Source organism: Zeugodacus cucurbitae, chromosome 4, assembly GCF_028554725.1.
Source record: "Zeugodacus cucurbitae isolate PBARC_wt_2022May chromosome 4, idZeuCucr1.2, whole genome shotgun sequence".
In the NCBI taxonomy this organism is placed as follows: domain Eukaryota; kingdom Metazoa; phylum Arthropoda; class Insecta; order Diptera; family Tephritidae; genus Zeugodacus; species Zeugodacus cucurbitae.
In genome coordinates, this window is record NC_071669.1 from 47,190,517 (window position 1) to 47,262,605 (window position 72,089).

Genomic DNA, 72,089 nt, shown 5'->3' on the forward strand with positions numbered 1-72,089 from the left:
CATATGAGGAGCTACGTAGTATACGGTTGTGTATGAATGATAGATATAGTACCGTTAACAATGACAACTTTTGTTAAGAACACCTCGCAGACATTGGACTTTCATTGGCGGAAAAATGTGAAGCTCATAAATGGTGTTTACTTTTAACTGATATGAAATTGAGTAGGTTCGGGAAGTACTCAGAGCATTAAATTTTGTGATACAGGGTACTGAGAGAAACCAGTAATATGCCATAAGCTTTTATACAACCTAACACTGTTGAAAGGTGCTCTTTAAAGACCTAACCTAACATTATTCTCAAAAATTCAAATTAAATTTTCTTACAAAATATTCCAACTAAGTAAGAAGAGAGGTCAAGCAATTCCATCAATGTCCATTAATGTAATTATCTGCTCCAACTACATTTATTTAAAAGCCATCAGTCATCAAAGAAGTCACAAATACTGCATTGTGTCTAATTTCATTGAGAAAGCAGCCCTTTCTGCTAAATAGACAAATTTTATTATATTCCACTGCTCATGCTGGCTGCCAGCAATGAATTGGACCGCTTAGCGTTTCAGCGCAAATTGTGCGTTAGCGCTACTTCACCGGCTTCTATTGCGCACAAAAAACACACACACACACTCATAAGCAAAACAAAGTGCGAGCAAATATTTCATTCAGTAGCGCAGCGTAAGACAATTTTTCAGCCTTTTGACGATTTCATGTTTGATATTTAGAATGAATTAAATGCGTGACGCAGGCAACAACACACACTTTTGAAGAAGAAATAAATTCAGCGCAGAACAACGAAGATAATGGACGCACATTCTATGGCGTGTGTGCAGAGAATGAAGGCAACAAGACGCGCTAATGGTCAGAAACACTAGACAACAAGAAAAATTAGCTTTGCTGACTAAGAGTTTGGGCGCAAAAAAAGAAAAGAAATTGTGAAAATTTTTTAAAAATAAAATTAAAATTAATTATAAGAAGAAGAAATGTTTGAAGCGTCGTTATTGCTTATGTTGCTAGCTCTCTTGGAACTTTAAATTTCTATTAGGGGAATTTATATATTTTTAAAAATTTAAAATAAAATAAAATATTACAAAAAAAACAATTTAAAATTCAAAAATAATTAGATTTTCACATTTGTTGCCGTTATTTTTATTTTTTATAATTTTCGAAAAAAACTAATTCAGAATTCTTTATAATTTAAATGATTTTTATCAGTTTTCTAAGTCAACTAAGTCCACTATATTGCTGTTGTGACGGTCACTCAAAAAATACCACAAGTTTCTAGTTTTCGTCTTTTATAAAAAAAAGTGAATTTTCAAAAATAACAAAAATTAAATTCTCGAATTGTTTGTTGTTGTTTTTGGTTTCCACAATTTTCTAAAAATTGTCAATTTTCAATTCCAATTATTTAAAGTAATTTGTTTCAAGCAAATACATATGTCCTCAACAGCGGTATTGCTACAATGACTATAAGAACTATGCGCATACCCTTTGAAAAAAAAGTGTAATTTAAAAAAATAAATTTTAATTAATTTTTTTTTTTGTTAATAAATTTTAATTTAATTTATTTTCTTTAGAGCAACTAAATATTTAAATTTCTTTGCGACGCTACTAAATTGTATATCAATGAACACTTGCATTAGGCATCTGGTTAGGTAAGCTCTTGGGCAAAAGTTACTCATAAATTCTTGGAACTACAAATTGCGTACATTCATACAAAATGAGCAATGAAATAATCTCAAGTGTTAGCATTTCAATTGGAAAAGTAACGGAATTTTCGAAAGTTCTTGCCAAATATTTACTGCAACAAACAAAAACTAATTTGTGCTAAGAGGTTGGAAAATTGAAAATATCAATTTTAGAATCGAAAATACACGTGTTAAAAGTTATTAAAACCAAATAGTTTTCAAAAATTGGTATTTTGGAATTTTCAAAGGTGGAATGAACTAATTTTTTTCAATGTTAAAAATTTTCAAATAGAATTTTTAATTAACATTTATGTTCGCATAATGCAAAACAAGTGATTGATATTTTCCGAATTTTTGAAATAAACTCATTAATGTAGAAAGATCCTTATTGCACATAATTTTTAAAAGTTCAAAAAACTAGTTCGAACCAAAAAGTTCGACAATTTTAAAAAATGGAATATGTTAAATTTTGACAAATAAAAAAATGAAAAAATGCAGTATTGAATTTGCAGTATTCTTATCATAATGACAACATGAATTGGACTTCGAAATTATTCGATATTCAGCATTACTTCCAAATTTAGCCCCTAGCGATATTTGCTAGTTCTCAGACCTCAAATTAATACTAACTCTAACGAGCTTTATAACGGGAGCTAAATATTGGTTGGCAAATATTTCCCTTCCGCCTTTTTGTCATTTAAATTTCGCAGCTATGTATAAAGCGCTACAGAGCTCGTATCTGGCAAAACTATACATCTTTAAAAGGTCTTGACTTAACCAACAAAACGACGCTATGCATGATTAGTTTGAATATTGCGTTCAACAGTTATAGACGTATAAACATGGAGTTTTCGCTATTTTCGCGCCTTCGTTAAAGGCAAATCCGCAAGAGAAACCTTGCGTGAGATTAATGGTGTTTTGGGGGATGGTACTCTATCACTTCGAACTGCGGAGGAATGGTTTCGACACCATGGATAAATCATCCGGCGGAAGACCTGTTTCATCGTCACAGGTACCGATCAAATCAAACATCGAGTTAGGCCGGCGTGTAGCATCTCGTGACATCTCCCAGGAGATGGGAGTTAGTCACCAAACCATTTTAAACCGTCTGCCGAAGGCTGGGTACAATACAATGGACGGAATCAACGCCTTCGATATGCTGCTGAAACGGAACGAACTCGACCCATTTTTGAAGCGGATGGTGACTGGCGACGAAAAATGGATCACATACCACAATATCAAGCGAAAACGGTCGCTGTCGAAGGAAGGTGAATTGTCCCAACCAGTGGCCCAGCCGGGATTGACGGTCAGGTGAAGGTTTTGCTGTACGTTTGGTGGGATTGGAAGGAAATCATCCACAATGAGCTGTTCCCATATGGCATATTTAAACTAAATCCGGCTTTCTTTTATAAAGCATTGAATAATTTTGGAAGATCATTATACGAGTAAATATATGTGTAAATATACTAAAATACCTTTTAAAAGTAGAAATAATAATTATAATACACAAGTCTCAAACCTTATCTCCTTAAAACAGCATTAAAGCGCATAGTACACCAGTGCGTATGAGTAATATAATTTTTATTATGGGATATACATTGCTGCTATCTACGCATCACAAATGCACAAAATTAAATTTAATAGTTCTTCTAACTCAGTGCCGTAAGTAGTTTAAAGTTCATCCTTAACGCGCACGAATTGCAATTTTATGGTTTGTTGCAAGTGCCGCAGCAACGCTGCCATGTCATGGCAACAAAAGCGCGCCCACGCAATACCGTGAAGTCATCGCCAAATACACACCTGCCAACATATAAAAATATACAGTATATATGTGTAGAACAATAGCTGCAGCGCAGTTGACTGTAATTGTGACAATAACATCACCAAAACAACAACAACAACTATAAAGAGTTGAACTATGACCTTTGCGCGTTAGCAGTGAATTTGTAATTAGCGAAAAGTAATGCCGCGCACTGCTTGCAATCGTGCAAATGTGCGCTATGGAAAGAGTGAATTGTGAAATTGCTGCACTTCAATGCAAAAATATATATTTGTGTTTGTATGTATATGTGTCTATGTTAGATAGTTAGTGGGTTGAAAGCAAAAACAATGCAATGAAAAGTGCTGGAAGCGCTCGACGCGCATTAAATCTTGTTGTTTTGCAATCTCTTCCCTCGCACTAATTTCATTTCACTTGACTTTTATTTTTTGCGCATCCCGCAAACAAATAAAATCCAAGTAAATATATATGCATTATGTGTGAGTGTGTGTGTGTGTGTGTTTGTGTGGGCGATAGGGTTGTGTAAAATTTCACAAATAATCATTAAACTCGATTACATCATGGCGTTTGGCTCTAACATCGCATTACGCTAATTATAACTGTTGTTCTCTACTCGCTGGCGCATTGTTTACTAGCGCTTTATTGCGACGCGCTCAAATGTGTGTGTGTGTATGAGTGTGAAGGCTTTGTTATCTTCCGTGACTTAACGCGCTTGAGGGCGTACGTAACGAGCGCCGCCAGTGAAGAGTGCATTTAAAAATGCATTAATTTGATGAAGTAAATAAGTGCGCCTTATCTACATACATATCTATACACTCCTGTGTGTGTGTGTTTTGCTATGAGGCAACCGCATAAACTCCCATTATGCCAGCTAATTGCTTGCTGAGCTAACGGAGTGAATGAGTGAATGATTGACTGACAGTGCATATTTCTTGTTGGTCATTTTCCAGTCGATTTTATTGCTTGTCGACATGACAGACATTTATCGTTGCCTTTAACGGCATCTAAAATGCATTTCTTGGCTTTTGCTAACTAAACTGTTGAAATTTTCACATTTTTAGATTTTTTTATACGCAGTGGTAGTTGTTGTTGCGTAATATTTATTTTCGGTGAAATTAGAGATCATGACATCAGTAGAACTTTGCGCCATACAATTTGATTGCAAACTAGTGATTTGATACTAAATCAGGGGACTTTTTCTTCGCTCATATAAAAAGGGCTATTAAAGTTGTTTTCTTTTTACTGAGACGCCATGGTGGCTAAGTGATCAACATAGTAATAATGAGACTATTGCTTGGAAGCTCGGTTCTTAATGTAGAATGATATTATTACTAATTATGGGCTTATTATTAGTGTATGAATGCCATTGTTAGTATATGTACGTCAGGATTGGGAAGGACCTCTCCGAACCGTTCGATACCAAGCGAGGCTCCAGACAGGAGAACTCTCTATCTTGTGACTTCTTCAACCTGATACTGGAAAAATAATACGAAGTGCAGGGCTAAATAGAGAAGGTACATTCTTATATAAGAGTATACTGCTGCTGGTGTACGCCGAGGACAAGACGAAATACCTCTTCTTTCATCAAACAAACATTCAGCGCTTTCGCAACTTGGGTCCCAAGCCACTGTTGACAGTTATAACATTGAAGTGGTAGATAATTTCGTCCATATTGGAACTAGCAAATCCAACGCAGCTAGTCCGGCGCTATTTTGGACTGAGTAGGCAATTGAAAAGTAAAATCCCCTCTCGATGAACATAAACCAAACAGAAGCGTGAATGATGTCAACATCCAATGAGACGGCACTAGGAGTTTTCGAGAGAAAAGATACGACCTCCACTCCGTTGAAAAGATCAGGTGGAGAGAGACCTATTTTCAATTGGAATTTACAATCGGTCCGAATTGCGAGGGAAAGAAAATAATGGCGCGCTATTCGGCTATAATCAAATAATCGGTTCCTACGCAAATTAAATAAAATGTGTAATATAGGAACTATAGTAATATATTATTAAACCAAATCCGGTTGAAATCTCTGGGATCTGTCATAACCCGGTCTCAAACAATACTTCATCCAGTAGAATATATATAAAGTGATTTTATAATTTTTTTTCCGTTTAGAAGATGTTCTGATTAGATTCAGAAATCTATAAACACTCCTCTGCTGATTCTACGCGTTTTTCTACCTCCGTATAGTCGAAGGATACAATGAGTACTTGTTTGGATTAGAACTACACTTGCAAGTTTTTCATTATATACCAAGGGACCACTATTGTTTTTAAGAATATAGAGTTTTAACTCACGTTAGAGAGCCCACTTGCAAAGAGAATCAATACTTTTAGAAACAAAACAACTTACAATATAATAGTGAGGAGTAATATAGTATAGGGCATATAGCCCACAGGATCTGTTCAAAGTACTTTCTAATATACAGTGGAACTTCTCTAACTCGAATCACTATAATCCACAAAAATTTATACCTAGTTTTATTTATTTACTTCGCATAAAGTTTTATTTAAATACGTTGAAACATGTCTTCTGTAGTATTGTTTGTTGCAGTTAGTTATTGTTTGTCTCTTGACGTCTGTATCCCATGCCTTTCTTACATGATTTATGCAATAAGTGCAATATCATATTTTTTGTTCACCTCATTACGATATAGAGGGACTCTTTTAAATTCTGTTTCGATAGTAAAATTTTAAATTTTGTATTATGCCCTGGTTTGATTTATGGAAGGAAATTTTTATGAAATTCGACTTCTATTGCCAATTCAGAAGTTCGGCTTCTGGAGATCTTCGAGTTATATTCGAGCTATGGAAGTTCCACTGTAGTATATAGGTAATAAAAATATTATAAAATGTTTTACATAATATGTAAATTAAATTGTCAAATTGTATATTCTAATTAAACAATAGTCGCTTCATACCAGATGTCTCAGAGATGTCATAAATAATTCTACTTAAGTTGGTAACCAAATACTTTAAAATTCCATTAAAATTCATTTAACTTCGGCATATTCAACATATGTCATAAAATTATCATTGCTGTATTCTGACTTCTATTTTATGAATTACATATATAATCAACAATTTTCAAGAATATATCACATAATATCATACCTTTTCTTCTTTTACTATGTCATATAATTTTCGCTCTTTCAAAGTTTCCTTACTACTTACTTTCCTCATGGCTATAGCGTAAATATGAAGTACAACCAAAAAGTTCGCTTACCTGAAATAAAAAGTAGAAAACAATTATTATTTATTATTTAATTATGGTTTTTTATAAAATTTCCAAGAGAAGTAGCTGTCAAACCAGCTGTCAAAAAAAGGCAAGCGCTTGAGTAATATCTAGAGAATCCATCAAAAACTTAACGGTTTAGTAATTAATTATAATAAAATAATTTCGAGTGCCTTTCAACTATGTTGGAAAAAGTGGGGTATAATTCGTGGGACTGGATGGTCTTCTTAGTACTCTAAAACATAAAAAGCTACCAAAGTTCCAGTATAAAGAATCTAAAATGTTGACTATTTCATTAATTTTTTATACCAAAACCCATTCAAAAACATGTTAATATTCATAAAATTACATACTAATTACCCCTGCAATCAGCTGATTGCATATCTAAAATACTTAACATTTAAATAAATGCACTCATGTCGAGTGGCTTTGCAAGTCATGTAGACATTTATAAGCCAAATGGTTGTAATTACGCGAAATAAATGAAATTTAGTGTATTCATTAATAACGGTATTTTAATTTAAATAAATAGAAATTATTAGCAAAAAAATTGCTTACAAAACTTGTTGTCAATTGTCAAATTTCGTAATCGTCGTTTAAGTGCAAATGTAAATAATTGAGAGATCAAAAATGATTGATTTGTGGCGAAAGGTTCGAACTAGGAAAATAAACGTGAAAGAAATCCTGTAATGGCGACGCAAAGCAGATGTGCACATACATGTTTATTTGTAAGAGGCTAACGAAAACAGCGGAAACTTAACAAATTGCAGAGCCAAATATAGAGGCAGACACAGTTATGAGTATATACATATGTATATTTATTCAAATATTAATATGCAAATAATTCGATGTTGCAAATTGCCTGCACAAGTGCACATGCATACATAGCAGTTGCAACACACACACACACACACCCATGCAAACGTCATTAGTGCAAATATAGCGGTGCATGTGACTGGCGAATAATCAAAGCAAAAATGAAAATAAATTTAGAAAAAAAAATTATTTATTTTTACAAGCATTTTTGGCTTTTACAAGCTGCTGCTGTTGTTATTGTTGTTGTTGTTGTTGTGGCGGCGCTGTCATTTGTACATTTTCGTAATTAAACTAAAATTGGTGATTTCATTAAATTAGCGAAAAACGCTATGCTTAATGCATTTGCACCGCCGGCAGAGCGCTGCTGCCTGCCAAAGCGAAGGGAATACAAACAGCGAAGCGTTTGAAGAAAGCAAAACAACAACACACACACACATACACATTAAATAAATATCAACAATAAATATGCAATACTACAAAGGTAGCGCTTGAGTGACGCTGCTGACGGAGAGATGGAGAAGCGGCAGGGCGGGAGTGTTGCCTAAGGAGTGACGCTGACGGTGCTTGGCTATGGGTTTGGCAGTCATATGGCGAGCATTTTGCATTTAAATTTTGAATTGTTGCCAATTATTCTCAACTATTTATAAAAATGAAAACAAAAGTTTTCTGCTGGCAAAGCAAAACAACAAACAAACACACACACACACACGACACACAGATACATATATGCAATATGGCAGCGACACTAATACAAAGATAGTATGAGTAACGGTGCTTTGAAAAGGCAAAAAAGTCAACATTGGAATTTTAACTTAATTTTCCACTAAAGCGAGCACACACACACACCCACACACACATACACAGATGCAACTGAAAAAGCTTGCGAAAAGTCCACAAAAAGTTGCTTTTAAAAATTGACAGTAAAATGCAAAGGAAAATCGTTGGAGTTAGTGTGGCCTGACACATAAATTAAATGCTAAGTAGCTTTAAGCCATCTAATGCTGACGTTGGTAATCTGCATTCGGTTTACGCCCCGCAACTGGTCGAATGTGCGCCAAATGGCTGCCGTAAAAGATGATAACTTATTGCGCACAGTGTTTGCATGTATGTACATATGTTGCTGGCAATTTGGGCATAAAAACAGCAAATAAAATAAAATAAATCTGGCAAGTACAGCTCGTTAAACATAACCTGCAGATAGTATATGGCATGTACCTAAAGCAAGGATTAGTGTACGTAAATATGCTTTCGCATATATTTTAGTATGTAGTAAAGGAAATTGTAAAGATAAACAATAAGGTTTAGAGAGTCTCTAAAGTATTTAGTTAAATATTAGTCAGCAAGCGAGTGTATAAAACATATGTATTTTGTATTTTATATGTTACCCTCAGCAGCCTAGTTTTATATGACAAATTATTGATATAGACAGTTTAGTGCATACAAAGGAGTTTGGCAACTCTGTTGTGTTCCAGTTGTTCATTATTTCATCAGTATTGCCAACACTATGATGAGTTAATTGAGCTGATTTTTCGAGATTGGCTTTATAGCGTTTTTAGACAGCCAAATTAATTGATCAATACAAATTTTGATTGAGAAACCAGTTTTTGCCATTCACACTGCCGACTACTCGATAATCGATCAGCTGTTACACACTTTTTTTTGCTTTTCATAAGAAGTTGGTTAGTTTCATCAGCTGATTGGTTGATGTTGTTGTTGTTGTAGCGGTTATCTATCCCTGCCTGAAAAGAAGAGTATAAATCTAGTTGTCGTCGAAATCATCTAACGGGAGGCCCAGGAAACGTGCTGTTTCGACAGGGTTGGACCAAAGGGAAAGGGGTGTTAGATGAGTAGGGTTCGTTGGACATGCAAAGAGGTGGTTAGAATCGTGCGGGGATTCGTTGCATGCGGGACATGTATTTTGTATGTCGGAGTTCAGTCTGGATAAGTAGGAGTTTAACCTGCTACAGTATCCAGATCGAAGTTGCGCAAGGGTCACTCTGGTTTCACGTGACAACTCGAGCTCTTCGTCTGCTATAGGTGGTGGTTTGGTTCCAAGGACGTCATTCACTGGGAGGGAGTCAATGAAGGTGTTGATAGCTCCACTGTGAATGGCGTTTAGAGCGTGTCTAAAACTGTCTGCGTCCGCAGTCTGGTCGGTATACGGATTGAGTTCGTCGACGTGTTGTAGGAATGATCTCTTGATGCACCTAGGGGCGGTTCTGCTTCCAGCAAGTGACTACATCGATGATTTCTACGAAAACACCCAAGTAGAAACTGCTTGGTAAGCAGTTCATTATGCTCCTTAATAGGCAGCATAATGGCCTCACTGACATTTGGTGACATCGAGAGACATCCTGTTGCTGTTCGGAGTGCGGTGTTCTGGCACGTCTGTAGCTTCCTCTGCTGTGTGTCATTGCATCCAGGCGACCATACCGGTGCTGCGTAATTTACGACCGGCCGGCCGATAGCCTTGTAAGTGACCAGCAACGTTTCTTTGTCATTTTCCCAAGTTCTACCGGCTAGCGACTTGAGGATTTTGATGCTGCTCTGTACTTTAGTGACTATCGCAGTCGTGGGTGGAGTGAAGGAGTGCAGACTGTCTAATGTGACTCCCAAAATCTTGGGATTATTTACTGTCGGAATTGGTGTGCCATCGACATGAATGTTAAGACTTAGTCTGTACTCCTTCGTCCAATTGGTAAAAAGGGTCGATTGGTATTTTTACCAGCGACATCTACCGTAGCTTTTTTTATAAAAAAATTCAGCCAATCGCAGACAATGATCGTATGTCGTAAGTCTTTGTCGCAGAGTTTCACTTAATTATCAATTCGATTAAAATTCAATCAAAATTAATATAGATTTTTATTTTGTATGGTTATGATATTTCAACCATATTTCAGAAAGAGATATGTATATCGAAGAGTAATAAAATTTTGTCTGAGGATATTAATTTAACTAAGAAGCTATGTAATGTAAACTAATACAAAACTGGTATCTAGCTGATTGGCAATTGAAATTTCTGAGGCGATCAAGACGTTCATAAATATCAAACGCTCGTATTCAAAAAGGTAGACAACTGAACATTTGGGATTGAGGTTCATATACAAAATTAATTATAATATGTTTTATTTATTTTTTTAATTTTTATTTATTATTCCACAATCAATAAATATGAATTATTGCACTGCTAACCAAATCTTATAATTTAATTTTTATTACCACCTATAAGTATTTGCAATACATTTATAAGCTTGCATCATTTGTCCTTCAATCAATTTGTTCGCACTGTTGTGCTAATAGTGAAATTAAACAAAAAATAACCATATTTCATGCAAAATATTAAAAAGAATGCATTTTTTTGTATTTACATTAGGGTGTAGCATATTTTTACGCGGCATAATTTTGTTATAATTATTTAAGTCCATTTCTTTTTTACTTATATAGCCACGATTATTGTCATATATAGCATTTAATATACATTCAATATTTGTTACTTATGAAACAAAGAAACAATAATTATAACAGATTGTATCACAAAAGAAGTGAAGAGGTAACTCTCCAAAAAAAAAAAAATATTGAAGAAAAAAACTATAGCACTAAATCTACCCTAATGTGACAGCCGCAGCAAACTTGAGTTTTGATTCGTATGAAGAATTGCAAACAAATTATGAAGAATTGGATTGAATTTATTATTTTTATAAAACATCCACAGGTATAAAGTCCAACGGTAGTTCGTTGATAACTCAAAATAAGTTGGACTCTGATCATGCATAATTTTTTAATATATTTTGGGATTATTAGCAATAATTTTCCATTATTTACCATGGAAAGCATATTAAAAAACATTAGTGTATAAAAAAGTCAAGTATAAGTTAAAACTTTTAAACCAAAATATTTTGCTTTCACGTCACAAAAACAAAACATATCTCACAAAGCATTACTAATACACTCGAAATAAGCGAAGAATGTGCGTTGGCGACGACGTCAGCAGCAAAGCACAAACAACATTTACGTGCTTACGTTTATATACATACATATATACACATCTGTATGTGTCTACATACTTGCAAGTAGATTTGCAAAAGTTCTATTACTATTCGATTAACCTCAACCCCTTTAAAGCATTGCACACATGTATACATATACATTTAGACAGAATACAGTCAGAATCGCAATTTAATCGAACCCTGTAAGATAATGGAAGAAAAATTACGTAGCTCAGTTGCAATTGCATTGCAGCGGGTGCTGAAGTGCGTTAGTATGTCATACATCTACGAATTAACCTGTAAAATATTTTAGAGATGCAGTAACTATTCAAAACTACACTTGAACTGAACCATTCACAGAAAAAACTTAGAAGTGTTGCCTACATTTTGGCGCATTACTATAAAAATTACTTAGATACAAGAAAGACGAAGAATCCAGTTTAGTATAACTGATTGGATTGATTCGCTTTAGAGAGATTTTTTTTTTTTTTTAGAATTTATTTTATTTTTTCTGACATTTAGAATAATAGATTTAGTACGGTCAACTATCTTGGAATGAAGAAGCTATTGTTATGAGAATTATGCCTTGAAAAATAAACATGAAAACCTGAGTATTTTGGATAGTCTTATTGTTTTAGATAAATATTTATTTTATAATTTTATTGTTGTATGGAAGAAAATATTCTCAAATAAATTTCTTTAGAATTTTTCCATTTTGACAGCTTTTTATATCAGGGTTATCTCGGTAACATAAACTAGATTATCGTAGGAGCAATGTATTTCTTCCCTAACTAGCGGTAAATCTTTGGAGTGTTAATTATCCATTATATTCTTACTAGGACCAGTATATCACTGTTTAAGGCGGAATATGAACTAGTCCATAGCTGTTTTATAGCTACTTGGATTTTATGCAGTGTTTATTCACTATTGTTTTATTGTTTTGTACAATTAGTTACGTATGAAATGTGTAAATAACCAAATAATTGCTTTCATCTCTTTTGTGGTAAAAAAAAACTTAAGATTCTCAGAAGGAAATGTCTACTGTTTTGCCCTAATTAATATCATAAACCAAGAAGCTATTCAAAAATCGAACATCCATCTAATTAGAGATTGGACAGCATACATTTTACATATATTCGTATGCTGGTTACTTTAAAAATAATTTCTATAAACTTTATTTTACTTAGAATTAGTGAAACCAAAAATGTAAACAACTGCAGACCACCCATATATAATACCAAAAATATCAAAAATAATATAACGAGATTTTTCCTACTGGATCACTGCATGCTGCAAAACATTGCAGTTGTACCTATGTACATAGCTGTTCGCATTTCTGCCACATTGCACGCGCTGTTGCTGCTGCTAAGCGTACAAGCGTTGCACGTCTAATTGAATTGCTAGCGTGTGTTGCCAACTGAGTTCGCACACACATTCCCTGGCAACGCACATAAAAACAATAGCAACCGGCTGCGTATACCGAGGAGGAGAGGGAGGGGAGTGCAAATGTGCAAACAATTTTGTATGCGCGAACGAAGCAATTTGCTATTAATTTGCACATTTAACAAGCGCGCATTGAACAGGCACCCTGTGGTGCTGGCTATGGATGTTTAAATGAAAAAACATTTAAAGATTTCTGTTGAAAGACCGATTGATTGACTGTTTGAGAATTTCAAATAAAATTGCATAGCACATAAAGCATATTTGCAGCGGTATAGCGGGAAACTATTCTTCGTAAATTATCTTATAGCTACTTGGATCTATGTAGTATATACCATAGATAATCCTCGTACTCAAATAATAATACTCGAGTATAAGGCAATATTACTTTTCAAATTCAATATTTGCCTACAGTTATATTTATCACTTCACTTAAACCTATATAATAATTTTCCTGGAATATATAGTAGTTGGAAACTTGTAAGTCACCACCCTTAATCACTTCTTGGTAGCATAGCATAGCAAATACAAATAAATATTTATTTTATGCAATGAACATGACAAAGTAAATACTTGAAGTAATCGCAAATATTTAAGATATGCAGTGGATACCAAGCATATTAGCTACACCTAAGCAACTTGAATACACTTTAAATAAACAAGAAATCACTTCTACGAAAAAAGCTACACCATAAGAACTATAAGAAAAAAAGAATCCCTGTATTGTGCAGTTTTATCAGATTAATCTGAACTAATAAAAATATGTCTGCTGTTTAGCTGTAAAAGGGGAGGTTTTTAAAGGTAATTCTCGGCACTATGGTGTTTACTACATACCATACCACTATATACTATGTACAGGGCTAACTAAGGAAAATAAAAATAATTCGAATAAGATTTTAAACTTTTTATTCACTCATATATAATATATACTTGTCGAGTTAAATTCTATATGTATAAGAGAGTATGTGTGTATATAATTAAAGAAATATAATTACTTAATTATATATCTACTAGTTCGAACTTTCAGGTATTCTCTCAGCTAGCTTTTCTTCAGCTTTCAGTGAAGAGCTTGAGACTAACGTCCATTACAGTTGTCTGGTTATTCGAAAATTATTAGTGTGCAATCTTTCTCGACAAGATTTTGCTTTTTTAACTTTTAATCTATAATGTAATTGATTCGATGCGAGATTCTTAGAAGATTGATTTAGAAGAGCAGTTTAAAAGAGTTTGGAGGGTATTAGATTCGAATGTATTATTATAACATGGAGTTAAAAGTATATAAGATTGGAATAAACCGACTTAAGGAAAGGAACCATCCGTTTAAGATGATGATTTAAGTAAAGTTAAAGAATCATAATGTAAGATCAGAATTTTAAAAATATTTTTGTTTTACATTTACAGTACTACGAGTCGCTATGTCTTCGAAAAGAACTTGACCAAGTAAAGTATAATAATATCAAATTGAATTGATATCAAATTGACGCTAGAACTGAAGCCGCTTGACCACCAGAATTATCGTTTGTTCGTGTATTGGGCTGACCAACAATTTGAAAATTATTTTCAGCGATGAGTCTCATTTCTAGCGAATGGCTTCCTCAATAAGCAAAATATGCGTTATTGTTCAGGTAGCATCCATGTATTACCTTTGCCTCTTGAAAAAATTACGGTTTGGGGCCGGCGCCGTCCGTTTATTTTTGGCCCGAATTGGATGCTATGGACTTGGACAAAATGTGGTGGACGACGCCACAAGCCACACCAAGTACAGTGAACCTGTTATCTCACAAAATAGCCCAGTCAATTGGCCGCCTTGATCGTGCGATTTGACGCCGTTAGATTATTTCCTGTGGGACTACGTCAAGTATATGGTATATGCCAACAAGGCAGCAACGATTGACGAACTTCGTACGAATATCGAATGTGAAATTACAGCAGTCGAAAATTGGGAATTTTTGTTTTATAAAAAAAAAAACATTGAATAATTAGTAAATTTTATAAAAATAAAACACAGAAAACATTTTTTAGCATATTCTTTAGCGTGTAGCAATTTTTAGTTAATGTTTATTTTTCATAAAATCAAAAAAATACTATTAAGATAACGGATATATTTAAAAGTATTACTAATTAATAATGCTATAGCTAATAAAAAATTGAATGAAAACTAATTTTTATCAAACACACATATTTTAAAATTGAGCTTAAGTGTAGGTGTATAACAATCTTGCGCTGTAAAGTAGTAGCGAAACGTAAGCTGCATGAGCTTAGATGATCTAGGAAACAAAAATTAACTCAGCAGATCACTCATTTCCCTCAGTTCACCTATAGTCAAGGTCCCAACATTGAGTTCATTTGCCTTGCTCGAAAGCTACGGAAAACTACAATTGTAAAGCTATACATATGTATCTATATAAGAGTGTATATATGTAAGTAATTGCTATGTAAGTATTATGTACTTGATTATTTATGTCTCTCAAAGACACATGTCAACACTAAAGCGTGTATTTTCAAGGTGAAAGTCAAATCCACTGTATTTAAACTAAAATAGATTTACAAAATTCTGTATATGCATGTATGTGATTTATGACAATTTCACAGCAATAAATGTGCGGGCGTTGATAGCGTGTAACAAATGAAATTGTCAAAATTTTGAACATAACTCAATTATTTGCAATAATTTCTGCAAATTAATTTGCGGCGTTGAAAAGTACAACATGTTCGCATGTCAAAATGAAACCAAAATTTAAATTGCATATGAGTAAGAAAAGCAAATATTATTTGGCCGCTTATTTGCAAACACACACACTGTGGTGGTATATCAAAGGTATACAATTGGCAACGCTTGAATGCCACCGAAACAATTAAAGTGTCTAAACTTAAAGCGAGTGAGTAAGCGTTTTACAATTATTGAATATCAAAAGGCGAGTGAATTGCGTACAACGCAAATCTATGAAAACCATTTTCATACTTTCTACCCAAGTATAGGTGTATATATGTATTGGTGCGCGTTTCCTGCTACGCGAACTTCTAACGGTTCATGTTCGTGAGCAATGACAATTAACTAGATAACTCCCCACCGCGCTCTTCCCCTCGCATCGAAAATAATTTAAGCGATTTTCTTCACGAAATTATTGCCAAAATGTCATTTCTTCAACTTAATAGGTAGCGACTGCACAGCTAACGGCTGGCGAGCAAGCAAGGAAAATTAAGGTGTATATAAATTTTCACAGCCAATCTGTCGTGCTCGAACCAATCGAACCAAATGGCTTTCAATATGGCACGCAGCGCAGTCACAGATGGCGGCCAGAGACGGCAGGTGGGGGTACTCTTCCATTTATATATATTTCTATATATCTACACCGTAACGGTTTGCGAGTTGGTGACAATCAGTCAGTCGATCTGTGACAATACTCACGCTATATACGAGTATATTGGCAGCGTTAAGCTTATGTCGTCTTCGTCGCCGATTGCTGTGCTGGGACGATACGCCAGCGCTGTAGCATTGCCAACGTCAAAATGGCAGACGCCTGGCGCATGGCCAAAATTTCTATTCACAACTACTCGATAATTTCGGTGTACAAGACCACAGCGAATACATACATACATACAAACAAATAGCTGTATTTGTAGGTGACAGCCACCACTCCAACAATTGCCAGCCATGGCCCACACAAGCTTAATGGGAAATGCCATCCATCTAGCCACTAACAAGCCGCTGAATGGACGTGCAAGCTGCAGCATTGCCAAAGAGTCAGCGCAAATGACGCGTGCGGCATGGTATTGGTAATGGAAATGGCCGAGAAAGCCACAATGCAGCTGAATAACCAAATGAAAACGGGAATGAAGTAATAATTTCGCTAGCGCATGCTATATAGCCTGGTGCTGGTATAGTGCTGCGTGCTTACAAAGGTTTGTGAGTATGTCTGGCTTCAGTTGACTATAACAATTGACTGTCCATTACAATCAAATTAAATTGAATGATTGTATGATTTCATAAGTGCTTTTGAGTAACTAACAGTCAATTTGCATATTTCATTGTTGACTTTTATTTTTTCTTTTTTTAATAAAAGTCCTCTAAAAAGAGGTTTCTAATGGAATTGGAGCTGCAACCCTTGCTTTTTTATGAAATTGCGTATGGTGACAGAGTTGAAAGTTGAAAAGTCGCCTAAAGGTATGCTTCTTTTGAGTTACTGCAGTGAATATTTAAGTTTTATATACAATGATTTTTAATTGATCGTATCCAAAAAAACACTTATTTTTTTTAACTACTACTGTTAAAAAAATAAAGTGTTGCCTACATTTAGGCTGCTTTTTGAAATACTTTAACCAAGAAGCCTACCTAGAGCTTTTATGGAAATGTAATGGAAAACAATATCAGTATATTAACCTTAAACAATCTAACTGTATTGCTTATAATTGTGGGCGGATTATATTTTTACATAAAAGTAAAGGCGTCAAGGTGTGAGCTCTACGAAATGTTTAAAAATGATATTATAAATAGCACAGAAAAAAATGTAAAAAAAGTTTGTAAAAAATATATTCTAAAACCCTAAAATGTATCTTTGATTATTAAAAAATTATCTACCACTCACAACACTCCACAGAAATGTATTCCCTTTGAGGGTTTATTCTGTCTCATTTACTTTTTCCAATCAACCGTATGATTTCCGGCAACATGTATATTATTTATACCAATGTGCCTTATCCCTGGCATTATTTAAATGGCAAATGGCTTGTGGTATGACCAAATATCAAGGTATCCAACCATTTTGTATTATTAATACGACGTCAGCACTGCCAGTCGTCGACGAAGCTGTATAATTTTTTGTGTTTAGCATTTAGCCTTCAGTCGGCTATAAGACGTCATTCGTGTATGTGTAGTTTTATTTTGATTTTTATTTTTGTCAATTTTCCTGGGCATTTTCCATTTAGCTACAACTGAGAGACATATAGTACAAACATATGTGATTTTGTATTGTACGAGAGTATGCAATTTTTCTTTTTGTGGTATGACTCAGTGGTAGGGTTATTGTGAAATAATTTCACTTTCTAAAAAAATTCGAATATACGATATTTTTTATTGATTTTAGGAAGGAATTGTTGAGAGATGTTTTGTATTGGTTTTAAAGATTTGTAGATGTTAAAAATTGGCAATATATTCGAAATAATATATTCGAAATTGGTCTTAATAACCACTTTTTTCAAGTTTTCGATTATTTTCGAATAATGACAATGTATTTTTCAAAGAAGAAACCTTGAAGAAATATTGAAAACAATTAATTAAATAATTGCTACTAAATAATGAAAGTTTCATATCCTATATTTAACACGGTAGTAAACGCTTTAGCACAATGAATTGAGTGAAAGCTCTAAATGAAAGCTTTGCACCAGTAAAATTTAGCAGCAATATATTTTCCCACAATTTTCTATTTTAATGCAACTAACAACTTAAAACCAAATTGACAAGCATAAATTTGTATTAGTTCGTGATGAGCTACCACCACAGCAGCTTACACACCCCCCACATCATTCGAGAATGTCTGTCAGCTATAATGCAGAATCATCAATTGACCCGCTTCAATGTCTTCGTATACATGTAAATGTCATCGCATAATCCCGAGTTTGCTTGCAATGAAGATTTATTGCAAAACACTTTCACTGAGTGGATGGCTGCCTGAAGGAAGCTATGGCCGCTGTGGAACCCCGAACAGTTGCCGGTAATTTGTGGTAAAAGAAAATGTTTGTAGATATGTATGAATGGATGTATGCATGTACGTAGGAAAACTAATAAATTTCACTTGTTCGGCAAGTTGTTCAGTTGAAGCGGGAGGTCACCGGCAAAGTGATTGGTTTGTTTAAAGTCAATGCTGCTGGAAACAACGGAACGTGGATGTCAAGATTGATTAGGAATGTTTGATTTGAATTTCAACGAAAGTTAACGTTGCAAAGTCATGCTTGCGGTGTGTCGACAGGTAATTGGTATTGGTTAAAATGGGAGCTGGCGGAAGGTAAAAGTTATATTTAAGCATTTCAAAATTTGTTCGTTGAAATTTTAGAAAATGTTTTAAGTTTAAATTGCTTTTGTTAAAAATGTCAGTGAGCATTCAGAGCGTAAAAATATCTGTTGAATTTCGAAAATAAATCTGCTATACTGCATACGAATTAGTCTTGACAAGATTTATAAGTATTTTAATTGCGAAATGTCGCAAAAAATAACAGAAAAGCTTTAACTTTCACAACGCTGGCAGCTACACCACCCCTTGCGAAAAGCGTAAACAAAAACACAAAAGCAAACACCATTTTGACGGCCCATTGTCTCTAGCGCAACGCCTCTGCAATTTATGAAAAACTTGTATGTTTGTTGCTTGGAATTTCACCGCTACAGCAAATAATATTTCAGAAATATACGCTTAGCAAAATATAATGAAAAATGCATTTTGATGACAAATATTTGCGAATGAAATTGCGTTGGTTTCTAGCTTAAAAATACAATTCGTGCATTAATTAGCTTTGTACATAAGGGTGGTACTTAACTGAAATTAAAAAAAAGACACTAAATTAATATTTTTTTTTTATTAAATTATTAATATTTTTTTTTAGTTTTTACAGCTGAAACATTTTTTTTATTTCCTATGTAGATTGTATTGCTACTAAACTTGGAACAAATTTAGTAAATTCACTCCACTTGAAAGATTTTTGCTTCAGAAACTTTTTTTAAAACAAGAAAAAACGTTAACTTCGGCTGTACCGAAGCTAATATACCCTTCACAGGTGCATTTCTTTTAGTAACTATATGTTTAAGCAAATCTAAAGACGTAAGAAAAAGTAGGTAAAAAAAAAGAAAACATTTGACTAATGCTTTTTAGCCGTGTTGTTTGCTAGAAACATTAAGGTTATATAGTTAACCGATCTGAACAATTTCTTCGGATTATTATCTTAAGCAGTAATCCATGTCTAATTTCGTGAAGATACCACGTCAAATGCGGAAGTTTTCCATACAAGCCCTTGATTCCGATCGTTCAATTTGTATGACAGCTATATGCTATAGTGAACCGATCCGAACAATTTTTTCGGAGATTAAATTATTTCTATGAACAATAACTCACACCAAATTTCGTGAAGATATGTAGTAAAATGCGGAAGTTTTCCATACAAGCCCTTGATTCCGATCGTTCAGCTTGTATGACAGCTATATGATATAGTGATCCGATATCGGCAGTTCAGACAAATGAGCAGCTTCTTGAAGAGAAAATAACATCTGCAAAATTTCAAAACGATATCTTAAAAACTGATATATATACAGACGGACAGACAGACGGACATGGCTAAATCGACTCAGTTCAACATACTGATCATTTATATACATACTTTATAGGGTCTCCGACGCTTCCTTCTGGGTGTTACAAACTTCGTGACAAACTTAATACTCCAATAACTGAAGGCTCAATGAATAAAAATGCCCAAAAATGTGTACCCTCATACCTCTCTATACTTTGCAAAGATAATTTCATTTGTTCATTTCAATTCTCAAAACAACAGTTGCAGTCCTAAAACATACAGTGATCCAAAGTATTTCCCTAAACGAAAGATAACTTCAATGAAACTCGAATCAGATCTCCTTAATCACTGTTCCCAAGATCCTCCACTTTTTGTGTTAAAAAAAAACCTTACCACCCTTATGTTTCAACACCATTAAACACCAACATGCCGGCATAGATGTGAATATTTATGGCGTTGGAAAATATGTCATATTAATTTTATTAGCTCAATTATCATTATTATTGTTATCGCTTGGAACGCAGCAAAAATATTGCATGGTTCAAAGTTGGTTGGTGCGAAATCGCTGCTGGCCACTGGCCAATAAATTTGAAGTGAAATGAAAATTTTGTGAAACGAATCTTTAAATTCACTCAATGCCACTTTCATTCCAAGCAGCAAATTGAATAAAATACAAATAATATGGAATAGGAACCGGGGTGTGGGAGGCGACAGGGACCACCACACAAGTATGTAGGTGGTAGAACAAGGGAATTTGATGAACTGTCGCGCTGTTAGACAATCGGTCGTGCGTTTGGGGTAATTCACGATCGCTCCGCAGCAAATAGTTTGTCACTGTGGTGCTGCGCCGGTTTATTTAATGCGCAGCACAAAATTGATTGCAATCGCTATGCGGTGTACTAGTTGCTTAGTGTGCTCTCGTAAATGAGTTTTCACTTTTCGGGCTTAATGAGCCACAGACGCAAATGTTGGCAAATTAAATGAATTCTAACACTTTTACTACAGAATTTCTACAATAATCATTTGATTTTATTAATTCTTAAAATTTAATTACAACACTTTCTGTATTATTCACGAAGTAAGACACCTACACCTAGTGGTACATAGCCATTGCTTTCGAAATATATTTTCGAAATACAATAAGTTTCTCTGGTTTATAATTATTGCAAGTATTTTTGTATTTTTAAAATCATATTTTTGAGGTGCAAATATTTTTAAAATAGAGAACGCAAATATAAATCTAGTAAATGCGTCAAAGATGGACACCTGCAACTAGAAAATACGCCACATTTTACAGTTTTTCTTTGATAAAGCTGAAAACACAAGCCAGACGGCTGCCAATTTGAATTGGTTTAGGGACCTGTTGCTGTAACAGACAATCATGAGTTGGAAATCTTCAAACTCGGACGTCATGTAAGTACTGTTTTGATTTGGAACAATTTCAATTCGGCTGAATTCAAAAAGAACTTCGATTCAAATGTGTCCTACGAGTTAACCTAAAATAACTTATGGACCGAATTTTGATTCTGCGAATCTCACGCCACAAAACCGACAAATTTCTGTAAAATTGGATGAACACTGGTGATGAAAAGTAAGTAACTTACGAACATCAAGCGAAAACTGTTGTGTTTGAACCGCTGTGGGGCGTTGCAAAAGGTGGCTAAGCCAAGATAGGTTGTTAAGAAATCTTTGCTTTGTATTTAGTGGGACTGGTAAGGAATCAGCTACATCCAACTATAATTCGAAACATTACTGTCAACAAATGGACCGTTCAAAGGTACCAATCACTGAGAAGTGGCTAGCTTTTTGCCAATGGGAGAAGAATTGAGTTCCAAACGGACAATGTCGGGCCACACACATCGATAGTGATTGGCCAGAAGCCGCGGAAGCTTGGTTTGGAAGTTCTCATGCATTAGTCTTATAGTCCGGACCTGGTACCAAGTGAGTATTACCTGTTTCTGTCTAAGGCGAATGATTTTGCTTGTGGAAATTTGGAGTCAAAAGAAGCTTGTGGAAATCGACAGTCCAAGTTGTTTGTCAATAGGGATGAGGAATTTATTTTCTTTAACTATTCCTATTATAATATAATTTTAATGTGATTTGAATATAATAAAACATTATGATGAGATCCTTAAAACAAGAAAAATGTCATTAAAAAAATTAAAAAAAAATATTTTAAATTTATTTTTTTTTATCAAAATATTGCTGCAAAAAATATGAGCTTCTAGAAAAAATAATTAGTAAAAAAAATCATAATAACAATTTTCAATTTTTTTATAATTATAAATATTTATGCATTTTTTTTTTGGACGACCCTAATATTTTTTTTATTCAATAAGTCTAATTAACAGCCTATAATTGCATCAAAATTATTCATACTACGCTCCACAATATAATACAGGCAATTAAATTGTTAAATAATTCAATCGCTTCATTAAGCCACTCATACGAACAATTAACAGTACATATCAAAAGTAAACATACATGAGTAATAACAACGCATATTTGCACTAGGTACAAGTGGCTTGAGTATTGTTGTGCGAAATTTGCAAGCTATTTGCTTTGCATTACCACAACACAGCACTTAATTAAAGCTTAACAATACAACAATCACATAGCCAAACACACATACATATGTATGGGTGTGTTCTTGTATATAGCCAACGAATGTGCAAATGTGTGGAGTGTTAATTCAACACTTTAGTATAATTATAACTCTTTCTTATTGAGTGGGTGTAACGCAGAAGAAGAAGAAGAAGCAGCAGAAAAGTTAAACAGCAAACTAAACTAACTGAAACTAGAAAACGTCGACTAAACTTGCAACCGAGCACTGAATTCGCCTTTAATTATACACTGACAAGCGAGTAAGCAAATTCGCAAATTTACAAATTTACTTAAACTAGACAAATTTGCTGTACTCGGAACTTGATACATATAAATATACGTAAGTAAGTGTGTGTATAGAACGGCTATCTGTGTTAGTAGGTAGTATACCGCATCACGCCAGCTATGTGCGGTTTAATGGCAGGCGAGCAGCTAAGCAACCGGCAAACTGTGCACTGCAACTAACCGCTACCGGTTTGCACTGGCAGGTACTTCTACTACTCTCTCGCAACTGACAAGCCAACAAAGTTAGTTTGCACTTTTACCGATGATGTCAGCATTTCCAATGAGTTTTGCTTGTGTTTGCTAAAGTTTTCCAACGTTTCACATCCCTTAGATTTAGACTTTGATTTATGCTCAACTATTTTTCTTGCACTCAAAGCCGCAACAAAGTCTCTACTCTAGATGATTGTAAGTGCTAACGTATGTATGTTGTTGTACTTATATTCGTGTATTTAATAGCTTCGTGGTTTTGTTGAGTAATTTTGCATTGTTTAAATATCGGTGAACCTGATTTTCATGTAAATGAGCAAAAATTTGGTTAACAGTTGGTGAGGGTGGGGTGGAAGACATGCTGATCCCACGAGAGTTCTTTAAATGCAGAAAAGTTGGAATTATTCTAAAACACTATAATCTATCTCTTCTATAATCGTTTGAGGTTTTGGCATGAAAAGGATGCTCAATACTACTCCATCGAAACATGAAAGAGTCAAAAAGTACTTCATCTCATAGTATCTTTATAGAAGTATACAAGAGATTTGTCTTCAGCAGTATTTTTAGGTAAGATAGAGGATCTAAAAAGCTTTAATATAAATGATATATATATATATATATCAATTGTTCTTCGTGTTCAGATACTTATTTGTCTATAAAATTTCTTCCAAAAAGGTCTCAAAGGCTTAGGAAAAAGCACAGATACCATGAATACATGCTTATAATAGTTAAGGAGACCTTAGACTAACTGGTTCGAACTCAAATTTTAAATTGAACTCATTACCTAGGGAGTATTTCGAAAGTCAAACATTAAATACCGGTTAAAATTTTCGAAGCTTTTTTGTACAATATTGACATTCCGATAAAAAAATCGATCTTATATCGATAAAGAATAAATCTTTGGAGTAGAAAATCTCTTTGCTTTGATAAAAACTTTTGTCTGAAGACACTTTGTTGAAGAACAAATTTGAAGAAGGGAATCTGAAAGCTCTACGGCTCCCTTGTACGAGCTTTTTTACTTGATTTTAAATAATTACAGCTGAGTTACTCAAATTACTTTACTGCTCTCTAAGCGCTCCGAGGTATTTTATAAACCAGGTGAGAATTGCATAGACATTTGCTAATAAACGAAATGACAGAATTAATCCACAGTATGAGACTTAAATAATTATTAACTATTTAGCTCATTGACTACACTATAAATTAACTCTCTGCTACTGTGGTAGAACTAAAGTAGAACTACTACTAGAAATATTTTCGCACATTTAAAAAAAAATGCTGTCGTATTTAAAATAAAGTGTTTAAAGCTTTCTACCAAAGTAAATATTTAAATTGTAAATAGAAACTAAAACAAATAGGTGTTTACTTTTCGCACATAATTTTTTTTATAGTATAACCTGTGTATATATTATATTTTTATGGTTTCTTTTTTTTATATTTTCGAGCTATTCATCTCTGACTGACTACGTGACTTCACACCATGAAAATCTCTGTCAGTCAATTGATATTCGTACGAGTGAAATTTATGGCATTCCAGCTGAATTTATGACTGTCATAACAAACTTTGCACATTGCAACGTTGATTTTTCATGTATTGTGCATACATTTTTTTAGTATTTTTTCTTTTACGGGGAAATTTTTAAAATTGAAAAGGGTATGCAGCAGGTGAACTTTCTATTAGAACATATAAAATAAGAAAAAAAAAATAGAGAAACGCTGAGTCTTGCTTTTAAAACATTGTTGTTATAGTTCGTTTAACAGCAATGTGAAACAAATTTCTACTGTTTAAATTTTTTTATCAAATATCTCATTCTCTAAAACCCACAACTGTTCAAACGCTCTCTTGGAACCACTCTCAAGTTTTTTAGATATCAGCAGTCCTTACTTGCCTTTGGAGAAAGCGCAACTAAATAGTACCCGAGTAACATTTCTTCGAATAATTCATTTACCAACTGAGAGAACAAAAAAAAATGTTTTAAATATGAAGTATTTTTAATGAATAGAGGTAGCCGTTGGCAGAGGATTTATAAAAATCTGATTATATATAATGCTCATCGTCATATAGGCAGACAAATCCATGCTCGAAACCTAACTCTCTAACTTCCAATCATTTTAAGCTTTATGTTGAGCTGTCAACTCTGACAAATATGGCCAGATATACTTGGATAACTGACAACAGATACCCTTACTAATTTCCTAGACTAACCAAATTAAATTCACTTTAAGTGTACTTCCCCTACGAGATCTTCTTTCGTTGGTTGGCATCTCAATGGTCTTCATATGATTTCAAGCGCTTTTTGTAGCATACTTTTTGGAGCCAATCCAAAAATTTTAAGGTTATAATAGGAGAGTTTTCAAACAACTAGATCTAGTTTACAATTTTCTAATAAATTGTTGTGCTAATCTTATGTGAACTTTGAATGAAAATCTTTGAATAGCAATCTCTAAAGACCATAATGAAATATATTTTTAAGAATTGTACAGATATTTTTTTTAATCTGCGAGTTTTTCGAAGACTCCATAATACTAAGAGATGCCGTTGAAATGAATAAATATCATAAAGTTTAAGATATGTATATAGACAAATGGTTTGCAACCTAAAAAAAAAACATTAAAAAAGAGACAACGATTTCTCTCTGAATCTCCGAATATTAAGTATATATATAATATTTCATAAACAAATAATTTCCGCAATTCAAAGTCATATATATCAGCATAAATTTTAGCGCGCATTTAAATTATAAACAAAATTAAATAGTATTCTAGTGATTTAAGCCGCAAAAGTAATATGGCATTTAAATTGATAAATAAAGAATTTATTTAACTAGAGCAAAAGTACAATTTATTTAAGTGATTTTCAAATTATGCTAAAATATATAGTTTATGGTTAAACACAAACAAACTGATATACACATGTATACTTGTATGTAAATATGTTGAAGTTTATGAGTTTCTGTTTGAAATAATTGCGTAAATATGTAAACATATTGAAAAACCAAATTATATACAAAAAAACGCGATGCTCAATCAATACAATATTTGAAGAAACTTTTAAGTTAACTATACAAAAAATCCGCGCTTCAATGAAATATATTAGCGCAATTATAGCGCGATTTAATAAAAATGTAACATAAAAACATATTTATTTGCTATTTGCAAAACATTTGCGCATAATTTTATTAAAATGCTGAGTGATAACCCAATGGGATGCCTTCTGAAAAAATGAACTCATATTCGCAAATATCACATCACGCTAAGCAAACAAGACTACAACGAATATACATATGTATACACACACACACACACACACACACGCCTAAATGTACTATTTACATTTCCGCAACGAAACAGCAACAACAACAAATTGCAGTAATAATCCATTTCGCAATCGCACTGATTTTCACACTGTGCGATAAGATACGACCAGCAAAAAGTCAGAAAAACTAAAAACCAACAACAACAACAATAGCATTTATGTGAAAATAATTTATATGTATGTACATATAAGTGTGTGTGTATGAGTTCCAACGCAAATAGTTGGAATGAAATTGAAAATTGAAATCATGTGAGCATTGAGCAAATTATTATTTGCGCTGTTGTAGACTTGTGTATTGTAAAAATAGCAAATAGAAATAGAAAAGTTAACTTAACTAAACAGCGCTGCAAATAGTAATAAATGAATACACACACATACTCGCAATCATTCACACTTAAAAATAAAAAATAAACTCTCTTGTGTAGATATGAAAGTGAATAGAGCGCAATATGTGTTTGTAGAGAATTTCGTTTTTCCATTTAATATATTTATTACTGTCATTTTTGTTAAAAGTGGATGGTTATGTGATGGTTGTAAATCATGAACAGGTGGTACAAGTACTACCGTTTCAACATTTCTGGGACTGGCACGGGTTTTAAAAAGAATTTAAAGCATATTCTCAAAAGAACTAATATATATTCATTATAATAGGATGAAAATCATTAAACTAAACTATTTAAAAAAATAATAGGCTTTCTAAATTTTTACTAGTCCATTAAAAATTTATTTTTCTATTAAAACCTAGTAAATTGTGTTTTTTTAGAGGTGGAGAAAATAAAGTTTAAAATTTGGAAAACTTAAGAAACTCACTGTACTTAATGTCAAAGTACAATGACACTTTTAATCACTTTGACAGCTCGGTTGACTGCTGTTTTGACAATATCATGGAAATAATTAACCACTAAAATAAACACCCTATACATATATTATTATTAAAATATTTTATTTTATTTTATTTTATTTTATTTTATTTTATTTTATTTTATTTTATTTTATTTTATTTTATTTTATTTTATTTTATTTTATTTTATTTTATTTTATTTTATTTTATTTTATTTTATTTTATTTTATTTTATTTTATTTTATTTTATTTTATTTTATTTTATTTTATTTTATTTTATTTTATTTTATTTTATTTTATTTTATTATCACTTTCGTGGCAGATAATAAATTAGTGGCGTATTATTAATCTGCTGTTTCAATTATTTCACCCCGAGGGCATATTTTAAATTTATTATAATAATACTTTCAGCGCGCGCAAGCCAACGCCATTGTGCTGCAGCTAATGCCCATTTAATGTGTGCACCAATACACACACATACACAGTCACAGTCACGAATAATTTCAATGATTATTGCCTATTGTGCTATTCAATGGCTACTTGTTGCCGTGCCTGATGAACAATGCTCCAGTGCAGGGAATTAAATACGCACAGACGAGTATGTATGTAGCTTTGTATGCACGAATTTAATTGTAACAGTGTAATTCGTACAAGTTAAGCGTTTTTGTCAGTTTATACATATAAACATTTGATTTAATGGCATGCAAGCGCTGGCATTGTTGTTTTTGTATATAAATATGTATATGTCTGGAGGCATTTAATGCATTAGCGGGCTTTTGTTTATATAAAACTGACGTTTTGGATTCATTAAAGGCTTTTGATAGCAAATTTCATAAACGAGTATATATGTGTAGGTATATGTCCTCTACTATATACACTTTGAGCTTACTTGCATGCCGGCTGCGCCAAGCCCGCTTGTCATTCATTCATTCATTCAGACTTCCGCAAACTAAATACACATAAATATGCATTTGAATATACATATATGAATACGTATAAATATAAATGTGTGTGTATAAGTGTGTTTAACCTGCGAGCGCGTGGTATTTGCAGTACGCGTGGTGGCATGCCGGCCACACGCTTATTTGGATTATTTTTGACGCGTGTGCTAATCATCATAAAGTTGTTTATTTCAAGTTAGAAGCGGTTGGATTGTCATAAGCACGGCTTAGTACAGTTGGCATGATAAGACACAGTGCAGCGATAAGCTTAAAGCACACAAGTTTTTTTAAATTTTTTCCATTCCAAAAGTGACTTATTTCGAAATTGCGCTAATCAAGTGTATAAAAAAAATAGCAAAAACTTATTGTTGCATTTGTCAATAAATGGTTTCCTATTGACTTTAAATTATGATTATTTTTTTTTTACTCATTATCTGATGTTTGATTTGTTGTTGTTGGCGTTCGCATGTTCAAACATGACGTGATCCAATCAACTCAGTACGCGCGCATCTCACTTTGGATTGGCAAATTGGGAGCATGATTTGTCAAAATTTTTATAATAAATTATTAAAATAATTTTATTATTCAGACCATAATTTATTTGTTGATTGTATTTTTCTCAATATTATGTGAATACTTATTTTTTTTTTGCATACCTTAATTTTGCATCGAGCACTGCAACAAATTTGTGTTGAAACATTCAGTGAATAAGCGAAACGAAGAAGAATGTTCAGGGCATTAATATTTATTACAAAGTAATAATTGCTGCCAAAATTAATATTTAAATTTTATCAAAATGCTATTATTATTTCCATTTGCTTGAGAAAACATAAGGTGCATATGCAATGGTAATTAATTAGGTTACTCATACGCACTGTTGGTCAAAAAAGCAACCTCTTGCATTTTTATCAGATTCACATTTAGTCTTTGTTAATTAAATATTCAAACAATTTATAACCAATATTTAAGGACTGATGGTGAATTTATTATCATCATATTTTAAGTTATTCGTAGAAATATATATATTCGATAGAGCTAAAATTATTCTTAGATAAAACCCATTTATAGTCTTTGAATAAGATTTTTTGTTATGAGACAATTGAATCTAACTATATATTTATCATATTTCTGCATTTATTAAAGTAAACTCTATCATATTCCATAAGATCATTGAAGGTACTGTAAGGTAATTCTCTCTACATATTAAAGGTAATAAGGCGATTATTTCAGTCAATTGAATGAATTTAATCAAAATCAGTAACGTTTCTGGTCTAATAAGTATAAAACAATATATTCAAAATGAGTAAAATATTGTTGAAAATCATAGAAAAGCTAATTAGCTAAAAAAATGTCCTCGGGAATTTTTTTAAAGGTGAGAAGTGGCCTTCGTTATTGATCAACCACTTTTTATGGTTCTGCTATTTGTATGTAAAAGATGATAATGGATGGATCTAACCGCATATGAAGAGTAAGAAGCTGAAAGAACACTTACTTTTTTCCCTTCCACAGTCCACTGCCTATAAAACATTCCAAAGGACATCGAAGTTCTATGGATGCCAAGAATCACTCGAATCACTATCAAGCGATTTTTTTTTATTTTTTTAATTCAAAATTTATAGTGAATTCACGAAAAATATGTTGATATTTTCATTATGAAAACCGAAAAATTTGAAGCAAGAACGACCTCCTAGAGATCATAGAATTTATTTCTTTTAAATACTCTTCTAACTCCGATCTGTCTTAAAGCTGAATATCTCCCTGAATTCTCTATTCGCTCAAATTGCTTTATTATACACAAGATTAAATGGTCAACACATAATTAGTCATCTTAAGTACCTAGTTATCCTAAAACTACTTTTATCACTAAAACAAAGCAATTTTTAAATTCACAAACAAATTTATTTAAATCCTTTCTTTATGATATAATTTTCATCTACAAAAAACATCATTTGTTAACTCATTATTGTTTTTAGTATCATTTCTAATTAATTTCTCTTATTTCACGTCATTTTCATTATTTCTTACCAAATTTAAGTACTTATTCTCACTTAGTAATTTAAACCAATTTTGGTCGAACTCGCTTACCTGAAATATAAGAAAAATAAAAGGCATTAATTTAATTGTACCATTCAGGTATATTAAAGTGACTTAAATGCTATTCGAATTTTATTTTTACACTACAATAAACACTACTTAATTACTAGCTTAAACCTATTACCATTTTAAACCACCTCAACCAACAAAATTTGACTTCATTCTCATGGCAAATGAAAGCAAAGCCAAGGATCAGTACAACAACTTTTCTGAAAGCGCACAGTTATCGCTTCTAAACTGTGTGCTTAACATGCACAGCATGCATACAATTAACAAAACTAACAGAAAATTTGTCAGAATCGTAAATTTAAACCAAAAATCTACAAATATAATTAAGTTTGAAATTAGAGACACTTGACAAAGCGAGCAGACACGCATAGCAAGACAAGTAGATGCACAGCACTTGCGTTATACTATACTTATATGAGTACATACTCAGATGTGTATGAGTACACTCATGTGTACATATGCTTATATAGGTATGTATATGTCTGTTTTGTTATGTAAATGAAGTTGACTTAATTCAAGGATACGTGTTAAGCGAAATGCCACTGCACATACATGCAAGTGAGACACCGCTATGCTTGCGGCGCTTAAAACTTGTGGTAAAACTCAAACAATGGCACACATACATTAGTGTGATGTGCGCGCAAATAGGTAATCATTTGCGAGTTGTTGACATTATCTACAAAACAGCTGTAAGCTTAGGTAATCATATGCTACCACAAGCTATGCACACATGTGACAGATTTAGGTTTGTCCTTCAGCGTTGTAATTGAAAGTGATGAAGCTAATCGTTTCAAAGTGAGAATGGGTTCCAGTTTTTATATGTACTAAAATTAACTTAAATTATGTAGATCGAACAAAATTTTTTTAGTACTCAAGTAACATTTCAAGACATATGTATGTATTAGGTCTACAACTTTGCTTCCGCCGTTTTCCAATAGATGTCTCTAGGGTCAAGCACTGGTCGATTAAATCGTTTTATAGCGATCTTAGACAGTTGTGTCAACATTAACCCAACAAAATATTTCTCTACATTTTTCTCAATTGAAAATGTCACTTTTTGAGCCGAATTCTCGACATTTGCGGGAACTTTTGCTTTTCTTTTTTAATTCCAAGAAAGCTGTCCCAAGTGAGGCTGTCCCAAGTGAGAGAGCATGTCGCGAATGGTTTAAAAATTATACTTCTTTGAGTCCATGAATTTCATACACAAAAAATAATAGTGCTTAATGCAGAATTTATTGACGAAAAGCACCTTATAAGATTTCCATTTATATCGAAGGGTCTCAAAAACAGTTCAAATCCAGTTTCAAACTGTTACCGAAACATAATAGTAGTTTCTCAGAAACATGTTTACTTGTAAGAAAGTCTTTCAGAGCAGACAGATATTTTTAATATTTTAGACCTAAATGGTTCTTAGGCTTGATTCGGTATACAAAATCATTGTAATTCAAGCGAAAAAAATAATAAAACTCCCAAACTTCTTAAAAATAATATTATGCACCCTTCAAAAAAGTTTTCATCGTATATTTTTGAGGATATTCCTAGGAAATTTATTTCTACCAACAACAAATTTCAACGGTAATGCGGCATTACCGTACATATTAAAATTATCGCATTTATTTTTTTAAGTAGTCAAGCGCTTGCACAGCTGGCAGTAACTGTAAACTCAATGCAACGTTGCATTCGACGATGACTTTCAAGCACATTTTTTCTACGAGAGTGTGTACTCCTCATTTGCTGAGCAAAAATCGTGACAGCGAAGCGAGCAGAAAATTTGGCTGACTGCTAAAGTTTTAATATTAAATTTGTTGTTGTTGTTGTTGGAGGCAACTATATGAGCACCATGGCAACGAAGGTACGACTAGGCGGAATATGCGGCAGGAAAGTCAGTTTTACGAGGGGGCCGGAGCATTTTAGGCGCACACGCAGACATACATAGCAATATAATTCAGTAGGAAAAACAAATATCGTTTACCCGATGACGGCACACTAAGCTGACACACGGATATACAAAAACAGTCTGATATGTCTGTATGGCAAAAAGTGGTCACACGGTGGCATACCGGCATGTTTATGGAAAAAAAAAGCGCTACCAATATATATGTATTTACGGAACACATACATACCTTTACATATGTATATGTATTACAAAAATGTTTGTTGGGAAAAAGCATAATTCAAGCTTTTAAAGTTAAGAGAGAGCTAGAGCGAGAGGCTGGAGGGTGCAAGAAATGACTGCAAGAAGCGTGGGCGAAGCAGCTGAGTAATGTTCGAAATGGATTTCGAAAACTTTTTGGTAAACAGCCAAAAAGCGCATGCGTAGCGCAATAAGCTTTCACGAGAGCGAGAGAGAGCTAGAGAGAGAGAAAAAAAGAGAGAAAGCGAAAGAATGAGAGTTACACTCATAACTGCTAATTTGGGCAAACACTCATTCTTTTCTACTTTAAACAACGCATACTCACTCATTGAGGCGACCACGTGACAGCTGATTTTGCCAGACACTTATATACACTTTACAGATTTACGCTAGCGCTCAGCTGTTACCACAAAACGCTTGAGGGGTGCAAAGTATGTATGTAATGCAAAAAAAAAAACAAAAAATAGCAGAGAGCGCTCGCCTTACGCTCTGAGTACGCCATACCGTTATAAATTCCACAATACACATTTGGTAAATATTCGAAAATCGTCCTTCGAATTTCCGGGTTTTCGCTTGCCACTTTGACATTTTACACACGCTTCGCTGCGCGCTTCCCAGCAACAAAACAAAAGAGAAAGGGCGCACACAATACAATAGCAATAAAAAAGCATGCGAAAAATGTAACAATGCCTGCGGCCGGAGGGAGGGCGGTAAGAGGCCTGATTGATGACATCTATGTATTTAGTCTGAGGGAGAAGAGTGGTGGGGGTAGGCACAATGATTTTAATGTTCTGTTGCCATTTATGGTTACTTTTCGATTGTGTGTCCTGTTTACAGTGGCCTCTACAACAATAACAACAACAACAATAAATCGTGACAATAACAATACATTTACAATAGACAGCGAGACGTCGCACACACGGCATCAGTTCAGTCAGCGCGGCGGCCCACAAGTAGCGGTCTTGAAGGTGCTCAACACACACACATACATATACAATATATTTGCTCGAGTCTGTAGAGCCTCACACTCGAAAGGACATTTGGTGTACTTTGATTTATTTCGTGTGTGTGTGTGTGTGTGTGTGAGTGTTTGTAAATATGTTCTGTACACAATTCGAATGCAATATTCCAAAATATCTGTGCGCCTTCTTGTCTTCTTTTGTATTGTATTCTTATTGTATATGTTTTATATGCCACACTGTATTTGTTTGTATGCTTGTCGTTAAATTCAAAATCACAATAGTGCACTTTGATGTCAGATATGCATATATATACAGTATGTGGGTAGTATATGTAGTGGCTTCTCTTTTATTTATGAAGATATGTATATGTAATGTATCAGTAAGAAATTAAGAAGCATTACAACTAACAGAGATTAAGTCGAAATGGTCGTGGTCATATTAGATATTCCACATTTATTATTGTCCAAATAAAATTCAGGCTTTAATGTTTTTACTTTTGAGTGTTGCACAAATATAAATATTTTTTGAGAGAATAAAAATTTTATGATATCATTTATTTTAATTTTTTATTTGTGTTTTTTTATTCTTAAAACTTTCTACAGAATCTTTGGCCCTACGCTCCAACAGGAGTTAAAGTAAATTATATAAATATATATTTTATTCTTAATAATTTTGGATCTTCATTTTTCATTTTCAGAGTTCGAGAGTTATGAGAAATATATTAAAATGAATTCATTTTGTCTTAATAACTCTCCTTTATTGACCAACAATATGTTTTACCTTGGCGCCAAAATGTAGGCAACATTTCCTTACAAACATAATTTTAGTTAAAATTCGCAAGTAAAATTTAATAAACAGTGGATTATCAACTATAAATAAGAAGCTTTATAAAATGTTTGAAAGCTTAAAATAAAAACAAGATTATAAAAGTTAGGAAAAAGTAGACATTTTCAACAAACGAAAACCAGCGATTATCAAAGTTTCTAATAAAGATTCAAAAACTGTAAAAATAATTGTTTTTTTTTTATTTTTCTCAAAGAATAAGAAATTTTACACATAATTAATTTTCTGAAAATATTAAAATACAATTTGTTTTTTATTATTATACAAATGTGTATAAGAATCTTAACTGAAATAAATTGATTTAAATAATAATAATATTTTTTTTAAATAAGCACCTTTAAAATATTCAAAACCAACTTGAACTTGTTTGAGTTTTCGTGAGTTTTGAAAAATATTATTTTTTAAATTTCGAAAATTACAATTTCCAACATTTTCGTTTCCCTAGTGGTTTAATAAAAAATGTTTAATGATTTATATAAAATATCATAGCAGTAATTTAACTATCGAAAACGGTCTGCTGAATGAGTTTAATTTCTCATTTTTAATTCATAATCTATGAATATTGCTTAAAGTTTTAAAACACCTTTTTTATTTTAAAAAATTTAAATTTTCTAAATTGTACATTCTAATTATCTAATTCGGGTTTTTTCTCCAAAACTATAATTTTATTATTTAGAATCATACAATTTTTCAATGTGGGTCAAAGCGCTTTAAAACGGAGCACATTTATAATTTTACAACAATTACCGTTAGTTGATTTTTCTGCATAACGAACTCTAGTTTACAGTAGAAATATAACAAAATTAATTTAATACAAATTGAAATCTCATCGAAGGTTTGAATTTTTTTTTAAGATTTAAGGACAAATTTGTTTCCTTCAAATCTGATATCCGGCCTTGTATAACAAAATAACTATATAGGAGTACACTTAAACCGCCTGCAAACATGTGCACCGATTCTCCATTGTATTTTGTTTTTTGCATTTTTTCAATTTCACTAAATTTTATGTCCTTATGCAAACACATACACAAACATAAACATATACTCAAATATAAACATGAATGTCAGCAGCGAAATACAATTGTACTCAGACATGTACTACAAATTCTCAGTGTCTGCCTGCTACAGCGACGTATAGGCCTACAATACAGTCATCATACATGTACATATATATTTACATATGTACTCGTATTGTTTCTGACAGACAAGTTACTCGGCGAAAGCCATTTGGCCTCAAAGCCAACAAAAGCAACCAACCAACCAAACTTTCTGAGTAGTTGAGTTGCATGGCAGTTACTTAGCATGGCTTTCTCGTTGGTAATCCTTTATGCGCCATTTTAGTGGAATTACTTTTAAATTATTCGCATTTCATTGTTGTGCCTCAGTGTGTGTGTGTGTGTGAAGACATTTACGTGCGCCTGCTTGCAATTGTTTGGTGAGTGAAATAAATTTGTATCAATTTTTCACGCTATGTGCTATCAGCAGTGTGGGTTAAGAGAGTGGGGGGAAGGGGGTGGTATAATTTAGCAGATGAAAATTACTTTATAGCTCGGTAGAATGCTTTCGAAGCTTAAGTAATAAATTTTGATATTTATTTGCTAAAGTGCGCTGTATAAATTCGATTAATTTTAAGTAGTTTTCTCTTATGTGTTTCTATTGTATATAATAACTGTTAGAAATTCGATAGTAAATCGATGAAAATGAAGGAACACTGTATGCTATTATTTGTTAGGGTTTATTAATTTTCGGTAAATTAAAAAAAAAAAACAACTTTGAAATTAAATTTCTTGAACAAAAAAATAAAAAAATATTAATAAAAAAATATTTTAAATACCATTAATGACCAAAAAATATATTTTTATGCTTTTAGATAAAACAATTGAAATTAGAAAAATATTTGATTTTTTTATAAAAATAAATTATATTTTTTCCATTTCATTGAAATTTACAAATTTTTTTTTTTTTCTTTTTTCGTTTTGTAAGAAATTCAAAAATAGTTTCTATTACCAAAACATTCATCATTCCAATCAATTTGCACTTTTACTATTATTATTTTCCCATTTTCGTCATATTTATTTTTATTTTCATTAATTTTGTTTCTATTTTAGCCTTCAACACTTACTTCCTTATATCCCTCTTTGTTTTCCTGCATTTCAATAATTTTATTTTTTTCTGATTTTTTCCAAATATATAATATATTTTTTTTCAACATTTATTTTGCACATTTTCTTTTTCTATTGTTCTACTTCCGTTACTTTACCACCGCCGTGCTATCTACTTTCCTACGTAATTTCCTTGCAACGAAAGGAAAACAACAGCAAGTGGCACACATACACAGACACATTCTCTATATACATACGTACCTATATATATGTGTTTGTACAATCTATTTAGTCAAGCATTCAACCATCCATCACTTTGGTGCAAGCGAACCGAACGAACGAACAGTCGTCCTACAATTCTACTTCTCGAAATGTACAACAATTTATAACTGTGAATGCACATATATGCAACTAACACATAGCTAAAAGCCTAGCGTAACGGTTACGGCCCACCACAAGACATACCCTTCAATCGTCACCCACCTCCCACCAACAGTCGACAACTTTAAATGGCATATTTGCACTTTAAGTTAAAGAAATTGAGTCAACACTGCTTTGATTGTGTGTGTATGTATGTATGTATAGCTGTGCTTGTGTTCACCAAATGTGTTTGTGTTCACCAAATCCTTTGCTTTCGTTAATTCGCTATTATTTCTTTGCCCATTTTTGTCTGAAAACAACATTCTTTTTCGCCCTAAATTATATTATGGATTTTTATATTAAACGCACAACAAAAACAGCCAAACAAATACGAATAAAAACAACAACAACAATTGCCTGTGTGCCTGACACCAAAACAATAGCGAATACATTATATCGAGTCGCAGCTGCAGCACGCAAAGCCAGCGTCTGATAACATAGTCGAGGACATTAACGAAGTCACTCGCTTACAAACACACACACAACCACACAGGCAGAAAGGAAGAGACTCACGAAGTGCTGGTGTTCATGCCTTGAAGCGGTGGCACGCGGGCTGACTTAGTTAAACATCTTCCGGAAACAACGCCTCGAGCGCGCAAAGCAAAAATAGCGAGCGCAGCAAAGTAAGAAAGACGCTGTCAAATGCAAGCTCGCACTTATTTACATATACACACAAGTATGGAAGTGTGTGTGTGCTTGAAAAAAAAAAAAATAAATCACAAGTAGCGCTCATATCGGTAGCAGTTCGCCACCGTAGTCGCTTGTGGTTGCTCCTTCAACATTTTCATTTGTCTCCTTCTTCTGTGCACATTCGTGACTAGTTGTGCAGTTTTTTTTCGCCGCTCGCACGAGGCAGAAGAAAGAATTTGCAAAAAATGGCACAGAAAATTGGTGGGAGTCGCGAATATTTAACCTAAATTTTGTTGCTTTCTTTCTAGCGAGCGTTTTATTTATGTGCTGAACTGTGAGGAATTGGCAGTGGCTTATATACTTAGGCACATGTGTAGTATGAAACATATGGAATGTATGTATGATATTGATACTTTCCGTATCGGAGAACAAACTTCGAAAAAATACCAACAACAAAGTTTCCAAAGGTTGCAAATAAAACATAGCTCATTTGAAGCTTCATTAAGATTGAAGATTTTGGATTACTCTATGCAAATTAGGACTTTCGGCAAGCTTAGCAGGCAATTCTAATACTATGGTTAGAGTACATAGCTCAGATTCCCTTAAGATTAGCTAAGAAATAATCTATTAAAATTATCTAATTTCATTTGTATTTAAATTGTTAATGTAAACCTTAATTGCATGCATAATTACCAAAAAAAATTTGTTCAAACCTGACAATTCTGAAAAAAGTAATAAGAACTATTTTTAGCTTTCTCCTTTTGCCTATTTTACCTGCACAGAAAATCAGAACTTCCGATTAACTGTATCAAACACTAATTTTGTATAGTAAATTGAGCGTGTGTGAACACAAAACTTTGTCACTAAATTTCAAATGACTATTTCAATATTATATCGAATCTATATATTTAAATGTCAATTATGATCTAAGTATTTTGTTCCTTTAATTCCTATTACTAATATTAAATGACTTAAATAGTGATTGGGAATTTCATAAATATGAGAAATAAATTCAAATATAGCACGGAAAGCTTTTTGATACGCTCTTGTAACGTCAGCTATGTCTACGTTACGCCTTAAACACGAGTTTAGTATTAAACACCACGCATAAACTCGTACATAAACATGGAGTTTATTGATAAATTTAGTTTTTAACATTAAACACCACTCACAAACTCGAAATGTATTGATCAAATTAGGTTTCAGTGTTAAACACTACCCATAAATAAGAGTTGATGGACAAATGAAGTATTAAGAATTAAACACTTTTCATGAACTCGAAAATTTATTGATAAAACTAGCTTTTAGTATTAAAAAATCACTCATAGGCATGGTTTTGGTTGAAAAATTTTGCTTTTGGCATTAAACATCACTCATAAACATGGAGTTTAACCTACCAAAATCGGCTATACTTCGACTTAGGCATACTTTTTAATATTTTTTGAGATACAATTGTGTTTCGAAGTAAAACTTGACCTCGATGGGTCTTAAACTCAAGTTTATCATGACACCCGTATGTACTGAACTCGGAAGGAATGAATCATGGAGCATTAAAACGCGTTAGTGAAAAATGATCATCATAACTGCAAATCTTTTCTATTACAAAGGAATAGCGATCTTCACATGGAACCGGATGTCGTTACTTAAATCGACGATTCTGGTAATATTATAGACTTATTCCGACCCTATGGTGTATTGTCATTAAGTTGTTATGAACATACAGTGAAAAAATCGAGTTTGCTATTAATAAATATATCAAGCGATTTACAATAGAGATATGTAGCTTAATTAATGAATAAAAATGTACTTTAAAGACACTAAAATGCAGCTATTTTACTACAACTATACAACTTATTTGCATAAATCCAAAAATAACCTAATATATATTAACAAACAAACAAAAATAACACATACACAAACGAAAAACACTTCCTTTCAAAAAATAATAATAATCATGCCTGCACCATTTTCATTTCCTGCCACGTCATATCTATGCTCATTTGTGCTTTCGTGTCGCTTTCAGTTATTTTTGATTGAAGAGTTGGGCGAACGGCATTGATTTAACAAATTAGCAAAGTATGTAGCATGAAGTAAGAAAAAACTGGTAAACATATAATGAGTAATTACCACCGGCCGACTCCAACTGCTGGTTCCAAGCACATGTGTAACGCAAGCATTTTTCGCTCGTCCTCAAACACAACTCTGCTCTCACACTGTGCCTGGAACCATAGATCAATTTTATGTCGAAATAATGTGCTTTGCATGACTTCAATTCGCATTAAGTGTAAGCTGGAAGTCAAAGCCAACAACTGCCAAAGCACAAGTGATTTCAAGAATAACGTCACAGGGAGCGCTTTGCCTCCAATATGCTACCTTATGTACTCGTATGGGCATAAATGAGACACATATAAAGGTTTGCTTGTGTATTCTTGATTAAATATGTTTTGCTTGCGAAATATTCGGGCAAACAGACTCGTGAATTCCACGAGCTGTTTGCAAATAACTAACATAAATATTTACTTGCCACATGAGAACGTGCGAGAGTACTGCCATCAGCAGTTACTATAAGACTTTGGATATAATAAATAAATATGTATGTATGTGTATATATTATGTAAATATATGTGCCAAAAGGAATATGTAACCCAGGCAGAATTAACAAAAAACCCTCGAGAATTCTTGAAAAATAAAACTTCAAGAATTTAAATATCCCAAAAAATTCTTCTATCTTTCATATAATATAAGTATTGAATATAATTTCTTCTAGATTACATATAATTAATTCTCGATAACATATAAATATATGTAGATTACATGTAATTACTATCGATTACTTCTGGATTACATATAACTTTTTCTAAATTACATTTAATTACTTTTAAATTTTAAACAATAACTTCGGGATTACATATAATTACTTCTAGATTACACATTATAACTTCTAGATTACATATAATTACTTCTGAATTTCATATAATTACTTCTAGATTACATATAACTACTTATGGATTACATATAATTACTTCTAGATTACATATAATTACCTATGAATTACATATAATTATTTCTCGATTATAAAATTACTTTTGAAAACGTTTAATCCGCAAAAAAGAATTTATAGGTTTATTTTCATCTCATCAAAAGTTACTGTCATAATTGCAATTTAACTTTTCCATAGTATGCTTCTCCACCTACACTCTGTCACTTCCGTTAACATCAAACAGTCCTAAAGTGCCGGCAATTCAATGCTCATATTTTATTTAGCACTTTTTCTGTGCGCTTTTTTTCGGCATTCGCTTGCCGCCGCGTTTCCCCATCGGGTATGCATTGGCATCCGTTTTGGGTCGTGTAAACTTTGACTTTTATCGACATACTGATTTGTTAACAAACATATGCATATTTACCGTTAACTAGATAGCTACGCTGTCTGCTTGGCCTGCCTGTCTGCCCGGTGATATTTTATTTACGGATGTTAAGCGCATAAATAAACATCGGGGCACACACACACACAGAGGCACACAGAGAGAACTTGCGCTTGCAACTGTGAAATGAAAAACTTCGAACGACCACGAGCCGCCGCACACGGGAGCCATTTTACAGGCTCTCACACCCACACTCACACCGGCAAACGGAAATAACTTGCATGTTCTCGGAGGTGTGTGTAAAATATAGCACAATTGCTGCTGATATATGAGCCAAGGTTCGGGTCTTTATTGACACTTGAATTATATTATTTATTTAAATATTTATAAAACTGTTGATAAACAGTTAGCGGAAGTAACGACACTCTCAGAGCCTAAATATTTATTCGAAAATATTTTGGAATTTCACAGTTAAGCCGTTAGTCACATAAATAAATAAATAGTTTTGGTTTCGGCATGCCACAAAGCGGCTATTATCGTTGGGTTAACAGAAGTTAACGAGTTTGCGTTTTATTTGTTTGCTCTAATTTTTTTTGGAAGGGAAAATAAATTTATAATATTTTCTTTTTGAATTGTAAGCATAGTTATTATTATTGATATTTTGATATAAATATTCAATGTTGTGTTTAGTACTAAACTCAAGTTAATCACACAAAACTTTGACTTTAACTCACCTTAAACATTTTTTTTAGTTTATACAATTTCGAAAAATAAAATGTTACAATCATGAATTTTACATCACCTTAGAGAAAAAGTGTTCGTAAACCCAAAACCTTAAACTCGAGTTAATTGTTCAAAATGGGGTTTAGTACTAAACTCGTTTTTATGACACCAAAAAATATTACATTAACTCGTCTAGAAATAGTTTGTTGGTTATGGAGATACAATTTCAGAAAACACACCAAATCATCAATTTTAAACTCAGTACTTCTTGAACACCCAAAGAAAAGTACCATAATTGTTTGTGAACTAAAACTCTCAAATACGAGTTTGTACATACAAAAAATGTCGAATGCAGCTTATGATCTTATAAAGTCCGCTTATTCCTTAATTGTTCGTAAACTCAATACTTTGAGCTCGTTCTTGTAACTATGAAAAAATGCAGTTCGATCACTTAAACAATCTTTTGAGAATATAACATATTATAATTTAAATGAACACTAAAGCTTAAACTTGAGTTTAAACGAATCGCAAATGCAGGACTAATACTTTCGCTCGTAGTTTTTTGCACTTTGAACCGTATTATTTTTCAATTCATAACAAATTTGCTTTCAAGGGAAAATAGGGATTTAAAAATGTATTTTTTGTAAAAATTCTAACCGCGAATTTAATAATGAAATTGGAACAAATATATATGTATTTAACTAAACCAAACAAGCTCAAGCGTGCTCAATTAGCTGTGAGTTCGCGCCAAAACAACAGCTTGACCAGTCAGTCAGACATTCTACGATTGTGGGTACATATTGCACAAACGATTAAATATGCAAAAGGTATGTTATTCATTTATAACCCAGTAAACATTTTTATTATTTTCGAATATATTTTTGACAATTTTCAAAAAAGGTTTTCAGATCAGAGAGTTCTCTTATCATTGAATACCATGTTTCTTTATTTTGAAATATATTTCCTACCTCCAAAGTTAAGTTGTTATAACTTCAGCTTTGAATATCTTTTGGCCATTAAATTAATTACTTTATTACTACTCATAAAAAAAAATTTAACATTGCCATAATTGGCAAATAACGTACGATTTTAGAATAAGCTCGAGCCAAAACGAGTTATTGAGTAAGATCAAGACATTTTGTACTTATATGAAATTTCAATCTTAACGAGTTTTTAACGAGAAAAATATAAATTTAATTTGAATTGCCAAATAATATGCAAAAATTGCCGCATTTCATTCTAATGACACGCTCAGTGAATTCAATGTCATATTTATAATGAAATATATAATATGTTTAAAAGCGGTGTTGTTGAGTTTTGTTTTTTATTTTATAATTTTTTATAAATCGCCTAAGGTGCAGAAATGCTTAGAGATGACTAAATTTGACAAATTTTATTCAATTGTTCTAATTGTTCAATCTTATCAGATTCACCAACATAATAGCATTTCCACACCAGAGATTAACGCCGTTTTTATGCCAAATAATTTCTTATTGTATATTCTATTAAGGATTAAGTTATATTTTCTATTATTTATTTTGATCAAAATTAACTTAGTTTTAAAAAAATATATTATAAAAATAAAATAATATATTATTGAATATCGAAAAAAGTAAACGTAATTGAAGTGAATAATGAAAATATTCTGAAATCTCGAGGTTTGGGATTTGAGGAACACACGAGGTATTGACTTTGGAAAGCTTAGAATTTAATTAAAAGGAAATAGTTTTTTAAATAATATTTATTTTTGCCTCGTTTGTCGAATTAAATCCGAAACTAGACGACTCTCAATATTTATCTTTCTCTATTACATTGTTCTTCAGGCTGTATTGCTCTTTGTCCCCAAATGTAGGCAACATGATTTTATTATACAACGCCTAAAGGAGAGCAGTGTTACTGAGTTATCAGAAAATCGATTCACCTAATTCAATTTGCCATACGTTTATTTTTAAAATACAGAAAAGCATACGATGAAGTTTTAATATTAATATATTAATTTATTTTTATAATATATATATTTTTCTTTACTAATTTAATACTTTTTTTCATTTTTTTCATTTATATGCAAAATTTGTTGTTAATAATTCTTAAATGAATAATATATTTTTTCATAATTCTATTTAATTCTCCACGGCACATAAACTCACGCGTATTCGAAATGCTCAGTGTAAAAAAATGCAAAACAAGAAAAATACACACGGCATACAAAGTGTCGCCAGACAAACCACAAAAATATACATATGAAATAATAAAAAGAATTATAATATTATTAATAAATATATGTTTCGCTTTGTTATAAATAGCAATGAGCCTATGCAAGCAGATATGAAAATACATTAAAATATATGTATATAAATATGCAAGTGAATTTATAAATATAAACAACTGAAATGAGTCACCACTGTGATATGCAGCAATAAAATATAATATTGCACTAGTAAATGCATAATATTTGTTATTAATGTGGCGAATTAAAAAATAAATGAAATTTTCAAAATGCGAAAATTTTGAACATTTTTAAAAATTGGATTTTTTAATATTATTTTTTTTTAATGAATTGTTTTGAAAATATAGATTATATTTGAAAAATTAGATATTAACAAAATTTTAAAATAATATAAAAAATATATATCATTTTCCTTAAAAAAGTTTGCAAACATCTGGCAAGGACACAATATAGCAAATGAACACTTTAAAACACGCAATATTTTCAATTCCCCCTTTTTACATTAATATAGAGCCACAAAAAAGGTTTCTTCTATGAATAGAGAAAAAAAAATATTTTTTTTATTCAAAGAAAACCACTTAAATAAAGTTAGCCACTTTCCATTTCAAGCGCAGATATGTATATAACTTCAAGTGAATATATATTTCTATGAATGTATCTATATTCCCCCACCAGCAATATTCTTTTCAAAATATCTCAGTTGCAAATTCACACCAACAATTCCACGCCGCCGCAGCGCACTCACTCACTGCACATTTGTATAATCTACGCGCTTCGCTTTCATTCGCAATGCGCTTCAAGTGGTTCTTTGGCGCGGCATGAATGCGCTTGAATGGCCATTTCGGCAACTAAGCATTTTGGCCACGAAATGAAACTCCCTTAGCCACAGCACAAAATAACGGTACATTCGTATATGTGAGCATGAACTTTCACTCACACCCCCGCAACAATACTGCAAGTGTGGCAACATCAACGCGCCACTGCAGCCACTTAGTTGTCTCGCACAAAGCGCGTGACCAATTGAAATGTGCCATTAAAAAATAATAGAAGTCATAAAAATGATAATTATGGCAGCACACAAAAGCCAACGCTTGAAGTGGTAAGGCAGAAGTGCTTTGAAGACTTGGGTAAATAATGAATTTCTGTTGTTGTTGGTAGTTGCTGTGGCTATTTCTTTTTTGGTTAAGGTGGAATTGGTGCGAATGGATTTTGTTGTAGTTATTGAGTCATGCTCTTATGGTACATTGCTTATACGCCATGATGCGCCTATTTTGAAGTTTTTTTTTTATTTTGGAGAGATGAAGTACGGATGCGTTTAAAAATATTTAATTTTATGATTTGCATATTAAAAAAAGTAAACGTTCTTGAAGCGAATAATGAGAATATTCTGTAACATCGAGGTTTGTGATTTAAGGAATACTCGAAGTATTGTTCTGGAAAGTTTAGAATTTTATTAAAAAGGAAATATTTTTCCAAATAATATTGATATTTGCCTCGTTTGTCGAATTAAATCCGAAACTAGACGACTCACAATATTTATCTATTGCTTGTTCTTCAGACTGTATTGAACTTTGCTCCCAAATGTAGGCAACGTGATTTTATTAAACAACGCCTAAAGGAGAGCAGTGTTACTGAGGTATCAGAAAATCGATTAAGCTAATTCAATCCTTCATACGTTCATTTTTTTAAAGTATTAATACAGAAAAGCATAAGATGAAGCTTTAATATTAATCTGGTGGGACCTATTTTTTCAGAACAGTTTTGTGACAATTCCAATACAACTTTCTTTTAGTAAAAATATATGTTTCCTCTAGAAAATATTTCCATAACTAATTATATGCTCATTCATGAAAGATTAATATAAATCTTTAAAGATTCATATACAAAAATATATAAGTGAAAATCCCCCTACTAATAACCATAATGATTTAGTTGCTTGTCAAACACATAAAATATTATTTATGAGCTTTCAGCGCATATTTCAGTAAACAGATAAACTGAAAAACAAACTTAAACTTGTAAAAATTAACTACATATATATATTCATTGTTTCATAAATCTGTTGAAAATCTTTGCACTAAAAACTGTCACAACGCTTATGAAATACTTCTGTAGTAAATGCATGTAAATGAAATATTTCTGAAACATATTTAAAATTTATTCCACTTTGCTGGCAAAAATTCACATAGAAAACATTGAAATCACATTTAGCAAGTGAAACACCAACTAATTAATTTTATGAGCTGACACTGTCTCTTACTGTTATAACGACGAAATTTGAAATTTATGATTTTGTAGACGAATCGTTCAGCAATTATCCAGCAAGCGAGACAAGAGTAATGACGGTATTTAAATTTCAAATTAATTGCGCGAAAAAAATATGCGAATTATGTGAAAATTTATGTGTGGAATTTGCTGTTTGATGTGCAGCATTTCTGTGTAAATATAGATAAATGCGCTAATGTCAGGCATATAGGAGGCGGTACATGCTTTTTAAGCGGCATTAAAAAGAATTACGAATGTAAATTAATTTTTCGGTTTGGTAGATAGCATTTTGCATTTTAGAAGAGAGAAAAATTTATTGAAAGCCTCTCTTTTCGTTAGTAGTAAAAATTTAATTTAATTGAAAAAATTATTAACACAATTGAACTTTCCTAACTCGAATCACCATAATCCACAAAAAACATCGAATTAGAGAGACTTTGAGTTATGAAAGGTAATTTGTAAGAACTTTGACTTCTATTGCCAATCCAAGAGAAGCTCGAATTAGGAAAGTTCAAATGTATTTTCCATTAAGGGGTTAGGGGTAGTCAGGATTTCCAAAAAATCAATTTTTTCTTCATTTTCGTTAAGAGTAATATATTAAAAATATTCTCTGAAAATGAAAATGATTCGATAATTACTTTTCGAGTTATTCGACAAATAACAAAGAGGCACTCCAGGTTCAGGCACTCCAATAAACTAGTGGCAAACTTTGCAAGTTATGCATTTTTCTCAAAATTATGTTTTTTGCACTGGTGACAACTGTAACTCGGTAACCGCTCAGTAGATTTTAATGAAATACATAATAGCTTTTAGAATACATAATAAACTCAGGCCTGATCGATAAATTTGTCAAAATTTCGATTTTTAAAGACCAATTAACTGTTGATTTTTTCCCGAAAATCTAAAAAAAATTCCTGAGGTCGCCATTTTGTTAATTTTTGTAAAAAAGCTTCGGATCAGGTCCAGGATTATCTATTTCTAAAACTAATTTTTTTTTTATACGATTGATTTTAGATGAATCTCCAAGGACTTATGATTGTCACCGCAAAGACCTTTTTTTGAAACTGGGTCAACGCAGACAACTATAACTTTGAAAATTATATTTTTTTTCAAATTTTCATGACTTTAAGTCAAAATATTGTATAATAATGCCATATTATTCCTTTTGTAAAATAACATGATTTAAGAGCAAACAAAAATTACTGAAAATTCTCAGTTTTTCTTGTCTCAGACTACCCCAAAACCCTTAATTATGATTAACTCGCCACGAAGTATGCTTCACCAGCCAACCAGGTTATATATTTTATAAATAATTTATTTCCTAAAAATTTAATATTTTACTTATAAATTAAACTTGATGTACAGCTTTGGTTTCAGTTATTAAGAATCCCTTGCATTACTATCCACAATAAATTGTCTCTTAAAAAATGTGATTCCTACCGCTGCCAAAGTTACCACCATTTTGTTTCAAAATTACAGTAAACAATTTTTGGTGATAAAGCTTCAAAGAGAGAAATTAGATTACCGCTTTCTTACTTTCATAAAAAATTGTCAAAGTTGGACCTATTTGAGGGCTCTAGGCGAGCCTAACTCCTTAATTCAATGAGTATTTATTTAAAATTTTTATCTGCTGCTCTGATTTCATTCAAAATTCAAAGTCGGAGATTTTTTTTAATTTCTTGGAAAAACAGTTATATAAAGTAATAATTAATTTAATTTCAAATAAAATAATTGCATCAAAAGTTAATTTTAAATATCAGTAACCTCAGTTAATTACAGCAACAATCATATATTTTTAGATAATAAGACAAATTAGCGGCACTAAAGCGAGTGAAACAACCCTTATCTGGCGAAATAAATTCTAAATAATAATTACTGTAACAAGTGAAAAGGCAACAACTGAACTTGGTAGCCGCTGCCGCGCTATTATTCAATCAGGTACTTGTATTATTGTTATTATTATTATTACATGTATGTACATCCCGACAAGCGCGCAATTGCAATTACTCAAGTCGCAATGACATAATCACGCAACAAATCAGCGGCAATAATATTTACGAGTACAGGCTTACTTATTTGCCATATAAACAGACACATATATATGTATTATATGAATATATATATATTATATGAATATATATAGATATATATATATATATGAATATATATGCACTCCACACTGTACGGTAAATTGTGTTGGCGCGCGCTTGGACCTCCGGCGACCTCGCCTTCAGCCATTGAGCCAATGAACCAATTGATCGTTAACCGCGAAGCAGGCGATTTCAAGTGCGGCGGCCGATGTCATATCACAATAAAAACACACACACACCCATACAAACACATACATATACATTCAATGGCTGACGAGTGTAGTAATTTCGCATGAAGGCAAATTGACATGGAAATACGAACGAATAACAGCAAATGCACAAAACTCTCAATAATAAATAATATTGTGAAGGGAAGAGTGCGCGTGTGTGAATGTGTGTGTTGTTGTGTGCGTTACAGGCACGTCATCAATTGTGCAAGCGCTTATGACGGCGCTGTGATGACCAGTTATTTCCACTAACTACCGCATATTCATTTTTTATTTTTTTTGTATTGCTTTTTTTAATTTTTTATGCTGATTGGATGAAAGGTCGCACGCAAACAAGAAAACGCACACACGCACACACATACATATGTATATATGAACTATTGCAGCTAAACACTTTTGTGGCAAAATATACACTTTGTATTAGCACAAAAAGCAGTCAGTGGGGGCGCTAACCAGTTTTGCATTTGCTTGTGGGAAAGCCCGCATACTTTAATAGCTGCACTCGGCTTGGTAGCTTTATAGCTCCTTGCTGCTTTTTCGTGCAAGTATTATCCATAGCCTGATTTCTACTCCTGCACCTTTGACCTCTATGTGTTCTGTGTGTTTGCATTCATTATTTTCTTGGTATTATCTTTCGACAAATGTGCTTTGACTACTGTTTTATGCAAATTTCTTTGGACGCCTACGTGTAGGCTAGAGTTGCGTGCAAAAAGTTATTTTTCAGCTACAAGAAATGTGAAGAAATTTGTGTTAAATAGGATAGTAAAATGAAAGTATTTTTTTATTTGTAGGGGAAGCTTCACACTTACTTACATGTGTGAAATAGCAGCGAAATGCAGGTAGAATGAAAATATAAAATTTTAAAATACATCTAAAATATTCTACCCATGATAAGTTATAAGGCCAATAAAACTTTGAGTTTGAATTTTTATAGATATTTCAGATACAGAATTTGATTACCAGATATTGTTTGCGCAGAAAAATTCTAGATGGCATAATTTGGTTACCTATATTAAATCATAGGGTCAAGGAAAAAAACTGTATTGTTAACAGGAAGATGACAATGTTTTCATTTCACTTTTACGCCAATTAATGACAGCATTTTTTGAAGCTAACTGGCAACCCAACAATTTATTTGGTCAACAAAGTTAGTTTTACATATTTTTTGGCATTTTTCTCGATGCCAGTTAATGTCAAAAAGTTTGGCATAGTATATCCAGTGAATTTGATATAGTATTGCCATTGAATTTGGCTTAGTATTGTCAATGAATTTGACATAATGAACATCGCTTAGCCTGTCTTCGAAATATATCCCTAATATGTATACAAATATAAGTGAAATAGGAATTAGAATTAATTTCGGCTCCAAGATATCCTACCTTTCATATATATGATCTCAACTTTTTATTTCAAAAAAATAATATGAGAACCAGGCTCAAGGGCTAACTACCGGGTATAAATTATAATGTCAATATTTTACATCGTAGAATCAATAAGGAAACCACATTTTAACTACATCGGAAGAACTGACTGTTACGTATTTCTGGGATGCACTACCCGTATATCTTCACAGGTTTCTTCGTATAAATATCAGTTATATCAGTTATCAGTATCCTTTTAAGTCATTATTTTGTAAACACTTTTTCAAAAGTCTTTTATATGAGATTATTATACCCTGAACAGGGTATATTAAGTTTGTCACGAAGTTTGTAACACCCAAAAGAAAGCGTCGGAGGCCCTATAAAGTATATATATAAATGATCAGTATGTTGAACTGAGTCGATTTAGCCATGCCCGTCCGTCTGTCTGTCTGTATATATACGAACCAGTCCTTCAGTTTTTAAGATATCGTTTTGAAATTTAGCATCTCATTCATAACTTCACGAAATTTGGTGTGAGTTATTATTCTTAGAAATAATTAAATCTCCGAAAAAATTGTTCAGATCAGTTCACTATAGCATATAGCTGTCATACAAACCGAACGATCGGAATCAATGGCTTGTATGGTAATTTTCGCATTTGACGTGATATCTTCACGAAATTTGACATGGATTACTGCTTAAGGTAATAATATAATCTCCGAAGAAATTGTTCAGATCGGTTAACTATATAACCTTAATGTTCCTAGCAAACAAGCGGGCTAAAAAGAATTAGTAAAATGTTTTCTTACGTCTTTAGATTTGCTTAAACACAGAGTTACTAAAAGAAATGCACCTGTTAAGGGTATATTAGCTTCGGTACAGCCGAAGTTTTTCTTATTTTTGTACAAACATTATAATAAACTATAAGAAAAACTAAGTTTTCACGCCCAAAATTTTCATATCAATATATTTTTAATTTTTTATAAATAATTTTTATTTTATTTTCTTATTTCTTCGATTTCCATAATTTTTGCAACATTTAAATTTAATTTTTCTGACAACTATGCTATGAAAAACACAAGCCTGTTCTTTCAGAAAATCAATAACATATCGACAAGCCTACTGGTAGATGGCGAAATGAACATAATACCTAATAATGCACTCAACATACAAGCAGCACGAGGAAGCATTTTTTAACATACATTGCATCATACCAAGGCATAAATACATACACAAATATACATACAAAAATACCTCTGAGAAAATGGTAATATTCAATAATCGGTCAACATAAGCGCATTCGTTTAGTGGCACAAAGGCAAAATCTCGAAAAGAAATCAATAAACGGTTGAATGTTGACCCACAGAACTATATGGGGGCGCTCATACTCATACTCACTTACATGTAGTTACTTATACATATGTACATATATATTGGAAAAGTGAATTTACAATGTAATTGAAAGAACCCGGAAATAAATGCGGGAAGAAGAATAGTTTCAAAAAAATATTTTCATATGAACATATAAACAGATGAATAAATTTCGAGAACGGTTTTATAAACATTTGGCATAACGTACAGTACCGATGTATTGTTTATAATCAACGAATACTACAAGTCGGAATAATAATAATATTTCTTTAGAATCAGTAAGACCAAAGGTCTTCATCGGAAGACTGAGTGCAGGCTAAATTGTTTTCTAAAGTTTAAAAGTGTGTACTGAAGAGTCCATCATAGAATATATTCCTTATAAATTAATCTGTTAGGATCATTTAGATAATATTTTTATACCCTGAACAGACAGGGTATATTAAGTTTGTCACGAAGTTTGTAACACCCAGAAGGAAGCGTCGGAGACCCTATAAAGTATATATATAAATGATCAGTATGTTGAACTGAGTCGATTTAGCCATGTCCGTCTGTCTGTCCGTCTGTATATATACGAACTAGTCCTTCAGTTTTTAAGAAATCGCTTTGAAATTTTGCAGATGTTATTTTCTCTTAAAGAAGCTGCTCATTTGTCGGAACTGCGATATCGGACCACTATACCATATAGCTGCCATACAAATTGAACGATCGGAATCAAGGGCTTGTATGGAAAACTTCCGCATTTGACGTGGTATCTTCACGAAATTTGACATGGATTACTGCTTAAGGTAATAATATAATCTCCGAAGAAATTGTTCAGATCGGTTCACTATATAACCTTAATGTTTCTAGCAAACAACACGGCTAAAAAGCATTAGTCAAATGTTTTCTTTTTTTTTTACTTACTTTTTCTTAGGTCTTTAGATTTGCTTAAACACTTAGTTAAAAGAAATGCCCTGTGAAGGGTATATTAGCTTCGGTACAGCCGAAGTTAACGTTTTTGTTAAAATATCCAACGAATTAAATAAGTGGCAATACAGTCAGATCTCAACTTTTTTGTTTAACCTAATTAATAAAAAATCGATTTAAAATTAAAAGTTGAATTGATTCAACATAAAAGATAGATTAAAAACCGTTAGGTGGTGCTGCTGTTTTATGTCAAGGATTTTTTAACGAGTTAAAATCTCACTGAAGGCTTTGAACGACCTCGATAACAACTTAGTTGCCAATCTCAAGTTCAATTTAATTTTGTGTGAATAAATATTTTGATAGATTCGGACTGAGGTTCCGTGGAAAATCGCTTATTTTTAACTTACTAAACTTACATCCGACAAAATAGTGGCTTTTGATGCTTTTTGATATTTTAGCGAATGCTCTTTTGCAGCTCGCTTAGTGTGCTGTAATAGATTATCATGGAACAACTTAACTGAAACTCGCCCTAAATGATCATTCACTCACTATGGGTTAAAGTAAAATGATCAAAGGTGATTTCAACTAGTTAAATATTATATGTTTATGTGATATGTAAAAATGTGACAATATTCCATATTCCATAAGAAGAATGCTTAAAAGGCACTCGCAAACAAATGTAATACTAAATAGCACTCTACAAAACTTGTCATGTTTACCTACATACATTTTGTCTGAGGAACACACAAAGTAAATCGTATGAAGTAGATAAGTGTATGTCAAAACAAAACAACAACCGTCTATAAAAAGTGGAAAAAGAAGAGTAGTAATACTACTAATAGCAGCAAAAGCCATTAGAATTATGATGGAGTAAAATGTTAAAGCGAAACGCTTGTCATTGTCTCGTCTCATCTCGTCTGTGATCGCCGTGTTTCTCGTCGTTGGCTTGAGAAATTTTGCTCGTTACTTGCTGAAGCGACGGCGACGGTGGCATGCGATTATTACGTTGCCGTTGGAAGATTTCATCAACTCTCATATTAATTTATTGCGCCACACAATTGCCAGCATACGGAGGCAATGGCAACAACAACAACATATATGTGTAGTAAACGACGACAAAACAATAAAGATAGTAGCAACAACAACTAGCTATAGCTTAAAGCGCGATAGTAACAGCAAAAGTGTGAGCAACAATAACAATGACGTTCGCTGTCTTCTATCTTCATTCATATGCGCTGCTGCTAGTGATCAGAATCGTTTAATGTGTGTCTTAAAGTGCTCGTTGGAGTAGATGTTTGTTTGTATATTTACATAGGTATGCATTTAAGCATATGTCATACATACATGCTCAAATAATTCCATTGATAATGTTAGAGATGGCATTGTTTAAATGATATTATATTGTTGTTGTTGTTGTGCTCAACACAGGTTTATTAGCTTTAATGACGTTTCCCCTGAGTGCTGGCGTGTACTACATATGTGTGTGTGTATGTAACGAGTGTTGTTACCGCATCGCAAAACAGTAGTAAAACAACAACAACAACTGTTGTTTATACACAAGCACTTCTAGATATGTAAGTCTGTTGTAGATAAACAAGTGTAACAATTTGTTGCAGCAGGTGCTGATAACAACTACAATTGCACTTATATATATATACATATAGACACATACATATATGTATATAGATAAAGTAATTAAATAGTTTGTATTATTTTGCCTAAATATAGTTGAATTAAATAAATAATATTTAATAGAGATTAGTTCCACTTCTAATTTATTCACACTCAAGTTGTCGCAATGGCAATTTGTTGCTACACAACAACAAAAAATATTTATTATACATATATATATATTTCATGTATATATATATAAATATATAAGCATTTGCGCCACTTAATCTTATCACCGGCACGTCGTTGCTATCAGCAGGCAAAATGACGCAGCGTATAACGTACTGGCTTTTTAATTGTACATATGTAAAAATATATATATAAATGGTTGCAGAGATAAATTATTTGGGCAATCACATGGAATTGGTGACGTTCGCGCCAATTCTAGCATTTCATCAGCGTGTAAAAATAAACCTGAGTGCTATTTGCCACTTTGATTTAACACACTTTTTGGAGTGCTGCAGTAAATTTTATATCTGCATACATATACACAAATATTAGATTATATACATATACATACATATATGCAATACAAAATATAGATCTGTATATCTTCAAACCTTATTGTTGAACTAAAAGCTATCAGTTGACAGTAGCGCACTTTTGCTGACAAAAATATTGAGAATATATATATATAATAAACATACATACAAACACATATACATACGAATATTTATAGGTGTATGTATATCCAAATACCCCTAACAGTTATTTATAATTATATTAATTATTTACCACCAATTGCTACTATTGGTACTTGAATTGCCGCCAATATGTTCATATGTGATTTAGATTGAATTTTATGGCAACAACGATTGGCTTCGATTGGATTGTTGTGCTTTGTAATGCAAGTTTATAGGCACATACGGTTATACGCGTATAGTTGTAAATGTATATATATACATATATGTGAGTGTGCGTGTGTCTGGTGCATTTGCTTTACGCACACGCCCATTAAAAATGTGGGTCATTTTGCAATGAGACTTTATTAATCTACAGGGCACATACGCACATACTTATTGTTGTTGTTGTAAATATGTAACTGTCAGATTTTGTCAATTGACGTAAACAATCAATAGTGGTCGACATTCTTTGATTGCTTTTAGTGGAATTTATTTGGAATTAAATGCATACATACCGATTTGCACTAAATAGAATTCTCATGAAAAGTATTTTAATTTATGACTAGGAAAAGTGCTTAAAATCATGTATTATTAATATCAAGTCTAGTAAAGGAAAAGCATAAAGTATTCCTCCAACGAGACTTAGTTAAGTTTAGTCATTTCATCAACTAATTCATTGACAACATCAAGACTAACTTAACTAACTTATTTAAGAATTAATCCTTTCCTTAGTTGACTTTTTCTTGACTTTAGTCAGTGTATGCTGTAGTACGTAATGAAAAGAGAGAAAATTTTAATTAAGAAATCTCGGTATAATACCCAAGGTTTTCCTATGGATTAATGTATGATTTTAAATGTTAATCTTTGAAACAAATGAGTTTTGTTGACTCAGATGAACGTATTCTTGACTATGGGGTTCATAGATTACAAATAATCGTCCTTATAAAAATAATCGTGCTTATAAAACAACGTCCAGAGTTCAGCCAGAGTTGATATGATGTTAAGGCATTAGAGATACGTTTTAATAAAAAAAAGAAATCTTCTAATTTGATTTTATTTAATCCAAGATTTAAGTATATGATAGTTTTGACAATAAGGGTTTCAAATGACACGGTCTAGGCAATGCACAGCAAGATCGAAAAGTAAACTTCCCCCTACCAAACTTTACACTTGGTATTAATGGAGAAAGCTTAATTAAGTTAAACAGCAGTAGTCAAATTGTTATCATTAATCTAAGTAGACTTTTTTAAGATATCTCAAAGACAAATAAATAGTATGGTAATTTTGGCTTGTATGAGTCTTATATAGTATGAGCCTTATATATAAGACCAAATATGATAAAATCTACAGGGTTCGAAGACTTCGGTTCCGCAGTTAGGCCATCATTAAGCCCATTATGCTCCCCAAAAGTACTCTGTAAGCGTCGCCTGATTAATATTTTTAGCAGCGACATCTACCGTAGATTTTTTATCAAAAAATTCAGCCAATCGCAAACAAAGAACGTATATCCTACGTCTTTGTCGCAGAGTGTCATTTGATTTTCAAGTCGATTTAAATTCAATTTAAAATAAATAGAGATTTTATTTTGTATGGTAAGTCGATCTTAATAAGCGATCGAGCAGAGGCCGGTAAATTGTCTAAAAAAGCTATAAACTACTCTTTGTCTTGCAGGTGGCCTCTTAGAGGCCCCTGTGATACAGTTTAGTCCTATTTTGTTCAAAATAAGAAGTGATTTGGTCTGTTCACTGTCAACATTACATTGGCGCAGTGGATATCCTTAATTGCTGCTTGGCTATCCACAAAATAGTTGATGGACCTTTTGTATTTGACTTTATTTTATACTTTGTTTTGAGTGACTACATCAGGTCTACTCTCATTTCAAGATTCTTTCCTGAAATTTAATATAAAATGGTGGCTGTGCAGGTGATTGGCATTTGAAAATTTACCAATATCTTTTTAAATATTTTCAAAACGTTTTCAAGTTTCAAAAGTTGAAAAAGAACTAAAATAATTTTCAAACGATATATTTTTTTTTAAATCCTCGACATTTGAAGATTTTTTTATCAAAAATTTACCTCACAATATTTATAATAAATTTTGCATTGTACAAAAAAATCAATAGACGAAATTGGCGTTTCCTAAGGATTAAGTTTTGAGAAAAATGCTTTTAAAAAATTCATGAGCTCCGCGCCTGAAGCAGGTGGCTCCTTCGGGGATTGATATAGGTTGCTTTAAAAAACTTCCATATATATTAGGTCTACAACTTTGCTTCCGTCGTTTTTTTTTTTTTTGTAAATTTAAGGCTTTTTTCATTTATGACAGCCTCACCGTACGTATCCGAAAGCATTCGATGAGCCTTAGCCGCACTTTTCTTGGAATTAAAAAAGAAAAGCAAATTTTCCCGCAAATGTCGAGAATTCGGTTCAAAAAGTGACATTTTCAGTTGAGAATAAGTTCGGGATGCAAACAGATCTCTACAAATATTTTGTTGGGTTAATGTTGACACAAATGTCCAAGATCGATATAAAACGATTTTATCAATCAGTGCTTGACCCTAAAGACATCTATTGGAAAACGGCGGATTTATTATTTTGAATACCTTTTGATAGCGAAACTAAAATTATTATTTTTTTTTTATTGTTAAAGAATTTATCGGAGTTCCAAAGAGTTACTTTAAACATGTGCACATGACTCGACAGAACAAATGTTTATGTTTTGTTTAAATATTTGGAAATTTTACATTTTATCTAAAACTTATTATTACTGCATAATGTAATGTATATAGCACACAAATCACACACAGCCTCCACATAACTCGTAATGAGTCATAGGCAAATGTACTAAAATGAGTGTGTATGAGTATAAAATATATAAAACAGTAAATTTCACATGAAATTCCAGTGAATAAACGCAAAATTTACGATTGAACAGAAATTTCGCGCTAACTGTTAAATTATCGCAACAATTAAGCTGAACGTGAGATATGAAGCCTTGCACTGATTTATGCATATCGGTTATTTATAATACACGCTTGACTATAGTTGTGCTACGTACATTATATACACGCATATAATTATTTACACTCGTAATTGTTGTTGTTCTTAGTAGTATACTTATAAAAAATATTTGTTTTTGTAATCTTATTTGCTAACTGTTCACGCTCAAACTCACCATTTATGCCGCTGATGAGTGGATAATTCCCATCCCGACCGCCGATTAGATTCTTTAAACCAGTTTCGATCAGTGTTGGGGACGATCGCTCCCGGTCACTCATTTTTTCATACAAATTTTAACGTGTGGGGGGAGCAAAAAAAATGAAATAATAATAATAACAACAAAAATACACTGTACACAGCACAATACTTGTTTCTGACTTTAACTTTTTGTTTATTTTTTGTTTTTGTATTTTCGGCTTAGAACAGGAATCGCGCCACAAAGCAACGTGTAACGAATAACGCTAGCTGTGTTTACTGGTTTACTTGCAAATTAATTGTGTTTCAGATTTTGTACACTTTTTAGAAATTTTTGAAATATTTTTTTCAACAGAATTTTTTGTAATTTCTTTAAATTTTTTTAAATTTATTTTTAACTTTGTTTGTGTTTTGTGTTTTATTATTTTTGCTTATTGTAACTCTTGCTTTGTAGCTTATTTATTTTTTGCTTAATTGCTTTGCATTAAATTTGTTTAACTTTCATTAAATTTATTGATTTTGCTTTTTTAATCACAATAACAGGAATTTATTGATTTATAACGTTTTTTGTTTGTTTTTTATTTATTTATAATTTATTTATATTTTAACAATTGACAATTCTGCCTAGAATTGTCTATAGACTTAATGATAAAAACAAATTAATTTAATTATTTATTGTTGTAATTGTTATTATTTTGCTAATTATATTACTTTTTTGTTTTCAACAAATATTGCACTTGAGAACTTTTGCTTGCTTTGGGTTGTCTTTATAGATTTATATATATAATATATTTTTTTTAAATTATTTTAACTTTTTTAATTTAATTAATTTGCTATTTCGCTTTTGTGTTCGCTTTTTGTGACTGTAGGCAAAGCTATTTTTTTATTTTTTTTTTATATTTTTTTAAATATTTTTTTCTAATAATTGTTGTTGCTACTTTCTGCTGTTAGTGCGCATGCTAAGTAACTTTTCTTAATTTATTAATTTTTTATTTTTGTTGTATTTTTTTTTTGCTTCTGCTGCAGGTATGTCTTATTGTTGTTGCTAGTTTGCCTCTAAGTTGTTGTAGTAAGTTTTATTTTAATTGTTGGTTGCTATTGTTGCAGTTTGCGCTTAGCAATAGTTGTTTGTTAGTGTTGTTGTTGTTGTTTGTTTTTATTATAATATATATATAAGAGCATTTAAAATATTTATATTTTGTTGCTTTGCTTTTCAACTGATTTTTGTATTTGCATTTATGTTGAATTTCAATTTCATCTTATGCATGTATGCAGGTATGTATGTATGTATATATATTTATATATATATATATATATATTTTGCTTTAAATAAAGGCACCGCGAATTCATTTAACAATAACAACAGCAAATATATTCAATAAAAAAAGATCTTGTTGCTTGCTTTTCTTTTTGATTTATTTTTTGTAATTTTTTTGTTTTTATTTTTTTTATTTTTAATTTTTTTTTATTATTTTCTAAATTTATTTTAAACTGTTTCTCTTGCATTTACATATGCTTATATGCACAGATATATTTTTATTTATTTTTAAATTAATTTTTATTGCGCTGGCAACGCCGCTGTCAAACTGCCTAAGCGTAAATTATTTTTATTGCGAATTTGCTGACCATAAAATGTATTTTATGCCGTTATATATTTTTCTCGAACCCAATTATTTCACTAAAATATAGAAATGGCTGCGAGAAATGCGCTTTGTTACCGTATTTTTAGCAAGCACTGTATTATTTTCTTTAAATTATTTTTTCTCTTTATAACCGTAATTCGGTCACGCGCTGCGCTTTGCACCAGCTTCTAACTCCGTTATACGCTACAGACTACTAAATAACTCGCTCGCTTGATCCTGCCGCGGCAGCGCGTTTGTGGCACGCTGACGTTGTTGTTGTTGTTGTTGCAGCGTTCACAGCACAAATGTGGAAGCACTAACTGTTTGTACGCTTATCTTCACCTACACCTGCTGGCTGATTAGTTGCAAGCGTTTTCTCGCCTTTTTTCGCCACCGTTTGCCACAATGCCGCTTGCCTCACCTTGCCGGCCGCCGCTGTTTGCCAAATGGAAAATTTTCACAACAACAATAATTTGTTGTTGTTTTCTATTTATTTTCGTATTTTATCTTATTTGCATTGAATTATTTATTTCTCTGCTTAATTGCTCAGTTGCCGCGCGTAATTTGGCAGCAATTTATTTAGAAGCGTTTATTTTTTGCTATTGCTCGCTTTTCGTTTCGTTTCCGTTAATTTGCATATGCTCAATTGCGATTACTTGGCGGCGGCATCATCATCGTCGGTGAACACATTGCATGCCACACATTTAAATCAACACATTGCATGCAACTAACGGCCTGCAGCGCTCGGCGTACAACTCAATTTGATTAGCTTAGCTTTTTATATGCTTGCTAGAGTATATATAGCTGATTTTTAACGAAATTTCTTCAATAATTTTTTTTAGTTTTAAAAATTTTTTAAATTAAAATTTTTTTTATTTAAATTCTTTTTTTAATTTGTAAAATTTTTAAATTTTTTTAAATTATTTTTTAATTATTTTTGATAATTATTTTTTTTTTAATTAATTTTTATATTTTCTTTTCAATAATTTTCGTTGTCTTTTTTCGCTTTATCTCTGCTCGCCTGCATTTAATTTGGCTATCGTCTGCACTGTATCTGCTCTTCTTCAATTCTTCAATCCGTTCGTTGCTATTTTTTGCAGTGTAATTTCATTTGTTGCTTAATTTTTATGCACAAATTCGCCACTTTGTAGTAGCTGGTCGGTTGCTGCCGCTGCTAATTGGCTTGTAGCGTATTTTTAGTTGCACAATTTTTATTTTATTTTAATTTAACATTTCTTATATATATAGTTTATATATATATTTTTAGTAGTGTTGCTTTGTAATTTATTGTAATTTCTTTAAGTGTTGATTTTTTGTTGCTTCTTTTTCGCGTAATTTTATTTCAACATTTCAGCATTTGTTTGTTTAGGTGTTTGCTTGTAGTTGAAACACTTAAAACACGTACAGCCACTTGAGTAAATGAGTAAATCCGTTTGCCTACCTATTGAAAATATTTTAATTTGTTTAAAAATAAATTGAAATTTTTTTTCTTAGTATTTTTGTCAATTGTAGCGTAGAGCTGAGAGTTCGAAGTGACGAGTTGGGGTGTTTTTTGGAGATGCTTGTTAATGTTTTTTACTCATTAAGCATTTTTAAAAAACTTGTTGATCTTTATTAAAAAAAATAAGCTTCACCATTATTTTTTAATCAATATTTGGTCAACCATTTCACGTTTATTTACACAATTTCCTTAAAGAAATATTTTTATTACAATAACATCGTTTTCCTTAAAAAAAATAAAATTCATCACAATAATATTGCTTTCTTCAGCAAATATTATTTTTGCTGTTAATTATTCTTAAAAAATATTTACTTATTTTAAAATTGTTTCTTCATACAATTATGTGCTGCTGCTTTATTTATCAATTAAATGTTTTTATTATTATATATAAAATAGTTTTTAAATTGTTATATTTATTTTTATATTATTTATTACTGATTTATTTCTTTTATTAAAAATTGTGTAAAAAATATTTATAAAAAATTAAAGAAGATGCATTGATTAATTTTAATGAAATTGTATTTTAAAAATTTTATTGAAAATTAAAAAATTAAAATAATAATATTTTTTAAATAAAAAAAATTGAAATACATAAAATTTTTTTTTTAATTTTTTGATATTCAATATTTTAGTTTTTTATGTCCACCATTAATTTTGAAACAGGTTTTCATTTCTCATTAAAAAAATATTCCAGTTTTATTTATTAATTATTTATTTTTTTATAATTTACTCAGTTAACTACACTATTTTCAAAACTATGAAATTTTGTTAAAAATGCTATATTTATTTTGAGATAATTTTGTAACAATAACTTAAAAAAAATAAATAAAAATTTAAAATAAAATGTTTAAAATTTTTTTTTATTAAAAAAAATAACATAATTCAATTTAAGTAAATTAATTCTTTTAATTATTTAATTTATTTATTTAAATTTTTTAATTTTAAATTAATTAATTTATTAAATTTTTTTTAATTTTATACACTTTTTTATTTTATTCGAAGCAAAATAGTAGCGAATTATTTAAAAAAAATTATTTTGAGTTTTAACTTCTTTTACTTGAACATTTTCATTTATTTTTTAAAATATTCTAGTGTTTTTTTCTAAAAATTGATACCACTTTTTTTACCTAATACAAAAAATATATATTTTTTTTATTTATATTGTTTAGTAGAAAGCTTTATTTCATTTTTTTTATGAGAATATATATCAAACTATTATGTTTTAAGTTTATTTAGTATTAGTTTTAATAATTGTTTTGTTAATTCACAGCAACCACACACATTTGTCGAGTTTTGAAAAATTTTTATTAAATTGTAAAATTTAATTTTTTTTCACATATTTTACACACTCCCAACAACACAGAAAAAATTAAAAAATCCGCAAAATTTTAATTTATATCATATTATTAATTTATTATTTTTCTTCTCTTAATATATTTGACTAAACACAGACTTCACAATATGCTACAAAAAGTGTTTTCTAACGCTTGTATTTGCGTGACATGAAGTTTAATCAATTTAGTTTTTTATCAAAAAAAAAACAATTTTTTTTTTTTATTGCACGCCTAAATAATTGTTATTAATTTCTTTTTGTTGCCGCGGCAGTTGCATTATTTGCAATAGTAACAACAGCAAAACGCTGCGAGTTGGTGGAAATTTCGTGAAAAGAGCACGTGATATTCGTAGAAAAAGCACCGTGATTGATGGTATGGTTGTTGTTGTTGTTGCTATTGCTGTACTTTACACAGACTATATGTATATATTTTTTTTAACTTAAACTCGCGTACTCGTATGACAACATTAGCGCGCTGAGCACACTTTAAGCGACCGTGCGAGCGTGTGTGGCTTTCTTATCTGCAGCGGCCAGCAGTTGAAGGTAGAGCGAGCGAGATTTCAGGTTCTGACTGCGGTGCATGAAAGGTTTTTTTTTTTTTTTTTTGATTTTTTGTTGTATATATGCTGAGCTATTACGGTTGAAAATAGCTTTGGCAGCAGTAGTCTTTTTTTTTGCTGACTTTTTCACACCAGCGCTCACCAAAAATACGCCCATACAAAGCACAAATACACACATGCAAGAACGCTGACCAGCAAGCGGCGAGTTTATAAGGTGTTAAGAACGCTTACTCCAACTATAATTTATTAGTTTTTTTTAACACTTTTTGCTTGCACTGCTGCTGCTGCTGGTGCTGACTGCTTCAAAGAACACACCCACACGCACGCACACACACGCCGTACAGGACAATTTGCTATATGTACCGTTGAACGCTTGAACGCTTACTACACAACGCCTTGCACTGCAGTTCCGACTCATGCAGCTGACTAACAGCGAATCACTCGTACATTCAGTACATTCACACACGGTTGCGGTGGCGTATACGCTACATAGGTAGCGCTGACGACAGCGCTGCACACCACCACTGCGACGCGCGCGTATATGTGCTGTAGAGTATACAAACACACACACGCGCATATGATTTTGAAGTGTCTAGCATGGAAGCGCTAAGGCGGCGCTGCTGCAACGCTGCTTTAGCTGGAGTTATTCTATGTAAACGCGGCTAAAGCGGCATGAAGCGCGGCAGCGCGCGTTGGAGTTGCGGACGCGCTGCGTTTGTAGCAGTTGCGGCACGCGCTATATTCTAATTTTTCTGTTTAATTTATGTCTTTTACTATTAATAAATATCCTGCTTACACTTCCTAGTTACTTGCTTTGCGCTTTATTCAACAACGCTCAATACTGCTCGCCGCTCAGCGCTGCAAAATGCCAATTTTTGTCGCTAGCAAACACAAAAATCCATTGCGCTCACGAAAAAACCATCAAACTGTGCAAAAAATCAATTGAGGCAAAGCGTCGTCCTGCGCGCGGCACATACAGTATATGCAGATATACACACACACGCGCGCGCGTTGTTAGTGCAGCGATACTAAAATAAATACAACTACAATCTTTTTACTGCACACTTCCTGCTTTTGCTTTTATGTTGCGGAAATTAGCAACTTCCTTGCGTATATTATAAACTTTTAAATAATGCAATCTCACTTGTCTTTCCGCACAACCAACGCGCTTTTCGGCAACGCTTCGTTAAAATACTTTTTTGTGAAATTTTTTCGGATTTTACTATTTGATTTTCATTTTCTACAACACAGCTTTCACAGTTTGCTGGCTGGCTGACTTCTGCTGCTGCCTTGCACGCTTGTGTATCCTGGCGGCTGGTGTGTAGTTTTTGTTCGGCGCTCTCGTGTGGACGCAAACGCTCGTGTGGGTGTCCCAAAAATATGGACGTGTGTGTGTGTGCGCGCGGCAATGCGTTCCAAAAGATATACAAAATAACTGTGCGCTGCTTTTTCCCACAAGCGCTTCATGTGTTTGTGTGTGAGGCGCGCTGTTTTAGCCAAGTTTACCGCTGTCGGCAATAATAAAAGGATACTTTCGATATCGAAAAATTCGAAATTCTTCGCGCTTACTCACTGTTTTATAGCGCCGCGCTGTGTGAGCGTCTGTGTGCGCAGCTTTTGTTGTTATTTTTTTTGTTTACTTATTTCCTTCTACTAACAAATATTTGTTGTTGCTATTGCTTTTGTTGCACTTTATGGCCTTTTAACTGCTGCCTTTCATACCAAAAATTTGCTGCTATCCACTATACGATACTGTTAACGCTCAGCGAGCGTAAGGGTGCGCTTTTGAGCGAAATAACGAAATTCTCCGAGCGCGCGCATTCTGTCAGTCACTCTATCTCTAGCGCGCTCTCCAACAACCGGCCTATTAGTCATATTTACGACACAGACTGCACGCTGAGCACATTTTTTTCACAGCAGCGCGTTTTGAGTACTTCGAAAAAGCTCAGAAGAACATGAGTGTGTATATAATTTGTTATCGCTCTGAAGGCTAACTCAGCAACAACATAAAACAACAAATTGGTTGCCGAAATGTTATGCTAGTGAGTAAGGCATTTATATTGGCTAATAAATAGTGAGCGCGCGAGCTTTACTCATTTATTTAAAAAAAAAAAGCTCTTCCACTCAATGCGAGCATTTATGTGTAATATATATTTGGCGTAGCGCGTGTTCTGAGCGCATGGCGTGTAGAATATTTCTTTCTAGTATTTTTCCACACTTTAGTCACTGGCTATAATGCAAAGTAATTTTGAGATTTCGACGCAGCGCAGGATCGGCGCAGGATAAGCGTACAGCGCGCTTAAAATATTCCTATTGCAAAAATAAAAATTTCTTGTATGTATAATTTTGTCAGACACTGTGCGCGAAAACTATATATGACAGCCTTGAAAATTCATTATTAATTGAAAAGCTGAATGGCTGATAAAGCCAACAACAATTGTGTGTGGTGCCAAACGTGTTATTTAAAGCAATGTGTGATCTATTTGGCTCATATTCATATGAATTTAGTGTGTCAAAAAATTTATTTTTCGCACTTAAATTATTTGTATTGAATCTAAATTGGTTCGCTTAACATTAAAAAAAAATTTTCAATTTTTTCTTCGAAATTTTTTTACTTCCGTTTTTGAATATTTCCCCAAAATAACTACGAATTTATTTTTTTTAATTTTCTAAAAAAATTTATTCTTCTATTTAATTAGTTATACGTATTTCCTTTAATGTTGTTTACACTTAGTAGGCGCTTTATCGCAGCGCGCTTGCAATATTCATACATGCAAACATATATATATATATTTGGCTACCTCACAGTCCCGCACAAAACTACACAGCGCGCTCACAGCAAATGCCCAAGCATGACACGGCGTATGTGCGCACTACATTTAATTAACAACACCAACACTTTTAATTTTTTTTTTTTAACTACTAATAAAGGTTGTTGTTAATAATTGTAAAGTTAATTGATGACAATTTTCTAATTTGAAATTTTTTTCATAAATTTTTTATAATTTTTTTAATAAATTTTTTATCAATTTTTTTATCAATTTTTTTTATATATTTTTCTACTAAAATTATTATTTTATATTGGATTTAATTTTATTTCCACAATTTTATGCGCAACACCTTCACTTTTCAACAATTTTTTTTATAATTTTTTTTATAGATTTTTTTTTAATATTTTGCTGTTGTTATTTATAAATGACAAATATTCGCTTCGCTTACACTCAATTAAATTTCGCCAAAATTTGTGACACGCAAAAGAATTTTCCACCAAACACTTGATTTGTATTATTTTGATTAAGAATTTTTTTGATTTTAAATAAATATACAGAAAAAGAAACGAAATGAATTTTTGACAATTGAAGAAAATAAACTGAAGAATCCGAAAATCGAGAATCGAGAACCGAGAACCGAGATTTGGTGTTTCACACCGAAATCGCTGGCATACACCGCCGCCGCGTTGTTGAGCACTTCTGAGTGCTACGTTCGCGTTTTTCGCGCTTTCGAGCTCCGCATGTGAGCACACTTAGCATGTGTTTGTATATTTACACGTGTGTGTATGTATGACGCTTGTTGTTACCGCTGCTGCCACCGCTGCCGCCTCGTGTTGCCTTTGCCCTTTGCTTTGCTATGCTTTGCTTTGCGCAGCGTTTGGTAGTTTCGTTTGCCAGTCGCGTCAACTAAAGAGTGAAATATTTGAAATGCTGCTTTTGCCTGCTACTTGCTGCTGGTCTAGCCAGCGCCGGCAGTCGTTGTTCGCCCCACCAGCGTCTCCACTCGTTTCATCGTGTGTCCACTGTCGTCTCGAAACACACGAACACACAAACAAACACTTGTATATCTTCGCAATCAAGTCGTCGGTATTCGTTCCTCCTTCATCGTTCTCGTGTCAATGTTGTTGGACTTTGCTTTCGTTATCGTTGTTGTTGGCATACAGTTGTTTTTGTAGTTAGCTCAATTATTTGCTTAGCCACTGTCGTTAGGCGCATATGCGGTACAGTGTGTTATTTTGGTATTATGAATGGAGAGATATTGTTTTTGGTTGTGTGAGGTCATATTTGAGAGCAATTCTTAATTTTTTACAACAATTTTATTAAATTTCGTATTAAAAATTTTTTTTTAATTAAATTAATGAATAGGTCTTGTTTTCCTTATTTTTGTTGCAATTCCCATAACTCGGTAGATTTTATAACCAATAGTCTAATTATAACCAAAATTTACATTTAATATAATATATGTCATGTAATAATTTGAAACTAAGAAATCAGAGCAAAAAATTTAAGAACATATTATAAAATATATTCACCTCGGACATTAAGGACTATTTTTCAAATAACTTTTATTTAAAATCGTAAAGAAGGATGCGAAAAATCATATGGATTTTTTATAATATTTTGAAAAGCGAAGAAATTATATTATTATCACCTAGGAAGCAACCTCTAAATATGTTGGAACCTAGATAGAATTTAGGAAAACATTTTCAAGAAAAATTTAAAAAGAATCTGAACAAAAATTTGAATTTTAATTGAAAAACTTTCAAAGACTTTCACTCAATTGATAAAAATAGCGTGATAATAAACTATAGCACCTCTTTTTGGAGGTTTTTTTAATAACTTAATTTATTGAACAGTCAAAAAATTTAAATTTAAAATAATATTTTAGCAGAAAGATGGTAGTAGGACTCCTTCAATAGCTCATACCCCATCTATACATGTATATATTTCGAAACGTTTATCAATGGAATTCTCTTAAACAATGTAATATTTCAGAATAAATACATCATCGCCACCTTATATTCTCCATTTCTTCGCACACTATCTTTGGACGCTGATCTCCTCTTTATTAATTTTCATGCCTTAGCAATAGCTGCCATCGATTGGTCACTTCTACTTCTCTGCTCGCTATCTTTTGGCGCTACTCGCCTGTCAAAAATTTTACATGTGAAAGCAACAACAAAGATATCTAGTTGAACTCGTGCTGGAGAGTATGCAAATACCTCATTAAAAATTCTATCGCCGCCTACTGAGTGCTACCAAGTTTTGTTTTGCAGATTTTAGAACCATTTTACTATTGTGAACGGTTTAAAGGACACTGTAAAAATAATAAAAATTGTGACACACAAATTTGAAATTGAAAATGGCAGGCGAAGATAAATCGTAAGTATTTTTGTATTGAATCAAAATGTTAATAACAATTAATTTTGTTGCAGAAAACATAAGACATGGACGGTGGTAAAAGAGTTCAGTGCGACCATGTATAGACAATTCGATTTCAGTGGTGCCAGTTCGTATGAAAATTTCGAAAGTTTGTTCGATTGGTTTGTCTATAGCAGTTAGCCAATCGATGACAGAATTCAATATAAGAGTGCATATGGAGCTAATTTTTTAGAACTTGATTTTTATCAAGTCTAAATTATAAAAGGCTCATATGAGGGGAATACCTGCCAAAAATGAATTTTATAAAAACAATAAAACATGGACGCGAAGTAAAGGGGTTAATAAAATGCTATTTAGTACGAAATGAAGACTATTTGTTCAAAATGAAATATGGTTTGTCCAATTAGATACTATTCAACGCTTGTCGAATTGAAGATTACTAATAATACTTATATCAACATTTTCTTTTGTTTTTTTTTAATCAATTATAAAACAAATATACAATATTTTCTATGAATATATTATAGCAAATCTATTATAGATATTAATATTAAACTCTGAAGACAGAAATACTGCTTTAGAGAACAAAAGTTAAGGAGCACAAAACGGACATTTTTTTAAATTTTGCTTCCCCTTTTCAATTAATCAATGCCAATAAGACCAAAAATGTCTCATATCTCATCGACTTCACACCTCTTAGGTCACCTGTTACCAAATTTTATTAAATGCGAAATTTAAAATTCTGAAAAATACGCGGACTTGGCACAAAATTTTCACCCGCCAACTAAGCAAAGCAACCCACTGTAAACACGATGTTATTGCGACACAAATGAACATACATATACACTGCTATGTAATAAAGCGTCAATGCTAACTAACATCACTGTAATCACTGTAGAACTATTGGACTCTGCACAGATCGCCCCATCGAGACAACGCACCAAACGACGCCTGGTCGGTTGGGTGGTGTGTTGATGGCTTGCCGGTCTATTGGCCTGCTGACCGTCATAATGACCGATTTCGCATTATTGCTGATAGCCATTCCACCACCGCCACCGCTGCCATTGGACGCAATGCTAATTGCAAGCAATGTATCTACTTGTGCCACAAATACACTTACATACATAAATGTATGTATATTTGTAAACGTGTGCGGTCGGAAAGTGAAAAGGCACGATAAATGACAAAAAATAAAAATAGAAAAGTGGCCAAATTGCTCATGCAAATAAACGCGCGTCACAATTCTGAGCAGCCTGTGTCGGACTGCCAAAAAAGTTTGCAGCCATTTTGGTAAGCGCGTGAGTGCTGTGCGAGCGCTGGGCCAAATATGTCTACAAAAAGGGTGAATTAAGAAATGTTTAGCATACGCTACGGTGTTGCAATTCTGCTTAATCATACCAAAAGTTTTCGCGCATTATTTTAGTACGCGGCGCTGGCAAGCGGATAGCGCGGCGGCGCGGTACATTTAATCAGCTGAGCGGGGCCAAATGTTATACGTCAACGCGTTGTCGTCGTCGTTGTCGACGCCGCATTGTCACTGTGCTACTCGCCAGCGCCATGCTTGTCACATGAATGAATCGGGTGCGCACTGACACACAAACGCTCACTCGTATCCCTTAGATGCAAATGCATTGCCTTAGACTGCATTTATTCACAATTTTCGCTTTGTTTAGCGTGTAGTTTTGGTCGCGCGTCTGTATGTATGTTGGTGTCAACGCGATTGTCATTAAAAATAGCCAAATTCGAGCAACAACAAAGCCAACTTGTATGTAGTATACACAAGAGTACATACAAATGCGCTTGTTTGGTCAGATCATAGTGCGCTTGCCCGCTCAGCTGGTTTCGTGAGCGCGCTACTAGCGCACACAAACGCACACACTATGCGCTCACCTACATCCCTGCTAACACTTACAGCAACAACTTGTATTTTTTCTTCTGATACTAATTCTAATTTTATTACTTCATATTCTAATCTCCCAGTAATCAATCGTCGCACCGCGTGGTCTTTTGCTGACGCGCGCACACCCGTACTCCCACAGCGCGCCGCTGCGCGTCTAACCACATGCTCTCCATGACAGCGCCACTCAAGCGCTCCACAAAAATCTACTCAAAATTTTAACATTTTGAGCTGCATGCGCATTTCTCTCACTGCTGCTCGAGATTTGCTACCCTTTCACGCTCATTTACCACCATTTTATTTTTATCTCAAACCACATTGCTGCTGCGCTCAACGCTATTCCTTGCTGTTAATAATTTTATATTAAGCGCGTTGTTGTTTTTGTATTTATCACATTTGCTTATTTTTAATTTAGTCGTCTTTTGGCGTATTACGTCAATGTGCGCTCACGCTTTATGCGTCGCGCGGTGTTGAGCTCTCTGAGCTCTGAGCTGCGCGCTCGTATGAGTCTATGAGTACTTTCGCCCGTCCGACCATGTGGAGACGCAAGCACATTTAGGCACATTTATGTTTATATATATAAATATATTTTAATATAGCGCATCGAATCACTGCTGCCGCAACTACTTACTAACACCTTCAACTTAATATCGTTTGCTGACGCGCACAACTCACGTGAATCCAATAATGGAATTTTCATAGTTGGCCTCCGCATTTGTTTGTTTTAAACTAACAGTAGCAAGATTAATCACTTTAAGTGGGGGTTGTATAAATTGAAAGGGGTTGGTGCAATCACAATTCGAGCGTCTAGCAGCAACAACAACACATGTCTTAGTGGCGCGTCTGCACAACGCTCTAGTCTGGTGTGGTGTGAAGGAGGCTCGGCTCCTTAGACTATGATTGATGACAACTTAGCTCTAAATAGACACTTCGGGGGAAGATGTGCGTGCGACATGCACGAGAAAAGAAACACCGATAAGTGGAGTTATGTCTAGTCTACAGAAGTTCTTTAAGTTATTTACTTAAATGCAGTCCGGTGGGCAATAGAGAATGATTAATGGTTTTTCAAGTTATTTAGTTCTCAACTAGAGAACTTGAAAGATCGATTTTAGTATGACACTTCACATGGTTTCATAGCAATACTTCGGGGTCTATTAGGACATTTCGAAAGATCTTTAGTTCCAGAAGGGAAAACTCGAATTGTATGTGAGTCTTCACATTGTTCTCATAGCAACACAGCGGGTTCTATTAGGACATTTCGAAAGATCTTTTGTTCCAGAAGAGAAAACTCGGATGGTCTTATCTCCGACAACGAGTGTCGTGTTTTACATGAGTACCTGCCGTAGACGGCCAAATTTCATGTGTGTTCAAGAACACAACCAGTCACTAAAATCGATCCACATACATTCCTCTATATTCAAAAGACACCTGGATTCATAGAAGATCCGTCAGTCCGTAGTTATCCAAATGAAATATTTGAAGGAACTGAATAAGATAGTCTTAACCGAGCCTATCTTCTTCGAGTTCTTTGGAACATGAGAAATATTATGTAGAAGTTTTGGTTCCAATGGGGTTCGAAGCGCTTGGAGTGTTCAGAGTCTGTGACACAGATCGGAAATATATTGTAAGTTTTTTAAGTAAATATGTTTTCCAATTAGTGGCGGTCGTGATTTCATTTGTTTTCCTATTTTTGTACAGTGCGTTAGTTAGCGGAACTGTATCCACAATTATTACGCGTTGTATTATTTTTGGAAGATACCTAATCTCTAACTAAATAACTTCTATAATCACAGCTGAAATATATACTATACTTAACTGGAGCTATCTAATCAGTTATATACATACTAGTTATAGAGATACATATGTACATATATTATATGCTCCAAACTACTTTATCCGCTGTCAGATTTCTTTCAAATCTCTAGTGCTACTCTACTGCGATACTTACTAACTACTAAACACACATAATGGAAATTAATGTAAGATAATTTTGAATTATTCATAACAAAAAAAACATACATATATGTGTATCATACCAGTATAGCTATGAAATCATGAATCTATTAGCTTTATTAGCAACAGGAGTTTGGTGGATCGAAATTCGAAGAACATGTTGTACGCATTCTGATTTTTAGTTGTTAATAACAATATCAATGTACAAACATATGTACATATTAATAATCAAATAAGAGTATGTGTATAAATTCTCGATAAGAGCAAATACAAATAGTATTTCAATACTTTTCAATACAATACAATATATATGTACTAGATATGATCGCACAATCGCCACTTGAAATGTACACTTTTCCACTTCCACTCACTTTTAGTGCTCCACTTAAAATTTGAATTGCTTATTTGAAATGTGGAACCACATAATGCCGTCGAGCGTGCGGAGCGGCGG

At 32.7% G+C, this 72,089-nt stretch overlaps 1 long non-coding RNA gene across 1 annotated transcript; it reads right to left on the reverse strand.

The window, feature by feature from the left end:
- Positions 1-30,030: 30,030 nt before the first annotated feature.
- LOC128921623 (uncharacterized) lies at positions 30,031-57,738 on the reverse strand. Its single transcript, XR_008471053.1, has 2 exons — positions 57,600-57,738; positions 30,031-30,493 (listed from the first exon to the last, which is right to left on the reverse strand). It is a non-coding gene; the product is annotated as an uncharacterized LOC128921623 (long non-coding RNA).
- Between the last annotated feature and the right edge of the window lie 14,351 nt (positions 57,739-72,089).